Source organism: Cinclus cinclus, chromosome 2 (genome assembly GCF_963662255.1).
Source record: "Cinclus cinclus chromosome 2, bCinCin1.1, whole genome shotgun sequence".
In the NCBI taxonomy this organism is placed as follows: Eukaryota; Metazoa; Chordata; class Aves; order Passeriformes; family Cinclidae; genus Cinclus; species Cinclus cinclus.
The window spans coordinates 93,904,520-93,976,608 of record NC_085047.1 but is presented as its reverse complement, the minus strand read 5'-3'; the positions used below and the strand labels follow the sequence as shown (position 1 = coordinate 93,976,608).

The window sequence follows — 72,089 nt, the reverse complement described above, 5'->3', positions numbered from 1 at the left end:
ACATGGGAGACAAATCCCTTTCAATTTGTTCTGCTTAGTCAAGATTTTTCTTCCTATAAGTGCAACATTTCTTACAAAAAAATCTACCAACAGGTTTTTGTTTAAGCTTATACTTCACCTCATAGACTTGGGCACATACAGAGCATATTTTTTCACTTTAAAATTATAGTAACTTTTGGCTAAATCTCATTATTCCCCTGGTTGTGTCTGCACAACTTTTTCTGTGATGACATGGTGCTGCAGTTGCATCAGTAGCACAGGGACAAGAACTACCAGTAACTACCAGTAAGCTTTGTATTTACATGGCTTTGAGGCATCCTTGGCCACTGGAAAAAAAAACAAACAAACAACAAAACAAACAAAAAAAAAACCAAAAAACCAACCCAACTAAAAAAACAAACTAAAAAGAAACTCCAAAGAAACAAGAAAAAAATTGTCCAATATAAAAACCAAAACAACAACTTTCAAGGAATTTTTTAGTTGATTTTGTAATCAAAAGAACACTAAATAGAGTGTCTGCAGTATATAAAGCCTTGTCACCAAAAGATGCATAATTCTAGCTATACAGAAATCTGGAAAGATAGTTCTTATTTCCCATCACAATCCAGTGATCTATTGGCATGGCAGTGGATGAAAATATTTTTGTTGCCTTTTCAGGGATAAAAATGTTATTTACTGTATTTTCATGTTTCTTACTATGAATGTTTTCCTCAATATTTTTTCTTTTGGAATCACATTTGTCTTATTTTTATGATCTGCTCCATTTGTATGCAGGCCTTGAACTGACAGAGTGCCATGACTGACAGAGTCACCTCTGTATACCTTCTGATGTGTTTTATGGTGACCACTACTGTCTGATCCATGCAAAATCATTTCTTTCCACCTTCCAAAAAGTCCCATCTTCTGACTTTTAGTGGTGATACCCTCACCTCTCATCAGAATATGGCCACTGAATCTGTGGTCAGTCACAGTCCACAAGAGACTGTGATAAAAATGACTGAAAATACAGAAATTGTGCCTCAGTCCAGCCTCAGATCCCTGACACTTTTATCTGTTTTGCATTTCACAGGACCAGTTTGTCTCAGATAATACAGACAGCATGCAGTGAGTGTTCCCATACAGCAAATTTTAGCCTGTGTTAGACATAGAGAAAGTGGCAAACTCCACATACCAAAAGCTGAGATTAGACAGGAATCTAGCCACAACTCTTCTGACCATTGAATTTCAAGTTTAGCTTCTCATATTTCAGCAATGATTTGATAAGTTCTGCATACAGTCTTGTAAAGAAATGTAACAGGTTTTGGTTCTACAGGACTTCTGTAAGATCCAAACTGCTTCTGGCTGTTATCAAGATATAGACTTTGATTTCAAGCCATAATGAGGCTTTGATAAATAAAATGTCATTCAGCAAATGTAACTTAGATCAAATCATTCAAATGTTGCTCTGGGTGAGTGAGCAATCCTGGTGTCTCTGTGGCTTACTCTCTGTTCCCTGCTCTGCAGTAGCCAGACCCTTCTGCCTTGGAGCAGTGTGTCAGCCTGGAAAGTGGGAGACTCTCCACACATAACTTTATGCCTGTCCTCTGTCAAGCTCCCTATGACACCGCCTGGAGCTGCAGGGCAGCCTGTTCCTCTCCACTGAGCTCCAGACTCAGCAAGGAGCTGCAGTTCTGCTCTAGCCATTAGCTACTGAGCCAGCTGAAGATTTCCAGAGAGCTCCAGCAAAGATCCACTCTTAAAATTCTCAGGTCTGACAGAAGAATCTGTCTGGACCACACATGTCAAAACTGTACCTTCTATCCAGTACCCACTGACCCTCACCTACCTGAGAGCATCACACATTTGCTCTTTTTATAGCAATCAACTCTTTTTCCATATGTTTCCTTGTTTGCATGAAATTTTTTTAGATTGCAAAGCAGAACTGTGAAGAAATATTGTGTTTTAAGCAGCAATCTCGAAGAGGAAGCCAAATCCATGCTTATTTTTTTCAAAGTGTTCATTTCAGTGTAATCTCCAGGCAACACAAAAAGAAGAGCCTTATTTCTCCAAGGCTTGGCAGTTACTTTTTGTTAAGGGATTTATCTAGGCTGAATTTTGCAGTTAAAGCAACATTTAATCAACACTTGCGTTGCTTAATATTTCACTGGGGATGTCTGATCATTTGACTGACTAACCCAATCTTCTCTTTCCCTGTGCAACACTGAAATGAGAGGTTTCTTTTAGGATGGCTCATCACCCACAGGGCCGGGTTTAGGAGAAAAGGCCAGTCTCTTAACAAACAAGGCCATGTAAGTGGCTCAGCTGGAGCTCTGGAGGCACTGCACATGAAGACACAATGTCCCCGTGCCACATGAGGCACCTCCAGCAGCAGCACATGTGATGTGGTGTCTCTGCTCCTTGGCAGCCTGCAAGCCTCTGCTGGTGGCTGGCAGGAAAGGAAGCAGGAGAGGACTGTCACCTCTCCTTCTCATCCTTCCTTCAAGATTGCAAACCCACACTGTAGCAAAAAACCCTATCATGGTTTGCAGGTTGCACAGAATCACATAAGACAAGCTTTTGCCTTTTCCTTCTGTTCTCTCTACACTGTGATTTCCCTGCTGACCCACCCTAATCTGCCTACTGCTGCAGCTCTGTCTCAGCCATGCAGCCAGGTGGTGATTCTCTTTACCTGCTGTCACTGCTAACAGGACACTTTCTGTCCCCACAGAATGTCTGTGACACTCATTTATTGTCTGAAAATCATTTTGAGCTCATGAGGAGCAAGGGATAGTTTAAGCCTAACGATATAACTACACAAAGCTCTATCTAATACTGCATATCAACTTATTTAGATGTTCCATTTAATGCTAGTGTTCATGTAATTTACAATTAAACAATTCAACTCGTCTGCCTGTAGAATTTATTTTACCCAGGCAATGAATCAGAGAAGCACTAAGAAGTGTTTTGAAAAGCTGACAGACTCCCTTAGTCACACCTTTGTACAGGCACACAATTACAGAATCCCGGACGTAGGAAGGGATTTCTGCAGATCATCCACTCCAAACCTCTGAGCTTTGAATATCTACAAGGACGGATTTTCCAGTCACCAGGATCCTCCTCCAGCTGCCATGATTTCTCAAAGTTGACAGAGAGGGACCTCACAATGACACCAAAGAGCTCCACAGCGCCCTTGGGTGCTCTCTGTCTGGTCCCACGGACTCATGTATGCCCAATTGGCTTAAAGGATCTCTGGCTATATCTTGCTCTGTGTTTCACTCCTGCAGACTCTGCAAAGAAAGGAAACAAATGTTTCTTCATTATTCCTTATAACACAAAATTGGGAGGACAGAGCTGTGAATGGTTTCAAAAAGCAATTAAATAAAGTCGTGAAATAAAAATCCATCAGGATGCTGATAGCACTACCTGATACCAGGCAGTCCTCATTCCAAAGATTTCCAGGCAGTCAGATGCCAAACACAGGAAACCTCACAATATGGTAACCACATTGCTTTCCTTTTCCTTGTGTCTGGTCACTATTCTTGTTGGCACACACTGAAAAAGAAGAGATCTGATAGACTTCCACACTACCAGACAAGCGGCTGGACTAAAGAAATTTTTCTTCCACCCAGTAAATTCTTGCTTAGTATGTTTAATGTTTTTTCTCTGCAATTTAAAATGTGAGTGTTAAAGCTTCCACTTCTGGTAAGAGCAGTATATCACAGAACCCGATGCGAATGCCTGATCATTCAAATGAGCAGTTCTGTGAAATAAATGCTTTTATTGCTGTAGCTGTCCACCAGCACAAGCATCATGCTAACTGGAATGTAGCAGCAGAGAGCTGAAAGCACTCTAAAAATAGGTTTTAAACAGCAACATAAACTGCACTTTCAGCACTGACAAGCGCTGAAGGTGTCTGGGGTTGGCTGTAGCCTCTGCTGATTATTTCTCCTGCTCCAGCAAGGCTTCTCAAGTAAGTCTTACGAGCCATTTCATGCTAGGTAATTTCAGGGAGATCTGGAGTCCTTAAGGCAATTTCTTGATTCCTGACCTTGACAAAACTACACAAGATTTAAATCTGTCTCCACTTTAAAATATTGTCATGCCCTCAAGCAACAAGTGGGGGACTCTGCTCCTCTCAAAGCTAGTGTTTTCATGAGGATGGCAGAAAGCAGAATATGAGGTTGTGGTTCCTACAGATCATTTTATGAAGTCATAGTGACCTTTCTTGAAAGCAGCAATGAAGAATAAAAAAAAGCATCATACAAAATGCATACTTAAGTGAAAGCAGAGGTGCATAAAGGCATCAAATTTCATTAAATACTAATAGATCCTGTCACAAACAGGACTGTTACTATTAAATAACTAAATCAGTCCACTGAGGTTTTTTTATTTCTAAAATTCTATTCTGCCTTAGCAGTAATTTTCACACCAAAAAAAACCAAACAAACAAACAAACAAAAAAAAAAAAAAACCCTATTACTTCTGATTTTCAGGATTTTTTGATGTGCATGTTTAAAATCTCATTAATATTCTCAGGGCTTCACATGTGGAGGTCAGCAAGGGACTGTGCTAGAACTGCCCTCTTTAATATGTATATTAGCCACTGGTGGTTGGGGAGATTGCTAAGTGTGCAGCATAAGCAATTTGCCAAAGCCACAACTCTCTGCTTCCCTGCCATTGAACATAGATAAAACAGGATTTTTCTTTACTCTACAAAATAGATTCTTGTCAAGATTGGAAGTCAATTCATCTACAGGACAGGTATTAGAAAGATGCAAAGAAAATGAGACTGAAATAAGTAAAATAAAAAAGAAAAACAGTACTGGTGTTAGTTAGCTATATGTTATTTATTCTCTTCAGTATAGGTTTCATCGCAACATTGATGGAATACAAATTGACGCAAAATTCATGTAAATTTATGTAAATGCATATATAAATGAGTTGCAGCCCTCAGGGTCCTGGCAAGTTGCCACAGTGGCTCTGAGCAGAGCAGAGACTTTGCACCACTGTAGTACTCTGAGAGGTGCTATTGTGAATTGGAGTGTGGTTTTCTGAGAGACATTAGTAGCTTTATCAGTTTCTACGTGGAGTTTGCCAGAGGCGAAAGAAATACCACTTTGTGGATTTCTGGCTTCCTATCTGAGCTAGTAATAGTACTGAGCCTACAAATAGCTCATGTGTGACCATTACAGACCCTTTCACTTTCTCAGCAGAGTTTATAGGCACTGTGAGACAGAAACACACAGCTCATGAACATGACAAACTTCACTGGCATTTCTCTGAAATCTGTAATAGCCACGAACACAGAAATAGCTGGTTCATGACCATTATAAACTCCTCTGACTTCTCAGTGGAGCCTTTCTAATAGCCACGAGCACAGAAATAGCTGGTTCACAGCCATTAAGATCTTTGTCAACATGCCCATTGGGAATATAATGGTTGTAAGTCCAGGAACAACCAGTTCACAGTTTTTGTACTTTTTACTTTACCATACTGAAAGACAAGCCATATAGCCAATATTTTCCAGAAACAAATAATACCATCACACAGGCTTACATAGGCATTCAGGGACAATGCAACAGAATAAAATATAATACATTAGGGTAAATGGCAGGACTGGCTTTAGGTAGGTTTCCAAAGTCTGTGGCTTATAACTGATGAATTCCTATTTATCTGTCTTGGTATTTAGACCCATTGGATTGGCATTCATAGAATCCAATCACATCTCCATTCACAAGGGCAAAGGAGATGTCAGAGAAAATACAAGGAGCAAGGATGGGGTACTAACCTGAAAGTGTGATGGGCTGTTCAGGGAAGGAGCTCTTCTTGTTTTCCCATAAAGACATCTCAGGATGAATTGTACACCTCAATATCCTGTCTAGATAGGAAGTCTCTCCCTTGCCCAGCTCACCATAAAGAGGACTGAGTGGGGGTAACAAAGCATAGGGTAGTGGTGGCACAGGGGGAAGCACTTAAGCATTCATATGCTCTTCTCCCTAATGCTTTAGGGAATTTATTACTTCTTTCAATAAGGATTGTTTGTGCAAATCAGCCCCTCTGGGGCCTTGTAGTTGTAATCCTGGGATGCAGTTCTGCTCCCACTGAAGTCAGTGGCCAAATCTCTGTTGACTTCAAACGAAGCAGCCATAGGCTCTTCAGTGTTTTCTCCATATTTCCCAATAAGAAATTTTTCTTGTTAAAGCTATGACATCACATGATGCAACCCACTGTAAAAATTATGCTCTCAGTGTGTACAGATGTTCAGAAGTAGAGAAGTGATTTTTCAGTGATAATAATATTTCTCTGTGGCACAGCAATCATGGGAGCTGAACATTGCAGCATAGAAAGCCTCTGGACAAAGCACGAAGCCTAACACATCAGGCTTCAGAGAAGAGATCATGTTCCAGCAATTAAGCATAAGAGAAATCAACCATTTTAAATAATTTTACCTTAGTTTTCACTGTTTAAAAACCCCCACCTTTGGATTTGGTAAAAGGACAGATGGGGCTTTCAAGAAAGTTAAGGGATGAAATGAAAGATTGAATGGGCAAACTGGCAGGAAAATAATATGAGAGAGGGATGCAGAAGAGTGTTGTTATGGTGGTGCTGGGAAAAGGCATTAGTCCCAAGAGATGAGATGATCAAGGACCTGATCCTACAAATCTTTATTTGCTTATGTGAATGATCTCACTGATCTTAGCTGGACACCGTCCCTGGGGAACTATTTGTGGAATCTGACCACAGAGCGTTAGAGAGCAAATGCTGCCTCATTCATCGCCTGCCTAACCTGCAAACATTTAGCTAGAGGGACAGATCAGGGTTAGAGGGAGATGAAAGAGGAGGAGGAGGATGGCATGTCAGAGTAAGAAATGACAGTAACACAGCAGGACAGGTTTCACTCTGGTGTTAACAGAGTGATGCCATTGATGCTGCCTCTCCACCCCCTGTTCTAAAAGAGGAGATCCAGGTATTTGAAAGCCATGTAGATGCGGCACCTGGGGACATGGTTCAGAGGTGGACCTGGCAATTCTGGCTTAATGCTTGGAGCTCATCTTAGAGGTCTTCTTGAGAGTTCTTGAGAGTAAACTCTCTTCTTGAGAGTAAACTCTCTTCTTGAGAGTTTACTTAAGTATGTGTATTAAAAATTAAATGCAGTTCCTGGATTGACGTTTACCTATCCCAAGGCTTAGCTCAACGCTTCTTAAAAAATAAGAAATTAATGTGTCAAAGGAATAAATGTGTCAAAGTAAAAAATTAGTGCTAAATATTCATTTCTTGCATGTCCTTTGTACTCCTTACAGTACCTGCACAATCTCACAATTTAAAAATGTCTTTGAATGCCTGATTTCTCCTGAAACTAGTAGGAGTTAAGCACTTAAATGTCTGAGAGCCTAAATTCCAGTTCACCAATATTATAAATGTAACAGGTAGAGACCTGTTTTCTCCTAATTATGCTTCATCTAGTTTCTGGTTTTTTATTTTGTTTCACAGCAGAGCTAACACATTAATAACAGGAATTTATATACAAGAGCTATCAAAAATGTTTTCCATTAAAAAGATTTTCATTTCCAAAAGCTTTGGGCTAAGTAATAAGTTTCTCATATATTAGTTAGTGCAAAAAGTTGTATTTACAGCAGTTGTATTTTCCCTAAGACCACAAATCTATATTTGTTATTATGTGCTAAGGTGCTCCTCTCCTTGATGGCATAAAAGGTTACTTTACCAGCCCTTAGAGAATAGGCAAAACATTAGATTTATTTTATGCTATTGCATAACCTGCTGCTAATCACAGAGCGGCTTAATTGCTGCAGTGAGAAAGATAATGCTTTTTGCTCTAACATTATAGACACTGGTGTTTTTCAGAAAAGCTTAAAAAAAGGATTTTTAAAAATCTAAAACGAGAATAAAATTATACAGGAAAATTGCTAAATTTGCCTAGAAGATCTCCTGTACAAAAAATATGTGAATGGTGAAACAATTGTTATCACTTGCTGACATGCAATCAGAAAAAAGTCAGGCAGAACAAAACTATCATCTATTAACAATTTTGGGAAATCAGGACTATTTGGTGCTAATCGTTTTTGTGTTGTAGGTGGGTGGGAAGGTAGGAAAAAACCCAACATGAAAACACAGGGAGGTGACAATAGAAATATCTTTTAAGGTTCTGAGTAGCACAGAATAAATATCTATTTTTTCCTCCTGCATGTAAATTTAGTTTCAGAGAGAAATATCTCAATATAGTGACATCGTGCCAGAGAAATCTGTCCTTTCACCACCTGAAGTATAGTTTAATCTGTCTGAGGCTGTAGAAATCAGATCTATTTTTAGTAAACATAATGCTAAAACCTTTCTTTGATTTAATTGAGCTCATTGGACTAATCACTAAAGATAGGAGATCAAGGCACAATTCCTTAAGAAATATTACTGCAATAAATATTGACAATATTGGCAGTCTTTTCTAAAATAGAAAAGTATAATATTGATTCTGATCCCTCCCTCAATTTGAGTGAATATAAATGTTATTCCATGGCCATACTAAAGTTTCTCCATGTTTACCCCATTATCAGTCAGATCAAGAGCAGACCATTTATTCATCATCCTGAAGAAAATATCTAGCTTTTTACAATGGCAGATTATTTATAACCAAGGTTTTTATGACCAAACTTCTTTCACAAAATATTAAGGGTCATACCAGAACTGAAAAGTGAAACCCTAAGGCCCACTAAGTCCTTACAGTCCTCACTAAGATTCCAGACCTAGAATCATATGTAAGGATCACATTGCTTGTGATCAGCAAGAGTCTCCATCTTAAATTAAAAGTAAGTATCTCATTCTCTCTGTGTAGTGTATAAATCTGGTGTGTATTTTGGAAATACCTAATATGTGTCACTTCCAGTTGAAGTTTAAAATGTAAATAGGCATAAGAACATCCGGCAGATAACCCAAATTGCAGCCTCACCACTGCAATTTCATTATAAAGGAGATATATTAGAAAACTAATCCACTAGGAGGTGTGGAACAAACTGACATTTGCCTTTAAGCTCTAACAATGCCTGAATTATAGAATTTATTATTATTATTATTTTAACATATTTAGATGAGAGTCAATCACGTACATATCTGAACTCTAGAACGAATTATTATCACTGTGTTACTGAATTTAAATATGTTAATTATGTAGGAAGGATCCATTTGCAGAATTGCTGCATAGATAGAGATGTACCATATGCCTGATCTGAAAATGTTCACCTGTCATTTAAAATCAGATTAATCTCTTGCATTTCAACACATGAGTGCAGAGTCATGAATCTGAATGAAAATGCTCTAAGGCAAACTAATGATAATTTAAATTCCAGTTTCTTTTCCTGAAGGGATCTACAAGTCCTTGGGACATTAACCACTAGAGAAAGAAAGGAAATCATCTACTTGACAGTGGAACATAGGGCATTCAATAGGCTAAATATATTCAGGGTAAAATTTTGACTTCAGTCAGGTCAGCAGCAAAGCTCCCTAAGACTTTTAAAGGCCAAGATTTTCCCTTATCTCATTATAAGTGTCTTTGAGCCCAACTTTGTAAGATGAAGAGCACTCAGAAGTGATGGCTATTCACAGTGACTGCCAGAATTCTCAGTTTCAGGCATATCTGAAATCTATCTTCTTACTCTGTAATGTTCTGTACATGTGGGAACAGGTCCTTCATAAACCAGCAGTAAAGCCTGTCTTCCATATCAGAGTATTGTTTAGGGATGCAGAGAGTAGAACAAAGCTTCAAAGGAAGAAAAATCCCCTGCACTCATTTCTTCCAACTATCCTCCTCCTCCCCAGGAGTAATGAAAGAAACCCTTTTTGTTCCCTCCACAAAGAAATTTTCCTAAGAGGCAATCTTTCTAATTTTCCTTACAACCTATATTTCGAATTTTCCTTTGACTAAGTAGAAAAAGACCCAACATGACAATTTACAAGTTGGTTACTAGCCTCCCAATTAAAAATTAAATAAAAATAAAAATCACAGGACAGCAGCACAGTAAGGAACAAGGAAATAAAGCAGAAAGGAAAACAAGCAATAAAACTTCCCTATTGATTTTGTACAACAGTACTAATTGTTCTTGGAACCTGATTCAGGGTCAATTGTGAGTTATGGGAAAGGGAAAAAGGACAAAGTACTAGTAACAGATAGAAAACTGTTTCAAACATGCTCTTTAGACCTTGGGAGGAAAAAAAACCAACATGTTCTCAGTATGCAAACTGAGAAATTGTGCTTTTTGTTTAAAGGGGAAATATGATGGATCAATTTCATTCATTGTTCACATCCCTGGATCAAGACAGGAAGATTCTATAGATATTAGTAGAAAATAACATGAAACCCAAATTCAAAATCCATAAATTTTTTTGACTAGTTAAAAACCTAATTAGTAATACTGTAATTTCCTGCTAATTCTCTTCTGAACAACTTCTTCAAGAAGATATCTAAATGGACTACAATCTTTCTATATTTCTACTCTCACATCCACATCTGGTCTTATTTCCTGGATGTTCAGTCTTGTCTCTATTTGCTAAATCTTCTTATCCCTACCTCATCTGAGGATTTATATTCACAAACTCAAAAGTTTTCACCTTAACAAGGTGTCTAACACGGAACATTTATAAACACAGGAAGATGTCAGCTAGAACAAGCCATGAAGCTGTAGTAGAACCTGTTCTGGCCACTCAACAGCAAAACATATCCCCCAACACAGCCACCAACAGCATTCTAGCATCACCTCTTCTGCAAAATCACCTCCACTTACACACCTTGCTAAAATCTTGTAGTAAGTTAGGTACCACCCAATGTAACTAATAGTGTATCCACGTGGTTAGTATTGCACTTGCCTTACACGAAAATGTTGATTCTGCTACATTTCTATTGCATTTCTGTTCAGGGCTAGCTAATGTGAGCTGGTAATTCTGTAGAAGAAACAGACCTCTCCCTCAGTGGCTATAGTCTTAGTGTTTTATGCCCTCTCCTCGTCAAAAAAAGAGAAGCATTAGGAAAATAAACCTCCTGTGAACTCCACAGTTGCACCTGCTTTTTCCTCTTCCTTGCTTTGAAGTTTTGACAGCACATACTTTATACATTTGTTAGCTTTTGGTGATGACTTGCAAGTTTTTTGAGAATGCCTGCAACAAAGTGGCAGACCGTACACATCTTTGGAGAAAAATTCTTCCAAAAACATCTAAGACAGATGAAATAGCCTCACAGAACCTGGTTTTTTTTTTTGTTTTTTTTTTTTTTTTCTAAATTCTACCTGCATAACACTGACCCTAAGGCAACTATGCATCTTTCATCTATTTTAGCCTATATAATGTCACTTCTGTGGTTCTACCATTCATAAAAATCACAAACCTTTTTATGATTCCTTGGAAGCTCTTGTTTTCTACAAGAAAGAGCTAAACAGACCTGCTCAAACAAAAAGAGACTTTTAAACTCCACAGAAGCTTTCCACAACGATTTTGCTGAGGTTCAGATCAAAAATTTAATCTTGATGCTTGTAATAGACCTTAGTATATTGAATAGTGTAAGATAGAATCACAGAATCAGAGCATTGGAAAGAGTCTGAAATAACAACATTGGTGCCAGCTTAGCAAAACATGAGCAGCAATTGTAAACAGCGTGTGCCTAGCTTAGCTTTAGTCATGGTAACAAGAAATAAAAAGCCTGGAAAGCATCAGCAGTGAGAACATTCATATTTTTAAAGCTGAATGAGAGCTTTCAATGGCTGAAGGTCAGAAAGCAGCTCTGATTGTAAACAAAGGAGACTTCTATCCCCTCTGGCACTGAATCTGCATTCCTGATTAGAATCCCATCTGCACAGGCCCTAAAATCTTGAAACTCTGAGGCTGGACTGAGGTTAAGTGAGGTGGAATGCATCCTAAATATCACAAACCTGCAGCAACTTACACAACAACTGTCCTTCCTTTTTGTTTCTTATTCATACAATTACAGATCTGGTATGTTCTATATCACTGTAAACAAGCTAATAACAACTGGCCTGTGTTGTATTTCTCTTTGTTTGCTTACTCTTATTAAATGCATTTGAGATTTTAAAAACCAATTATTTATTCTCTTACTACAAGAATATGGTTCATCTGCAATCCAGTTCTTTGAAATATCTTTTCTTCCAAGTTACATCTAAAGTTCAGCACAAACAGTCTATTATATCAATGAAAGACTTTGAAATGCTGGTTGACATTACTTATATTGAAAGAGATTTTACTTAATAGTGGTGTTCTATACTTAAAATTATTTTTATTAATTAGGGAAGCAACACTAACTTTTCAGTTCTTCAAAATATGTTTACTGTGGCAGTGACACAGAAAAGAAACAAACAATCCAGGATTTAAGGATTATTACATGCATAAGAAAAATTTCTTTGGTGGTTTAGTTACCCTCGAATCAACTTCATCCCAAGACAGAATAAAAAAATAAGGTGCAGAAACAGACAGTGAAAGTTATGGAAAACAATTGTTTACTGTGGTTCAAATAGAGGCACACTGATTACTTGGTTTAAATTCAAGTTTCAATAAATAAAATAATGATTATATGTGTCTGTACATTAGATCAACTCAAAGATATTTTACCTCTTTGTTTCAAATACTAAAATGCCTTCATGCACACTCTTCCTAGGATGAAACTATTGTCTTTTGCTCTCAGAAGAAAATATTGTTGAAAGTAGGCTACTGCTGAGCTCTCATTCAAACTCAAACCTTTACCCTATCACAGACACCTGTGATCTGTAATTTAATCAGACTGATAATTGTGGCACTGAGGAGTTATTTGCTCTCCCCATTTAACTTGGGAAGTTAATAAAGTCCCTTTCAGGTGAAGTCCTTTCCCCATAAACAGAAACTTGCTATGGTCTATGTACTTAATATTAAGTTGTTAACATCCTGGGGAAACAATGTTCCCTCATGCCTGGTATTCAAAGAACTCAGCTCTCAGTGTAAGTATTCTTTAAAACCAAAAATCTGTATCTCATGTAAGCATCTAGGATGACAATGCTGTTTTATACAAGCCTATAAATTACAGCATGAGATGCTCATTATGTATTGTTGATTGAGGTTGGACATAACACTAGACAAAGATCTATCAGAAAATAGGAGGTTTCCTTAAGCTTTTTTTCCTTAAGCTTTCCTTATTCCTTTGCAGAATATTATACTCTATTTCACATTTTCCTATGCCAAGCAATCACAGCCATAATGATGATGATGAGCATTTCTTTTAATTCCAAACCTAAAAAATGTTATTTATTTCATATATTTATATTTTAATATATTTTATATATATATGTAAAGTATGGGCAGTCAGGTGTAACAAATAAGGCCTACAAGCAAAATTGCTTCTTTGTTAAAGCTGGATCCCAGGAAAGGCTGAACTATTCCCAGCTGGCACCAGTTCTCAATTTATATGATCTAAGCTGAAAATACAGCTGTCACCTTGAAGTCCTTATCCTTTTGTTTTCACTGTAAAAATTTATACTTATATCAGTGATTAGAAGTTCTGCTTCATCTGCTGCTGAATATTACCTGGTTGTGTTCCCTGCAGCCTTTACTGGAAACAAAACCTAAATCCACGTAACTTAGACATTTGTTTCCTCTAATGGCAAAGCAGAGTAAAATAATTTCTTGCTTCCCTGTTCCTGGACATTTGGTTCTCTTTGCCAATCCACCTGGTTCACAGCTGCAGCTCAGTGCCCTCCCAGCTCTGCTGACTAAAAGGGCTGCAGGGCTGCCTTAGGCTCTTTCAGCTGCACTCACAATCACCAGAAGGATCAGAGGCGATGTTTCATTTTATATTAAAAAAACCTACTTCCGAAAAGGGGTTTTGATAATTTCAGTGATCCAGCTTGCAACATATCTCTATAAATAGTTGTATCAGCACAGTTAAGAAATGAGTAGGAGAAACATTACAGAGAGTGGGAACAGAGGAATAGGAAAATCAGAACCTCTTGAACTGATTTTGATAATAGGAAAAATATTACTGGAGAATGCCACTGGGATGAAGTTTTTGGAGTATGGCTTTGTTCCACAGGATGAGCCAAGTATCTGTTTTGCTGCAGGAAAAGAGAAAGCCTACACACCTTGGTCATGGTGCACTGGACACCTATGTCTGTCACTCACCCTGTGCCAGCTGTGCTGGCTGTCTGGCAGCACAGAGGGACAACCAAAAAGTTAAGTGAATTCCATTCATCAAAGTGATACGAATACTCAGTGGAAACAGAAATGTGGGGTTGTGGGTCTGGGATTTTCTTCCCCAAATGACAGCGTTAGTTTAAAGAGGAAGGGAATTATGCTTGTGAGTGGGGGAAAAAAATTAGATGTGTGGAAGAATCAGGGCATGAAATCAGGGTGCAAGTGGAGAAGGACAAGGATGGAACTTGTTCCTTTAAGGGTAGCACTTATTAATTTGGCTCAGCTGTGTCAAGAAAATTTGCTATTATTCTCAAAAAACCCCAGCACTAATAAGATAGCCACTGCAACCAATAATAGTTATTCTCTTGCAGTCAGGTTTCTTGTATATAAGACAGAAATGGATCATCATTAGTAAGCAAAACTCCTCTGTGTGATGTTATTTTCACAGATGTGTGTCTGTTCTACTAGCACTTCAACAGGTGGGGACAAGGGGCTGCACCCCAACCTGGCCAGGCTGGACTTCGGAGCAGGAATTTCAATGAAGCTATAAACATGTCCATTGTCTGACATAATTTCTGAAACTGTCTGAGAGGCAACTTTATGAAATTGAACCATCTTTAAGGGACTCCTCTTCCTTCCAGAATGTCCAGCACACAACATGAGTTTCTTTCAACTCCTCCTAAACCATATTTAGCCCAGCAGTACTTGTTGCACATGTCTCCAAAGCAAGAAAAAGTAGCAGGATTCCATTGCCGAAAGTCACTGCAGTGCTGCAGTTGAGGCAGATTTTGTCTTCTTTGCCATACTTACATGATTCAAAATAAGGATAGACCAGTCTCTTTCCAAGAGTAACAGGCTTACAAAGGAAAAAGGAGTAAGAACCCTGAAATCAGAAGCTCCAGTGACAAAATGTTATCATTGATAAATTACTAAAATCTCTGTTACATACATGAAAATACAGTTCTTTCTAATGTTTTTTTTTCCATTTTCATAGAAGAGACTGGTTTTCAGTGTCATGCTCAATTTTTGTACTTCATTGCATTGGAATTAATGCTTGATGGAGCAAACAGCAATCAAGCACACAGTAATTTAGACTGGCATTAGGAAATCCAAAATAGATGACAGAATCCAGGCAGCCTAAGAAACAAACCAGAGTTCTATTTCCATGAAGAAACAAGGTAAACAGCAACAGTGCCAGCAAATTGGTTTAACATGACCATGCAAAAAATCTTTACCTATTGGCAAAATTATGAGTGTGTCCAGAATTCCTTGCCTACAGCTTATTAATGATAAATCAGGGAGTCATTCCCCAAAGAACTGTCTCATCCTACCATTGGGCTGGATTCTGAGAACATTACCTGATTTTCTACTGACCTCTTTGAACTTGGTGATTAGTAGTTTTCTGAAAAGTGCCAAAATTTGTGCAACTTCAATGGTTTTGCTGCAAACAAGTTTGCTTTCTGATTCATTATTATTAGTAGTAGCATACTGCATCCTTTAAAAATTATCTTTTTCTCCCTGTAAAAGGTAAATAAACCCCAATAATTTCCTCTGTTAGGAAAAATTTCTTCAATCTCTTTTGTCAGCACACACCTGACTGCTGCTGTGTCTGACACTGATAGCCTTTGCTCTGTTTACTTTAAAGAATAAAATACTGCTGTTTGATTTAGCTTTTCATTTTTAATGTGTAAGCCCTCTCTTGATCCTGCATTCCAGAGAAAAGGAACAAGAGTTGCTTTAAATATCTTATGCAAAGTGCCTGTGAAGCCAGAGTTGCAGATGTAAATGCCCCTAGCAAATTTAGATAACTGAGATTTACAGGGAGAAAAGAAAAATAACAAAACATCCTATGAGCACCAAGTTGTCCTGGAAGCATTAACACAACAGGTGTACCTCAGCCCAGCCAGTCACTTTTTATTTAACTGTCAGGACATTTGTTTTAGTGCTTCTAGCTGCGTTGTACCAGTATAGCTTTTGATTCTAAAGGTCAGTCACCCACACCAAAGTTCAAACAGGTATTTTATTTAATGCTAACAAAAAAACAACTCAAAAGTGGCTTCCATCAGACCTGGCTTGAACTAGCTAGGCAGGGTAAAGGGCATTAACATGCGAGTTCCAAATTTATATGCAAAAAAAATTATTGTCAGGGCCATATGAATTGCAAAATGAGTAAGCTGTATAGAGCTGTGTTCTTTCTTATGTTTGTATTTGTTTAAACTACTAAAGCTATCAGTTACCCAAGGAGGTATTTGTACACGGAAGGAAAAACCATTGAAGAACAAAATTTAACATTTCATTCTTCAGGAAGAAATAAGGACCCTGATGTTCTCAGGAAACTTGATGTAGTTGATTAGGGTTGTCAGAAACTGGTTTGAAATTACTGATTATGAGTCCCTAATCCCAGGTCACTAATCTTGAAGGCACTCTCCAAGTCATCCCGTTGGAGGTGCCTAATGAAGCTGTGATAGCCACTCAGCATTTAATATCAAAAGATTGATTGTCAATTCAGAGCCCTGCTATATGAGGCTGCCCCATATCACCTCTTCCCTGTATCCCCAAAAGAGGCAGAAAATGTGCTGCAATGGCTAAGTTGGATGTCATGAGGATGTCTCTACACAGCTCACACACACAAAGACAGAAGGAAAACAAATCCCTTTCTCTCTCCCTTCTTTTCTCAACTCTGGAAGATGGCAGAGGAAACATAACAGCGCTTCCCAAAACCTGGTGGTCCCACTAGGTAGAAACATTCCTTCCCTGGCCAAATTGCCTGGGCATTATGCTGACAGATGAACACAACCACCAATATGTCCAAGAAGACTGGAAACATGGTAACAAATATGAAATTAAACAGGGGATTGGTTTGGGTTTGTACAGGACCAAACCACAGCAACTGCTGCTCAAGATGTAAATGTAGTCGTTTTTAACATGGAAACCACTTACACAGGTTGTTTGAATTGGCTGATCCTCAGCAAGGGGAAGATGATGTTTGTATAAACCCTACACTTCATCCCAGATAACAACATAGTGACATCTTAATCCATATGACATGGGGCCTGATCTCTCAGACTCTTTAAGACTTCCTCATTAATTCCCTGCATCAGAAACAGGTTATTCATCCATTTTCAACTGCATTTGTCTGATGTAAACTGATGTAAATATTTACAGTTCATTCCTTGGACATTTTATCAGATTTCAAGATACCCTAAACCACATGGTGATGTTGGAAGCACCACTAGGGATGTACAGCAATCCCTGACACATATCTGACTGTGCCAAGTAAAAAAATATGTATTTCAGGTGGGCTTTCCAGTACTTTACACATTACACTGGCATTTACAGCCCCAGAGAGCAGGGATTGCAATCTCCCCTTCCAAAGAAGAGAACAGTCTGAACAAACCTGAATGTCAAATTCAATCATGCTGAACATGGGGAACTGGAGTCTGACTCAGGAATCACCATATCCAATCTTCAAAACTTTCAGACTGGTTTATGTACCACAAAGCAGGAGAGACAGACAAAACTCCACTTTTTTTTTCTCTTCGTTTTCATGTCATTTCTAGAATTCAGACTTAGGGAAAATGGTCTTACCTGCTTTCCTTCCTGAGTTAAAAAAAAAAAAAAAATATATATATATATATATATATATATATATATATATATATAAAGCCCAGCTAAAATTTGTGCAATTTTACAAGTTTCTTGTGAAAAGTCAAATGATTTTGCTATCAGTGGAAATGAAATTTCAAGTGAAAAGCAACTTTTGGTGTAAAAATTTAATCAGTTTGCTTTTGAATGCAAATCATCCAAATGTTTATACGGGAACAGTGCATTTCAAGGTATATTCATACTTCTTCACCTCCTTCAATGAGGGTATACAGAGGCTTAACTTTAAGGTTTTGTTGAAGTGTTTTGCTGCAGAGAAGCCCCTGAGCCCCTGATGCAGAAGTCATTGTTGTGGTGATTTCTGACCTCCAGGCAGGAAGGAAATTGCACATGAGGTGTCTTGGAAAGGACAGAAAATAACACTGGCTTTTTCAGAAAATGCAAAAGTGAGTTTTTACTTGGATTCTAAATTGAAAAATTAGTAGTCATTGACAAAGGCAAGGAGAGAAGAAAAATTAGAGAGAAAATGCGCAGTGGAAGAATAGATGTCTTTCTCCTTACAGGCTTTACTGGAATGCTTTCAAACAAATATCTTTGGATCAAGAATTCCTGGCTTATTTTGCATAACAAAGTAGAACTACAAATGAAACAATATTGACAATAAAGGAGATGCTTCCCAACACATAGTAAAACAAAAGGTTGGGAGAGCAGAGGGAGAATGGGAAGGAAGGAAGAAATGCATTACCCTATAAAAGAAACCAAATAGAGTTTTTTTAAAGGGCTGAAAAAGGCTGTAAAGATGGAAAAGCACATTTATCTCCTGATGTTTCCGAGGTACTTATATATTCTCAGCCTTTCACAACCACAGTATTGACCAGTGTGTTTGATAAAAGAACTTGTATTTTTATCCCACTATGCCACTATTTTTGCATATCAATAGAAGTGTTTTCCTCCAACATCAAACATCCATATGTTGGTCTTATTTAACATGGATAGAGGACAAAAACAGTCTCCCATTGCTGAACAGTGCACCTAGAGCTGCCTACAGGACCCCAGCCGAGATCATTAGCCTTCTAACCTATCTCCTCCAAACCTGAGGTGCCTGTGCTTCAGCTGAGCTGCACCAGGCCACCCTCAAACCCATCACTCAGCCTGGTTTTGTTGGGGGCTGTCTGCCACCTACCCTTGCCACTCCCTTTGCTACTTTCTGAAGCCCTTACACAACCCATAAAACCCACAGTGCCTCCCTAAATCTAGGGTATCTGGATTGGTATTTTTAAATTGGGGTTTCTGAGACAGTGTGCAATGTTTAGAAGACTTCAATTTTTGTGCTGAACTGCACATATTTTCACTGAGGACTTCTGGTCATGCTGGACCTTGCTTCATACATGGTTACCTCACTCAGATTCATTGTGCAAACAGCTGTAGTCTAAGTGTGGGGCAAAAGCTGTGCTTGCACTCGTAAATGCCACTGGTAAAGCCAGCAAGTGCCTGAGACTACCCCACACAATACCTGATAAATTGTCTTTTATTGCAGACTGTTACATTAACCTCATCTGCTTTTTGGATTGGAAGACTGTGTGAAGAAGCGGCAGTCAGATCACCTTTCCTAAGGGCAGTCATCATTCCTACTGCTCTCTGCTTTACTCAGGACCCCACCAGTGACTGCTGAAGGGCACCGTTGTCATAGAGACAATGAAGGCCCCCAAAAGTGCAAAAATGTGTCAGTCCCTAAATATCTCAGTTTGGAATGCAAGCAAAGGGAGAACCTAACTCAGACTGGAAAAGACTTGCTGCAGTCAAGCATTAATATACAAGTTACACAAAAAACCCAGTAAAATATAAATAGATTTATTACTTGTATTCCATGAGCCTGATAAAATGGATGCTGGTTAACGTTGAAAGAACGACGAAAAATTCTCAGCCAGAATTAGATTTTACTCATGGTTTAACCACCCAGACTTTAATTTCACAAATGCTTTGATCCAACACTGAGGCCAAAAGAAGCGATCCTTTTTTTTTTTTTTTTTTTTTTTTCTGATTCAACATTGCCCTCTCCCTTTTTCTGGCATTCAAAAGGTGCATATTGCTGCAGTGGACCAGACCCATATTTGAGCTATCCAAGCTCCTTTTCCTGACACAACTTTCTCCCGGGTGGTTATCCCTGCCTAGCTCTCTGTGCAGCTGAATGAAAACCTCAGGTGGCACCAGGGATTGCATAAATTCAAGGGGGAAACCCATGGCAGGGTTTTGGAACAAGATAATCTTTAACATTCCTTCCAATCCAAATCACTCCATGATCCTAAATACGCACAGTGCCAAAGAGAATTCACGCCTGGCTATTCCAGTGGCAGCATTGTCTGCTGGTTTAACTTGGCTGGGAATGACTGTGGCATCAGAGCCATTCCTTCTGGCTGTAGCCTCCAAATTCACTGACCTGTTTTGGAAGTACATCCTCCACAGTGATGGGCTATAAATGTGTGAAGAGTCTGTTACTTATACAGGATATTTACAAAAGTGACAGCATAAAGCTTACAGAAAGAAAATATACAAAACATGCAGCACACATACATTACACGGGTTTATAAATGGTTTTAGCTATGTTAATGCTGAGTATCCATTAGATATCCATTATAACACAAAAGGATGCACTTTACAAACACTGGATAACAACACATGATCCAAAATGGGGAAGGGACCTAATGAGGTTTGGACCCTCACAAAAGCTGGCTGAAAAAGACCTAGTGAAAAATAAATTACAAAAGAAGTAATCTGATTTCAACAAACAGTTTAAATAAATCATATGTTTTTCTCAGCTGAGTTATGGATAGTTTTTAATAAGAGGAAAAAGTCCCAATATTTTTCTGGGTCCAAAAAGCAGCAGTCTGCTGGCAAGACTGCCTGTAGAGCACACAGAAGAAGAGTGAGGAATTAGGCTTTGCTATTTTAAAAATCTGCTTTCATTTACTGGAACAATTATTGGGCTGCAGCACTCTAACACTAAGAGGGTATTTTACTTTTTTTTCAATTCTTACAACTTTCATATGTCCTAATATCAGTCAGACCGAATATTAAGTATTTCCTATGTGATGATGTTAGTTTTTCTTTCTTTTCCCAGAATGGACTGATCTATTGACAAGAAACTACCTGGATTGGACTGCTTGGATTTACACATTGCCATTTGAATCACGTCCCTCAACCCACTGGCCACACTGCTTTGGGTGCAGCCCAGGATGCAGTTGGCTTTCTGGGCTCTGGGAGCACATTTTTTGTTAATTGCCAGCTTTTTATCTATGTGAACCCTCAAGTTCCTCTTTCATAGGACTGTTTTCAATTACTTCTCCCAGTCTGTGTTCATGCCTATGATTGCCCCAACCCAGGTGCATCACCTTGCACTAAATATTTAACACCTCTGTTTTCCAGACAACAGGACTTTCCCAGCAGACCACTCTGGAGTAGAAAAAAGGGAAGTACCACCATGAGATCTGCACCACCAACAGCTTCTCTTATTCTTCCTGTCTCATCCTCTTTTATCCCTAGAACTCTTTTTTTCTCTCAGCTCGTGGCTTACTGAACTCCACCCTTCCAACCTGGCTTTCTGCTTTTCTCCTTTTTCTGGAAACATGGCCTACCAGTCCCTGTATCCCTAATGCCCTTGTCGTTCTCCAGATTCATCCTAGCCACCCACAACACTCTCCTGGAATATGGATTAGTGACATGGTTTGGGACAAGCAAGGGCACTTCCCCATCATGCATCTACACCATGCAGGCTATATCTTACACATCAAGGGTGTAAGATCAGAGGGGATAAGGGTGGGGAAAGAGGCAGAGAAGGTGGGTCACATGGCTGGAACACCACAGAACAGCAGACTGGTGTTGCAAAAGCTACACATGCATCAGCACCTAACAATTCTGGTACTACTTGATACCACGTGTGTTTAGAATTGCAGCAAGCTGCCTAGCAGTGATGTAAATAGGGGATGGGGGAGAATTGCTGCTCTTATTCAGAATATTTCCTGTATTCTAACTGGTTGTTATCTCCCTTTTTAGTGAGCAAGTAGAGTCATTAGTGTACAACATAAGGCTGACTATTAACTGACAAGTAGGCACACTAAATCTGCTTCTTGTCCCCTCAGGCAGCGGTCCCTAATTCTTGGCTCAGAGATGACATGTTGAACACCAGATTCCTTAGTGTTACTTGCTGACATCAGGGAAAGTGGAGCACAGCATCAGATACAATGTTTAGTGTGCTACTTCTTCAGCACATTAGCCCGGGGTTGAAGAAGTTGAAGTTCTCTGCTTGGGATTAGACATTGGCAAGTGACATCAGGAAGAAAAAATAACACAAGATGGAAAAGGCTTTGGATGATCACAAAAATAATCTTGTCCAGTGCCTGGAAGCTCCCTCAAATACAAACACTGGGCAATTCTTGGCTTTCAGTACCTTCCATAAACTTCTTCCTCAGATTAATGAGAAGACAGACACCACCTCTGCACTAATTATGGAGTCCTTGTGCCTTCATTTCGTAAAGGTAACTGGGAAAGCCATATCTTTGTTAGACACAAAAAGAAACAAAAACCCAAAAAACAAAATGAAAAAAGGTCTGGAAACATAATAAAGTAATTAAAATCAAACAGAGCTGTTCACCTGGCTTGGAATGATTCTTTTCATCAATTTCTAAAGAATTCTCTAAAACAATCTGATGTTCAGACTGGCCTCACACATTTATTTATGTTTTATGTTTGATCAGAAAACAAAATTATCCATTAAATACTACTTAGTTTGCAAAGCACTGCTGAACCATAGCCACTGACAGACAGGAGATATTTGTCTGCTATATTCAAGTACAATAATGATGATGGAAAGAGGCTACCTGTGCTTCTGCTATAAAGGGCAGCAGCATTAACAGCTATTCAGCAGAAAGGAAGGGTTGTCCAGGCAAAGAAGATAGATACACAAGTTAGTCTCACAGATAAAGAAATTTTGGTGAGCCAAACTTGAAGTGAAGCATTCATTTTATGGACATTATTGCAAATATGTGCGTGCCTGACACTTTCCAGATTTGAATTATAAATTTCACACTCAGATGAGTTTACTCACTGCACAACCCAGTTGTGGCTAAGAGATGACCTTAAGGGATGTTTGGATCTCTACTCCACATTCAGAAACACTCCCCAGGCAGGGTTAACACTCTCATATAGGTCTCTTAGATGGAAGAGGAGGAGAAATACCTTTACTGGGCTCCTGCAGCTACCTCTGCTGGGTCATGGGCTCTTTCCTTAAGTGTAAAGGGCTACCTCAGGTTCACCTTAGCACACTAATGATGTGCTCTCCTTCCTACTGAGTAACTTTTTAATACCCTGCAATCTCCATGCGTCTCTTACTTGTGCTGTGAACTGAATACCTGCAAGAGCACAGCTTGCCTTGCAAGTTGCCAAGGCTAGCCTGGAAACTCTTCCCTCCTTTTCTCTGCTTCGTGTATCCTTTTCTTGGTAGGCAAATGTCAGCAGTTGTAACCCACTGTAGGGAGGCATCTGGCAGTGATGGCTGCCACAAAGGAGGAGGCTCTTACTGAAGATGCTCTGCCAGCAGTGTTATGCAGACTCCCCTTCTCAATTCACATTTCTTGGCACCTACAACCCTGTCTGACTGACTTTTAAATGGGCAAAGAGTCAATCCAACAGATGGGCTAAATGGCAGGCAACCAAGATGCTATGAATGTACATTGTCTGGGTGTGGGGAGTCAAATTGCCAGTCAGGGATATCCAAGTTAATGCCCATCACACAGCTATGTGACAACAGAACAGAGATATGCCACGAATAGCCAAGTTTAAAATGTCTTCTGTAGCAGCAGCAATCATAGACAGAAAAAATACAGTGAATGGATGTCGCAGCTGACCATGCTCAGGAGGAATCCAGGAAGGAATTGTGATGGAGAGGTGAGTCCAGAGAAGAACAACTTTCACAAAGTCACTGTCGCCATCCTCCATCATAACACCTTTCGGCATCATAGGAGAAGATTTTATACAGCACAAGGCAAGCAGCAGAGGAAGTATATAATTTGTCTCTCAGGAGCTCCTTAAAATTAGTACAAAATTATAATGCATTACATGTTTTTGCTGAATGGCTCAATAAGCTTTGTATGGTATGTGGTGGCCTCTGCATGCATGGTATGAGCAGACCAGCCTAACAAGTCTAGTTACCAAGGAAACAGGTTTTTAAACTTGAAACATAGGTATTCATGATGACAGAGATCTTACACTTTTTTGGAACACGTCTCTCTTTTAGGAGCGAATGTGGAAGCTGGCTTTCAAAATCTTCCTCACTGTGGTCATAAGGCCAGTGGAAAATGTGGCATTGCTGACCCTGACTCACTGCTCTAGCAGAATTGGAAACAGAATATGGAACAGAAGATCCTTATGCATCATTGCCTAATGCTTTACCTTAAAAGAAAGCAAATGGGGGTGTTAATTTGACAGGGACTTCCTTTCTTTGGGGGAGCCAATCAATCACATTTTTCCCATCCTGTCCTGAAAGGAGGAGATTTATTATTTTTTAGCATAAATCTTTTAAGCCTCAGTACTATGGCTTTATAGGAAGAGGAAATTGTTCTCAGCTATTCCCTGACAGAGTGGCACTGAACAGAAAGTGTCTTTCTTTCAGAATGGATTCATTAGTTCCTTCTCTCAATCTGACCTTGAATGCATGATTAAATGATTAAAACAACTTCACCCTAAAATGACAGTTTGTAGGACAAATTTAATTAAGCTCCAGGACTGAGGAATGGAAAAGCTTGTGCTATGCTTCTTGCTTTGTAGGAACTCCTATGCTTAAATAACCACACGAGGACCATTGTAAACCCCTGCAATATGTTGAACATCTGGCCTCCCTGATTCCCCTCTACCTGGCAGGCTCTCAGAGCACAGGCAGCCACGGGGTACTGCTCCCTACCTGTCCCACTGCCCCAGGCACTATTCCCTTCCCTAAAAGTAGAGTGAAGGGAGCAGAGTGCACTGTGAGCAGAGTCACTCTTTAGCATCTTCTCCCTTCACAGTCCATCAAGAATGCAGAAACTGACCACATAAACCTTGAAAAATCATTTGATGCACGTAGCAAGAAGAGAAGGGACTCTGCTAACTTCATTGTCTCATCATTTAAAACTACCGGGAAAAAAAAGTTACACACTGTAGAACAGGGTAGTGAAAGTTGTGAAATTACTACTTTCTCACCACTTTGTTTGATGCACCTGTCTACACCATCAAAAAACCTGAATCTGATTTCTCTGCTAAAATGGCACCGCCAATTTTGGCAGTAGCGTAATATTAATGCAGATCAATATCTTCAGCATTACTTCTTTAAATTTGTCAGGTTATCTTATCCTGACAGTTTAGAAATGTGGCGTTCATTTGCTGACATTCACATTGCATCCAGTCCTTTTGCAGGGCCACTGGTGCTGGCAATCCTGGATATGTCACATAAATACACCCTTTATACAAGGCTTGAGAGAAAACTACAGCAGGCTGAGTATGATGCTCAGTTATAACTAAGGAATTGTACTGACTTCTGTGGGGCTGCATAAAAATTACTGCTAGCCAAACTTGGTTCAGAAACTTTAGAACTTTTTAAAAAGCACCTTTAACCACAAATGGTATGTTAATGGCCGATTTTGCAAACAATTACTTAGTTCACCAATATATAAACGATAAAAAACAAACCACCCATATTCCCCAGCCAACGGGAAAAACTAATCAGTACTAGAAAAGCAAAATTGCCTACGCAGCGTAAACGACAAACAAATAAATTTGAACATGAAAAACATATTAACGAGTCTTCTTTTAAGAGGTAAACAAAATGCTGGCTTCTCGCCAAGGAGGCATGCACGTAAATGAGGCAGGGCATCCCTGGGAGCCCGGCAAAGCAGCTGACAAAGCCCCTTTAGTGCTGTCACTGAGGCGGACACAATGTGAGGGAGGGATGGCCGTGCCACCCTCGGCGGGGCCGGCGGGGCCGGGGGCGCTGCCCGGGGCCACCTCCCGCAGCAGCGCCGGGGAGGAAGGTGCTAAAAGACCTCCAGGAGACCCCTCGGGCCTTCTCCCTGGGGACACAGAGCACGATAGCGGAAGAGGCCGAGGCTGAGTTTGGTGCTTTGTGACATTCCCGAGTGGTGGGGCTGGTTTGGAGCGGGAGCAGAGGGAGCGGAGCTGGCAGATGATGCATCCATCCCATTAATTCCCCCGGTCCCAGTGGCCGGGGAAGTTCCGTACAGTATCACACTCCTTCCGTACCCATCACCATAAAGGTTTCCTGTTTAATGACGCACACAGCTCTGTACTTAGCTGCAGGGTTTATTTCTTCCCTTGTAAGGCTCCTGAAAAACCTGAAATGCTAAAGGAGATACAAAAAGTCCCACTTTTCTTTTGCTCAAGTCAGACATTTTCCAAAGCCTCCTTGAAGATTGATGTAGTGAAATAGTTTAAAAAGAGCTTTGCAGAACTCTTGCCTTCACTACACCTCAGTCCCACAGATCAATGGGATGAGTTACACAGCCACTCTAAGAGAGGGGCACAGCCGGCGTTTCAGGGTCTGAGGCAGGAAGATGAAGTCTGGTGGCTGACAAAGGTTGCAGGGTCATTTGGAATATCATTCAGGGAACATTCAGAGATACCACCTTGTAGATCTTCTGTGCTTGAGGATAAGTAAAGTAGTCACCCACTCACTAGCAAAACAGGACAACCAACCAACCAACATCATCCAAATACACTGACATCTGACAAACTACATTTGAATGCACACAAAGCGTGACATTTCTTGTGTAGTAACAGGTATAATTAGGCCTTTGTCAAGAGTATCCACTGATATCCTTGTGCCACTGCTGCATAAAAGGAGAACCAGAGCATTTTTCTGAAACTGAGATGGTATATCACTGCTTCATATATCAAATTGAGGACAATCACAGTGTAGAACAACAGAATTTCTGGAACATATGATTTGTCACAGGACATGGAGTTCAGTGGCTGGAAAGTATAAAGTCAAATCCAAGCATAAATGAGGTTCCTCTGTCCATGGCCCCTAGATGTTTCTCCTAATCTGCATGCCTGTAAATGAAGAGCAAAGATCGTGGAAATAACCTGGCAATGGTCTACTCCAGGTACGTCATGTAAGTGTGATTGTCTAAAAACCAAATAGCAAGTTTTCAAAATGAAAATTATGCTGCCTTGAATTTTTTGTGGTGCCTCTTCTCTGGCCTTGAAGGCAATGGACTGTAGCTGCCAAAATTAGAATCTTCCTTTGGTTTTTATTCCCTTAGAACAGAAAAATCCTGGGGTCTGTTGCCATCTGAGAAATACAGGCATAGTCGATAAAAAAAATGAAATGTTTATACACTGAAAGTCTTTCCTGTGAAATACTAAAACCATTATTTGATTAAAATAATATAGAATCCAGCACTGGGATATTAAACATGATGCATCACAGGGAAAGAAGGAAAACATTATTCCTCTTCTGTCAAGTCTGTTACTAAGAAAAGACTCTACCCAAAGTAGAAACACTTTAATACTTGTTCTTAGATAAATAAGTTTAAAATTTAACCTTTACTCTTATGAAACCTTTAGAGAAACATTCATTTATCTGCAGCTGAAATAAATACTGGATTGCTTTATTGATTCATTGGCTAAAGGCATAGACTAGTTGTGAAAATTCCACTCTGCTTCCATTGACACATTGAACCAGAATAAAAAAAAAAGTCATTTAAAAGCAGTTCAGCCTTGAGAAAGTGGGCAGTCATTGTGAGGTTTGGCCTTCTAGAAAAAAGATATTCTTCACGTATCCCACTTAAGAACCAAGATATTTATATGGAACAACTTGATAGACATGATAAATAACTGACAATAATTACATTTCCTGAAATATTGCTCAAAGGCAATCTTATACCACAATGCAGAACAGCCTTTAGAGGACATAAGGTTTAAAAAATACATATATCAGAAATACATAAACAACCTCCCAAATGTCTCTGAATCAGAGCTGCAGCTGCTGTAAATCACCATGAATGCAATGGTGGCATATTCCTAATCTGTGGCCACTGGGACCAGGGCTCCAGAGTTTATCTTTGTGCAACAGCTTGTGATATTTAAACTGCGAATTGGCAGCAGTAAAAGGACAACTGGTGGTCATGTTGCAGCTGACCAGTAGTGAACGTTCTCCCCAGTGTCTGTGTTGTCACAATACTTGATCCCAAGTGTGAGATAATTTAAGGCAATCACTGCTCCATAGGGAAGGGGTAAATACCTCATAGTTACCTCTGGATTGGATTAAGTAAAATAATAGATGTGGCACCATTGCTGCCTCGGATCCCTTGTTTCTCCTTTATCTAGGTAGCTTGTTTAAGTGTATACTCATGTACATGAACCATGACACCTTCACCTATGCTTATCTCACAGCTCAAGTAAAAGGCACAATACACCCCCGTCCCTGCACTTTCTTGTCCTTTTGCTGGATGGTACTCTCTCTTCAAGATCTGCATCTAAATCAGCTAAATTGCCAGTAAAGGGCCAACGATACGGAAATTACATCTCCCCCTGGAGTAACTGCTCTGTCAAATACAGTTGTAATATATTGTAACATAAGATAATTAGTCTATGCCTTGGAGACCTTATAGGGGGTACCAGAACACCTTTCCACAGTCATTTAGTGTACTTGTTCAAAAAGCCATTATGCCTTAGTGAAAGGAATCTTTTTAAAGTAATTAGGAGTGTAGGAGTATATATTAACTCTACACTTCTAAGGTCAGACTTTTACACAATAATATTCCAATGGAGATGTAGTTAATTCAGGCCTTATAAGTTTCATCAGTTGATCTTATACTTTGAATTATGCACACACTTCAGTTCACTTTTTGTGGGGAGAAATCTAAAGTCATATTACAAGATCTAAGTCTGGACCCTTTTGCTTGAGCATGTTGAAGTTTGTCTGATGCAGAATGATAGGCCTGGATGTTGAACTCTGCAATATAGCTTACTCACACCAATGAATGAATTGTCCAGTACACCCACGTTTTCAGACAGGCTTGTTATTTAATGAGAAGGAAAACTACTTTAATGAGCAGTAGCAGAAACCTTGAAGTTTGAGGCAGAAAACTATACTAATGCTTAACTGCTGTCCAATGTGGGAGTTAAATTGAACTGGTCCATCTGCAGAAAGCTTGTTTCCAACTAAGGGAATTCTGTTCCTTTATCTAGTCCCTCCTGTATTCACATTAATGGATGTTTCAAGGTGTGTCTAATTCCACCTTCTGCCTCCTCCATTTGAGACATGTAAGCATAGCCTGATGTTTACATCCTCTTCTTACATAAGAGCTCGTATTTTAGCAGTAGTGCTCCTCACCTTCTAGACACACCTTCTACATTCAGTTTAGCACTTACTGATGAATTTTTATGATTGTATTTATTACTCGCTTTTAGCGAAGGGGAGAAGAGAATGTGAAAACAGAAAACACAAGGACGCCCTGTAAAGAAATACTGAAGATCATGTGGACTTTTTAAAAAAGTTTTTTGGCAGATGTGCATTCAACACATGACACTATGTTGCCTAATAAAATGCAAAAAAAAAAAAAAAAATTAGGCCACAGCTCATGTGAAGCAATGTTATATGCCATATCCATCCCACAGGCCATTTCCCCCTCCCTGGACTGAACATTATAAAACATGTTTAGTCTGATAGATGACACATCACATTGATAAAAAAAAAAAAAAAGTTAAAAAAAAGTTGAAAAAAAGCTTAACTGGGATCTCTCTTTTAAAAAATGAATAATGAAATTTTCTATCTTCTGTCCCTATTACTTTTTTGATCTCTGCAAGAGCTAGCTGAAGCTGAAGTTTTTCAAGGTGGAAAAGCCATCTGAAAAAGACTGAAGCTGTAGTAATACACTAAAAGATTTGTTCAGTGATTTTCCTCCTACAAAGCATTAAGGCTTGCACTTCCAGCCAAAGTTGTTCCCTTTACACTATTCAGCAATGGCTCTCCCAAAAGCAAACCCCAGAACATTCACAGATTACTTCAGAATGAGCACAGCGAGCACCTACACCCTTTGCTATTCCCATGGTGTTTGAGAATGGAAAGTAAGCTGGGATAACACCTGGACATGTATCAACCCTTCTCTGAACCATGTACCACAAAGAGTAAATGCAGGGTCTCAGGGAGGCTGGAAGCCATGGATTCATCCTTGAGATGTATAGTCACTGGAAAATGACTATAGAGTACCACTTCCAAGTCAGTGCAAATGTTGCTCTGTTTCAAAGCATCCTGCTGAGGGAAGCAAGCATCCAAAGGTTTCTTTTATTTTCTGCTTATCAGAAGTTGGAGCTTCCAGAGAATCTGATAACGGATTTCCAGATGTCTTATCAAAGTCATTCTTCTTCTATGGTTTTTGTAAAGTACCATTCTCATACCCTGTTGACAGCAGAGAAATTAGGAAGTACTTTTAGATAGCTATACTTCTCCTGAGCAATTTCAAAGGCTGAAACAACTGCTTTTTCTTGCCAAGCATGTAGGCATTACAAAAAGCACAATGTTCCATTTTCTGTCCCCTAGAAAAGCCTACAGATAAAGAGGTCAGGGTAGTTGAGAGAAGGAACCAAACGTTCTCTGTTGGGGAGCATTCACATGTATTTCTGCACTCCAGCAGCCACAGGATGATCCTACTGCTGAAAGAAAGAGAACTGCTCTTTTCCAACCAAGCCACTTTCAGAGGAAGGATCTCACTACAGTGAGCCAGGTTTTGTCCTTTAAAGGCCAAGGTGGGCAACTATGGTCCTTGAAACATCACCAAAACATCAGGCAACCATGAAAGTACCAGCTACTTAGTGACAGATGTTGCCAGAAGAATATAACATAGATATCTCAAGGCAGCACTTCACCTCAAATGAGTTTAAACACGAAAGACAGTGAGATCATGTCTCATCCTTGCACCAGCTGGCCTTGCATCTGATCAAAGTTTTGTCACTTGGACACTCTTAAGATTAAGCAAAGGAGTTCTCACCAAGACTGCTGCAAAACAGACATCAAGCTTTTTGTGAAGCTACTGTTGTTGTCCCCTGCCCCTCATTGCCACATTCCCTGCCAGGAGCCTGACCCACACCCATCACTTTCCTGGGTGCAATGAACATTGAAAAAGGGTCTACTGTCAGATGTAAGAAACATTCCTACTGAACAAATCTGGCTACAGTGACCCTGTGGTGTCTCAGCCTGCAGGCCAGGTTCCCTGCATGCAGACCAGCAGCAGGAGACAACTACAAATAGCATTAGGTTCCCACTCTCCTTGTACCCATGTGACTATACAGATGCTATAGGGCAAAGTCTGTTCTCACCAAATAGACTGCCAGGACTCCCAGAGTATTCCACTCACTTTTAAAACTGGATCTAAAAAGTAAAATGATTTCTGCTCCTAGTTATTTCCTCAAATACTCAAACTTCACTTTATAAAACCAATTGTCATATCCTTAAACAATATTTAAAATGATTTAATGATGTTTCTAGAGTTAAAAGTAAAACAATTAAGTGAATTGCAGTAAGATTTATTCACAGAAAATGTGTTCCCATTCAAAAGAGAGAATAAACTGATTTTACATAAACAACCAGAAAAATCCACTTCACCCATAGAGAAAAAAGGCACACAAATACTTTACTCCTTTCATAAATAACGTATTTTATTGCATATGGCTATTAAGGAGAGCATCCATGATCAATACAGACTAAATACAATACACTACTCTAGTTCCATTTATTCTGGTCTCCAGCAGCATCACATTTATCCTTATATACAGCGTGTACATTGGAAGACACAGCAAGATAAGTTAAGTCTCTTGTCATATCACAATAGCAAGAAATATATTTAACATCTTGATATCCAGAAACAATATGTACCCAAAAAGAAAACACTGCTTAATAACTGTTAAGGTTATATAGCAAAAAATATTTTAAATTTAAGGTCAGTCAGGCAAAATGTACAAAGACCAAATATACATTGTGAAGTTTTAGCAAACAAAACATTTATACATTTTGGTTCCATTCTGTAAACTAAATTGAGAATGTAAGTATTGCATATGCCTTTGTGAAATATACAGGATAGAGAATATTTTATTATTTTGTCAAGTTGTTGTTTTTTGTTTGTTTTTTTTTAAAGTTGCTGTATGCAGTTTAGCCATGTGTTTTAGTGGCATGATTTCTTAATTGATACAGAGGAATATTTGAAAATAGAGGCGTTCAAAACACTGAATTCAGAAGGTACCACACTCAGTGCTGGTGGGGGACAGAGAGGGGTCAGAAAGAAAATGTTAAAGATATGCAGGTTTTTTTAGTTCCAAACTTGAACAAACAGCATTTTATAATGTCTTAGAACCATTTCTATCATTAGTATTAGAGAAAAACTCAATCAGATATTTAAATTTATTTTATATCTAATGTTGTATCAACCTATGCATTGCTGTGATTTAAGACCCCAAAAATTACAATGAAAAATAAAGCGTACCATGGAGTAGGGAAGGAATTAGTTTACATTCATCTTTGTCTTGTAATACAATCCTCAGTTCTAGAAATTCAGCATGTAAGCAGGAAGACTGCATTGCTGTTCATTGTATTTTTAAGACATTGACTTTTGTCTTCCTCAGAAAAAAAAAAAAATCCCAAAAGAAGATAATGCATTGTTAATAGTGAAGTACGGGTTCCATCAAGCACAATGATTAAAGAAAAAAAAAAGAAAATAAAAAAGCCTCACATAACTCATAATTTAGTAATACTTACATGTCTATCACAGCAGGCACTGGCAGGGTACCCTTAAAATGTACACAAACACTTCAATCAAAGGAGAAGCAAGGTGGCATGACATGACATTCTGCGAGTCTGGTGCAACAGTTGTATGTGACTTTTGTGGCAGTAGCTGCCACACCAATTAGATTTTCAGGCCACTGGGAATGCGATGCACAGTTAGCCTTGAAAAAAAATTCAGGACAAGTGACTGCTTATGGTTCTTCTTCCCTGTAAATAGTGCCTGCAGCTACAATGGTGCTTCCTTGGTAAAAGGCAAACATCAGGACTTCATAGATGGCAAGATAATACTGTGTTAACATTAGCTCTTGAATCTGCCCGATACCCATTATCATCCCTGCATTCCTAGCATGCTTATATGGATTTTTTGGTTACAAGAAATGCAGCTAAGAACAGTTAGCTGACAAAAGTGAGCTTTTAAATAGAAGAAAAGGCTTTTGCAATCTGAAGTACCTACATAAACACCTACATAGAGAGGATTAAACAAGTGTGTCAAAGGTACAGAGATACCCCTAATACAGGTTGATGTTTTTAACTTATGATGTTTAAGTTACACATTTTATACTTTTTAGCTACTCTGAATCCTCTGTCCAAGTCTGATTCACAGAGTTTCATCCCATTTTAGACTTTTCAGTGCCCTACTTAGGCTTTGTCTGAAGTAAACCCTGTGGCTAGTGATTCAAAACCCAGCAGCAGCTGTACAAGTTGCAAGTTCAGTAAGGCTGGCGACCATTCTTGAGAAACTCAGCACAGAGAAAAAAGGAGTTCCTGTTGTACACCAACACTGCAAATCCGGCTTTACTTTGAACTGAGGTAGGTAGTACTGTCGTAGGCTTGAAATTATGCCAGTAAATACCAGATCTTGCTGCTTCAGCAGGTGTTACAGAATCCCCTAATATGCCAGAGAATAAATACAGTTTGTCCTTGAAGAAAATGAAGGCATTGGCCATTAGTTAAAGAGGCCGGCAGAAAAGTTCCTATGATTCAAAGAGCATCTCCAACTTCTGTCGAAACAGCAGCAAAATGATAACATAGATGCCATGAACAGGTAATGAGTTAGGCAGATTGCCTTCCCTTCCTCCCAGATTTGTTGTACAGTTTAGCCCACAACAGTTAAGCAACTGTTAGGACCAACACTAACAACAATGAAAAGTAAACGTTAAGCAGCTTCAGTTACCAAAAACAAAAATAAAATAAAAAACCCAAATATGCCGAGCAGCTTCTTTGAATGTTGTACTCTGTTGTTTGAGGTCATGATGAGAAAACTAATTCCTTCACTCTGAAAAGAAAAATGAAAGAAAGTCAATCAAAGATGCAAAAGTTTTTTCATATTTGTGATAATGACAACACAAAAAATACCACAGAGAATGGATTTTCATATATAAAAAAAAGCAGCTGTTCAATGACTGCACATTTGTAATACACCATAAGGTATTGTAAAGGCATCAAAGGAAGTATTTCCTAATCTAACACCACTCTCTTTTTCAGAACCTTTCAGTTAAGGCTCTTCAGGCAAACTGCAGGACACAGAATGAGTTGGAAAACCTCACACAAAATCCCCCTGCCCCCCCCCCAATCAAGTTGTGACCATCACAGTTTTTTGCACCAGTGGAAAGGAAAAGGGGTTGGAGAAAATAGGTACAAGCTTAACTTTTTTTTTTTGTCAGCTGGATATTAAAAAATGTTTTCCATTTCCAAACATTAAAAACAAGTTTCACTAAAACAAGTCTACTAAAAACATAAGCAAATATAGAAAGAACCTTCTTTTAATTTAAATATTTGATTTGCTAAACAACTATTATTCCAGAAGTAAAAAAATAAGTAGGTATGCAAAAGGAAGGAGTCTTCTCCCAGTTTCTGACTACAAAGCTGCTTTAAACAATCAAGGTGAATTATGCAAACAGAAACTGAGAACCTTAAAATGAGAACCATTCTATTTTAAAGAATGCAGTTGACTCCTTTAGTGTTTCTTCACTGCAAAGAATTAGTGGATAGTATGTGCCTACCCCACAAAAGGACATTATTATTTATTAACTCACATTAAAATTATTTGATAATGTGGCCATTAAAAATCAAAATTTAACAGTTATAGCTATTTTCTTTGTTGTATGTTGTCCCCAAGTTTACAAATTAAATGAAAATTTTACTTAGGTGATGTATTACACAAGTTTTTCTGAAGACTGAAGTTATCTGGAACATTTTGGGAACAAACACTGTTACTTAGAAAAATCTATAGTTTTGACTGTATTCATACAAGAAGTCTGTATTCCTATATATTTTCATTCCCTTGGGACCATAAAACCAAAATAAATTAGATACAAAACACGGATGTCAAAGTAAAACCAGCATTTATCTGTGTAGGTTTCAATCCATATAAGCTTCTGATAAGCCAGTACAAAGCCTTTTCCCTCAAGTTTACCAAAAAACAAAGGCTGATGTATCTTACATATATGTAAGACTTGCTAAATTGCTTTGAATCTCTGACAGCTAAGGTTTACTTAAGGCATTAGCTGTGCTGGAGTCAACTGGAGCCACAATATGATCAAATACTTAAGATACTATTTGGGATTCTATTTCATGCCACATCTTAAAATTAATTAATAGCTTGTCAAGACCAAAAGAAAAGAGCCTCATTGCCTCCACCCACTGCCATTTATTTGCTGCCACTTTTCTAATCAGAAACTAAGTCAAATCCTTCCATTCAATCTTCAGTAAACGAGTTTTCATTGTTTGTTCTGGATGGGTGTTTCATACTAAGAACTGGCTTATGATGCATCTGGGGGTGGAGCTCCAAATCTGCCAACAGCATCCCAAAGGGCTGCAAGGGTGAGCATGGGGCATGATGGACGGCTCTCAGATGGGAGCAGCAATTCTTCATTGAGGAAGAAACACTTAACAAACCACTTTGTTCCCATTTTTGCTCAGGGAAGTGGCATGGATGCATCATGTAGGCGAACAAGTGAGTGCTCAAACTCTGTGTTTGCTAACTCTGTGTTATTGCTTTCTTCCTTCAAATGGAAACCAACATGACAACTAAATTTACATTCCCCAAAGTGAGAATGAGCGTGAAAGCCAAATGAAATCTTTTTTAAAAATATTAAAATCCTCATCTTCAGGTAGAGAAATGGGTGGAAAATGCAAAAGATAAAAACAAGTATGGTTCCAGAAGTATGCCAGTCTAGGGCAGACATGAGGGAAAAATTATTAGCAACCAAGTATATTTGATGTTGTTCTTACAGTACAGCAGGTACTGTCCAGTCAGAATTAAACTGGAGGAGGTAAAGTGACTGATGCACTTCCATCAAAAGCACTTCCATAACTTAGTTTGAGTGGTTTTGTAGGTGGATGATAGGACTGTGGGCCTAAGACTCCATGATGCAATAAACACATCATCCAATGACTCAATAATGATGACCTACAACTAAGAAAAAACACCCCAAAAATAGTCTTCAATAATAAAACTATTTCCTCCAACTTCAATAAGCTTTGAATCATGTTTTGAATAAGCTTTGATTCAATAAAGGAAAAATAACTACTGTAACCACCTGACCCATGTCAGCTTCAGAGAAAGCCTACTTGGAAAAAAAAACTTGGCAAATTCCATGCCAAAATAAAACCAAAAAATAACCAAACAAAAAAAATCAGTATCACATTTATTTTTACCTCAGTATCTTTTATTTACTTCAAGCCTCAGGCCAACATTCCACTCACACTGCTAGTCACAGCAGTATGAACCATTTCTGTCCAGGAACTTAAAATTCTTACAGGACACGAATATACTCTTTGGTAGCCTGTTTCCCCCATGGGTATACACTAATCAAAATACAAAGTCCAGCACTGTGTCAATACTGAGGTTTCCTCTTGGTTTTGGGCTTTATTAAGAAAAGCATCTGTGATCACTGCCACATTTCCAAACTACTTAAGTCGTCTGATTCTACCAGTGCTTCTCAGGGACTAAATCAGAGAATAAACACACACACAAACTGCTATGAAACTACCAAATACTCACAGACTTGCTAAATAGACTGTGAAGATAATACAATGGTTAGTCAATTAAAGAAGACCTACTCTGCCATTAATTTTCAAAGTCAATAAGCAGCAAATACATTTTTTTTTAATTTCTAAAAATAATTCTCATCTGCTAACAAGCACACAGGCAGAAACAGTTATTCATGTGGCTTGTAGCAAAACACGTTGCTGGTTATTCACAATCAGTAAATTTATTCCACTGGCAGCGTGACTGCCAGAGCACATCAGGCACTGGACATTGAACCCCCAGCTCTGCTGCAGGCTTCTGCCCTGACTCCAGGCAAATCGCTCAGTGGCTTTATCCGTTTGTTTCTCCTCCCCATGTCATCTGCCAAATCGATTAAGGCTGTGGTTCTGCTAACTAACTTTTCCTGGAAGAGCAACGCTATTGATACAACCAAACTGGAGGTTAACAGCACGTACATTTACGGGAATCAGGCCAGGCCATTAGACAGCACAACGCAAGGAACTCAGAGAGACACGTCTGGTACACCAGACACCTGAGAGGAGATGTATGGCCCTGGGCAAAGCTGCTGGCCACCCAGAAAGGGCCAGTGCACTCTCCAGGTTACACTGCCCTCCCAGCCCTCGAGCTTTTTCCAGCACCAGGCATTGTGCTGGCTGGGCTCCTGGCAGGAGATGGGTCAAAGGCATTCACACAGGTTGGAGCCTTGAGCCCTGGCAGCAACATCCCCATGCCCACAGCAGTCTGTGTCTGCGAGCAAGTGGAGCAGAGAGGGGGGCTGAGGGTGGGAAGGAACAGCACAGGCCTGTTGGTAATAAACTCCTGCTGACCAGGCACTGACAGCAACCAGAGGCGTTTTGAACCGCGGCCTCCAAGGGCTTCCTTGTGCATCTCAGGATGCACACACATCACAAGGTCACAAACTTGGCCAAGCATCCAAATGCAGATGAAGCCTGCCTGCTACCCAGGATACTACTGGGAAGTGCACAGTGGGAACCTAATCCTGACCTGGCTCCAACTCTCATTAACCAATGCAATAACATCACAGGTAACCCTGCTGAATAGAACAGAATAACTCATGTGCTGAGCTATGGCTCTCCTCAAGTAATTCCAGGGAACCTATGCTCCACTTAGCAGGACTACTCTTATATAAAGCTGAGTACAGACACTCTCATAGGAACAGGTTTCAATCAGAGCTTAAACATGCACTTTATCAACACTTTGCAGGAAAACATGAAGTAGTATGCTCTTAAAGTGTACAAAGCTCACATAATATCAATCCAAAGTAAAATGTTTCTACATTTGATGAGAAAAACAAGTTAAACCGTGAAATGAAAAAGCCACATTATTTTTATTTCTTAAACAAGTCATGGTTACTCACAATTGGATACATGCTGCACCAAGTAACTAGGCTCTTTTGGTAAGTTATTCCACTAAGAAACAGTACACTATGTTGTTCAGGTATGTCTCTTGTTTTATAAATTTTAAAAAGTGAGCATCTGGTCAACAAAGACTCTTCATTACAAACAATATTAATTTTAAAAATCACTAACTTTCCTAAGAGTAGCAAAGTAGGGATTTTGCATCCACAGTAATCTATATGAAAATGAGCTTCACAATACTTTTGTGTCAAATGGTTGGAATAGTATCACTTTGAACTGCATTAATAAAACCATGGGGAAAGATTAACTTTTAAAGTGGGAAAGAAACTGCTAGATTATCTGGTAAAAGATGTTGCATATCTATACCTGCAAATACCTTTCGGGTTTGTATGTTCAAGCATACTGTCAAGAGGTTACGTGTCCATCTGCTGTCATGGACAAATCCCCCAGAGATTCTAATGAGCATTAACTTTTAACCAGAGGTATTAAAAACTAAAATTATTCGTATTTGATGCCATATATTTACATGACAAATACTTATTTTACCTATGAACTTGCACTGGAGTTGAGTCTATAGCAGAAGTACAGATGAGTATGTGGGCTATGCTTAGTTGGCTTCAGAATTTAATATAATTCATGTTTCATATAATTTTGTCAAGGTTCTTATAGATTTTTGTAGTACTATGTAGTACTAATTATGTGGGAAATAAAAGGATTAAACTTACAAATGTAATTATTATGACTTTACAGTGCTGGTCCAGAAATACATTTTCCATATCAATTATAATAAATACAGGCACTTCCAATTTAAAATTAAGAAACTAGACATGCTCATTTTTCCCAGGATTAATTTAATACAGCTGCTGCTATATCTCTTGATTTCAGGGCTACAGCCAATGTGTACTATTAAACAAATTTGTATAGATAGGATTTAATCCCATGCTTAGGAATAAAATAAAATAGACAGAAACCCCTCAACATAGTACTATCTATCTGAAGTATGTTCAATTATCCTCTCCCTTGCAAGCTGGGTATACAACTATTCAAAAGCATTACATGAAATGAAACAAAATCAAGCAGCTTCCTCTGAGCAAACAAAATGCTAGAAAACAAAAATGTTTAGTTCTTCTGCCCTTCCACTGGGAGCTTGTAAGAAGGACAGAAACACACACAGAAGCAGGTGTGGAAGATATATAGAAAATTTTCCACTGGAAAGATCAGTCTGTGGCAGTCACTCAGAGGCACTCCACAGTACACATACAGCATTTAACCACCACAGAAGAAGTCATGCTCTTGGTTGATGACCATTATCATGCATGTGAAATTGCCTCCCCCCTACAGCCACCACACCATTCCCACATCTGTCCAGATTCAAGACCCAATACCACAAACATGACCTCAGTGTGGCTGTTGTCTTGAATTTACAGCTCCATTCACTACAGCAATGAGAGAGCACAGCTTTTCCCAGGTGCAGCCTGCCAGCAATGTGGGAAAGCCAGCAATACCACAAAGTGAGGCTGGAAGTTTCTTAAGACACAGAATTTTTGCAAAGCAACATGCTCACCTTCCAAGTGATAAAAAGCAAGGGTGGAAGGGATCAGTGACTAACACACCGAACTACCTACCAACCCCATCTCTGGAGACACAACAACTGAATCAGCATGCCTGCCCTGGAAGCACATACTAGGCAATACTCAGCTAAATTCTGCCAAACTCTGAGTGTATCTTTGTATTTCTGATCTGCTCACCCTATGAGAAGCCAGCCATACCAACTCCTTAGAGTCAAAGGAAAGAAACACTGACTTTCAAGCAATAATTTTTCTGCCCTATTTTATACTGGGCTCTGATGAATAAGAGCTCTGAAAGATCTCAAACTCTGTGAGGTATACAATTTGGTACTCATTTTAAGAACAGAGATTATATCCTTTCACACACCATTACAGCTGCTAGGAATTTTGTTCAGCTGGGATGTCAAAGGCATATTTGCACCTCTTCTAATTTGTATCAGTAGTCATTAACAAGGTCAATAAGTTTTGACAAGGAGGAAGAGCTCTTGTGAAGCAGAGCTAGATATTCTCTCACAGCTGCCAACTGAAATGGCATCAAAGTTAGTTGTCCTATTTCCAGCAGGTAACAGTGAGGTGGAAAAAAACAAACAAAAAAAAAAGTACAATAAGACTTCCGGTCCAGATCCACAAGTGAGAGCTTAACTGCCATTCTGGGTAACAATGGACAAATACTAAAGTTCAAGAACTGCTCTTGAGCCACTAACCTGAAAACACATGCCTGAACACACAACATTAGAGTGTTCTCATAGAGCTTAAAAGTATGCTTTTTCCTTCTCCCATTTGGGATAAAAAGTAATCTTTTCTACTGGTTAAATTGAAGAATTTAGATTTAATAATTTAAATATTCACAGGAACAGGGATAAAGATTCACGCAAGTAGTGGGAAGTCATGTTCAGTCTCCCTTTCCATTACAGTGGGTATCTAATTATTCCATGGAAACAGACACAGTAAGAAAGAGCAAAAGCACTCTAGCAAACAATATATGGTTAAGACACGCCACAAGGTGGTGAGGGGGAAAAGATGATTGAGATACTTTTTTCAGCCAGAAAGGTACTGGACACTGGTCAGTCCCAAGAAAATGCTCTTACCTCAAATATGGAGAGGGGAACAGAAACACTACATCCAGGCACTCTTTCAAAGACTAATCCCTGCCTCCATCACTGCCAAATGGCTTAGGCACCTAGTATCAAAACAGGCTTCAGATATACAAGAGCATCCTAGAGGAAGACATTTATTTTCCAGAGAGCAGCATCTTTTAAAACACAAGGTTCTTCTCATCTTCCACTGTCAAACACCCTCCTGTTTTGTAAACTGACCGTCAGACAGCTTACCGAGGAGACAAACACCCCTGGCATGACATACATTCACTTAGGCATCTCATCTGCCACCTAACACACTGGATAGTCACACACTAAATGTTAGCTAGCTACTGCAGCTTTTGGACTTTCAGGTTAGGAGACAGGTCCAGAGAAACGCATTTTCTTGCAGAAGAGATACACAAGAGAGAAAAAGAAAGCAGGGGAAGCATAAGAGGAACAACCTGGCATGAACAGGAAGGCAATCTTCTCCCTACAGCTTTCTCTTCTTGCCACATCCTCACTTAAGATTCTTGAGCAATCTGAAGTAGGACAAAAATTTTAAAGGATTATTTTCCAATTTTATCAACGCTTTACTAGAAATCTTTTGTGGCCTCACCTTTGTCAATGTGAATCTGTCAGTAACAGAGAGGAGGTGAAAAGATGAAGCTAGGCAAGAAGTTCTATCGTGTTCCATGATGAAAATACATTGCCACTCCCTGAAACCATTTAGTGAAGTGAGCAATGCAGCACAAAAATGCTGCAGTGAAGCAGGTTATACTCTCCCCCAATCCAATTTCCACTCTGAGAGTGGGTCAAAAGCAGCTGCATACAAAATCCAAGACATGGATTTTGCAAACAGAGATACTACCCAAAGTTCTCTTTACTTTCTAATGATTTACCTGTACGGACAAGCCAGCTTGTTAAGGACAATGAGCCAAGTTCTTCTTAACTTCCTTGGTACTGCAGACTAGCAGCCCTTGGCACAGTGTGTACTTTCTGAAAGCCAGAATCACAAATTTAGCAGGGTGCCCCATCCCTGTTAATTTCAACACCTTCACCTTTTTCAGCATTAATACTTATCACTCTACAGAAGCCCACTAAGAATTCTCAAAAACAGCTACTAGAACACAATCCCCCAGAACACCCACTCTGTTAGAAGTATGAAAAATATTATGCTCTCAGAGCACAGTGTGCTTTCACAGCACTTATCAAAGCTTCAAAGGGATTTCTTTAAAAAGATCAAAAAAATTAGTGTCAGTTACTTGTAACGTTACTAGCCCCAGTGCAAGATGCACTTTCTTCCGTAATTATAAGACCTCTTAGTAAATATTTACAGAAACAGAGGTGTACTCCACTGTTTCACCATTTTTTTTTCCTCCTCTCCCAAGTGCTCTTACACAGGTGTCTTTGTTTTGTTTTATGGCTCCCCATATTTGTTACCAGAAAATATATTTATAAGCAACCAATTACACTTAATTTTCTAAAAAAGGCTCACCAGTACCAATACAGCATTTTTAAAAGATGAATTTTACTTATAGCAATATATCTGACCACACAACTATATAACTGACACTCTCAGCTTTCTGAAGTTGTATTATGTTGCTACGACTGCTTCTATAAAACAGATTAAAACCCATCTTTGTCACTTAAGACTGAATACTTTAGAGTTTGGCTCTAATCCCATGATCCTTAGCAGAAAATTCCCCTAAATTTCAGGGAAGCTTTCCAGCACATCAAAACCTACATGCATTTTCTCCTATTGCCAGCATCCCAGCTCTTTAAAGCTCTTTAGGACATTGCAAATAGGTGTGATGAACACCCCAGGATATCTTATTAAGGAACTATGACTTCCTGTAGGAAACAATGCAGTAGGTGAGACTTTATAAAGCTGTAATGCCATTCTACAAGAACAGAAAGATCACAGGCACTGCCATGAAGAAATGCTTTGTAGAACACCTGTATTTCCCCCAAGGAATCTGCACCTTTAAAGCCCACTGTTTGCTTGCAAGTGTCAAGGCCCTGGTACTGTTGCATAAGTCACATATTGGCATTGACCAGGAAATACACTGAGAAGTGTTCAGCCAACAGTGCAGAAGCTGCACAGCTAGAGAGAACACAAATCCCTTTTAATTTCACATTTACTGAACAAGTACAATATATCATCAACTAACTAACGCACAGTCCAGGTCAAGCAGGAATATGTAACTGTGTCACCTGATCCACATACAAATATCAATATTTCAAGTCCTTTTGCTTAAGATAAGACTGCACAGCAAGGTTGATCTCACAGGCTGCAGATCTCTGTAAATTAGATGCTCTGTTTATGCCAAGCATATAGGCTCCCTCTATGGTCAAGGGAGGTGATTTTGGGCTGATCTCCAAGTCTGGCTTTGACCAGCCTCCTTAATACTTAAAAGGCATCTGTATCCTTTTAATGACTAGTTAGAAAAGACAGATCCTTCTCTGAAGAGGAGTCGTTTGGTAGGCTCCTAAGGTGCAAATGTAGGGATTACAGTTATTATTACAGTTCTGCATAAAGTACAGCAGCATTGGCTAGATGAAAAAGAACCACCATGCATCTAGAAATCTAAACCAGGAACACAGACCCTTAGGACATACTGGAGACACTTGAGTTGCAATCTGCAACACAGAAGACATTAAGCAGGTTCACTCATGACAAATACCTGAATGTACCTTAAAATTCTCATGTCCTGTCATTAACCTACAGCCTCTCCCTTTTAATTAGAGTCATGTCCATCAGACCAAAACAGGATCCCAGCACAGCTGAATTTCACAAAACCTATTAAGAAAAACACAGATAAATTGCCTCCCTTGTAATATCCTCTCTCAGCTTGCAAATAATCCATCCCATCTAGGCTAAACAATCCTACCGAAACATTTCTACAGCAAACACAAGCTGCTTGTTTACAAGGAGGAAAAAAAAAAAAAAACCTCAACCAACCAAGCAACCTGAGGCACTAATAAAAAATACAGCTATTTTGAGTGTCTTTCACTTTGATGCCTCAGCCTCTCCAACAATCATCATAAAAAAAAAAAAATTCAGATTCAATCTACATTTGAGACAAGAGACCACAGATATATTTTCCTACAGAGCAGGAGTAAGTCTTGGACAAAATAATTTAACCATGTCCACAAAATATATATTAAATAAACCCAGAATGAACAGGCTGTAAATGACTTATTTCCTTGTATCAAAGCTTTTCAAATTACAGTATAAAATAGTCTGTGGACTGTATTAGAGATCCTTATTTCCAGTAGCTATTTTTAGGCAAAATACCTTTAAAAATTAATTTAAGCAATTAATTATTACTATTTCAGAAAGCTATTATGTGGTTACAAATGGCCAAAAAAAGGACCTAAGACAATCCAAGACAAAGAGGAGAAATGGTTCTGAGCTTCCCTATTAATATCTCATCACTGCCACAAAAAATCTTGGAAATCTCTTGTCAAATTAAAAGTTACCACATTCCAGAAACAGGGAAGTTAAAGAATATTGTCATTATGTACACCAAGCAAAACACACCTACTAGGAAAAGACCTCCAGCAGCACATGGTTCAATGAAGAAAACAGAATTTCAAACTTAAAAGACAGAAGGTAAGGCTGTTAATTCCAACCATTACAGTCATAGCCACGGTATACTATATCCTGTACCACTTATTTTCAATGTTTTTCCTAAACTAAATCACAGAATTTACACAAGTTCCTCTTGCTCCTGAATTAATTTACAATTGACAAATACGAGACAACAGGCTTTTATGTATCAAGCACAAACAAGGCTAATTCTTACCTGGAGTAAGAAAATAATGTGCATCTGATGCAAATAATGAGCTAATATATTTTGATACATACTGAAATGTTTGACTACAGAATCAAAATTAAGACCTTACACGCATACACAACACAGCCATATGAATTAATAAGATAAAGACACTTCACAGCCCAATAAAACAATGGGTTTACATGTAAAAAAATGAAATTAAGACTGCAAAAAAATTTAACATACAGATTCAAAAAAAGATTTCTTTGTCCAGTGTTTTGACATCTTCAGCAGAACTTAATATAACTTTGTCTTCAGAGTAGAATGAAGTGTCAGCTGCTCAGGTAACCCATAGAAAACAAGTTGGAAAATCCCTCAAGAAGTCAGGCAAAAAATGAGTGCTTGATAAAGGGGGTTAAGACACCCGATTAAAGACAGGATGCACACACTTCATTCCAGTAGGGGTGGGGATTTTAAAGTTGTTTCCTATGCATCACTTCTCAAAATAACTCACTATTTCCTATGAACATATTCTAAAGTTCCAGCACATTTTCTTTTTTTTTTCTTTCTTCTTATTATAAAACCTTCATTCTGTTTCTCCTATGCCTTATTAAGGATACGGCATAAGTTGCACTAAATCAATACTATTTTTCAGCAGAGTAGAATCCTTTAGCAAAGTGGAACACCAGCCCAAATCTACTTGACACAAAATATCATGGAAATAGCTCCCAGTATGTGTTTTTAGAACACTGTGCTTGAAATGCTGTCACCCTGTAAAAGTGACAACAGCCAATCTATGAGAACACAGAAAACTGAAAACATCTACTGAGAAGTGACAGGAATAGACAATACTGTAGCATTTTCTCTTCATGTGACAACATAGCATCCACATGGCCAGTATGGCAAGTTAAAGCTTGCCATGTTCATGAGTGATGAAGATCAAGAAATAATTTCAGACTCAGAGACTCTAAATGACCCCTCACAATGACTCCATCAAACAGCAGCCTGGCATCCAACCATCTACGCAGCTCATTCAGAGCACAGTCCTGCTCTCTACATTCAGGCACACCAGTTCCACTGGGCTCACTCAAGCTGCAAGATCTAAGCTGTTGTTTTGACTTCGTCGCACGGTCAAGTACATATACTAAAATAAACATCCATCAATTTACTTCCTGAGGGCTGAATCTGACTTCTACTAAAAAACAGTAATGTTTCACTACTATCAAGTTGTGATTTTTTTTTTAATAACAAATATACTATCTCATGTTACTGTATTATGCAAACCTTTCAGTTTATTTCCCCCTGGATATTCACATTAATGGCAGGAGAGGAGTAGTGTGAGGGAAGAGAGGACCTAAACTAGAAATCACTTACAGTGCTGAAATACATCAGTGCTTTTGTATCTGAAAATCATCCTATTGGCTAACATTCAACATCCAAGTATCAAAAATTTATTTATTTATTTGTTTTTGAGCCCACACAATCCACAGTTTATATGAAAATATATCATTCAAGGTTAAAGTTAAAAGCTCATTTTTTACTGAATTTTCATTTGACATTTGAAGATTAAAACAGAACCGTATAGTAAGTCACCTTTCTGTAGGTATTCAAAAGAAAGCAATATTATCCTACCATTCATTAGAGCATGTTAAGAGATTCTCTGGTTGTTTGTAACTGCTGGACTATTGGGATGATAAAACAGTAAGAAGTAACAGTTTTAAGTTTATGGCCAATTCTTTCAAGTATTCTGTGTATCAGGGTCATATATATATATATATATATTCCTAATGCTCCTCCACATAGTTAATTTTCTATTACTATTGTTAAAAAAATCATGAGCACTAAATCTGTAACTTCAGCATTCAGAAAATTATGTAACTTTATACTGTTATACAAGATTGACTCCAAATCTAAACACAATTGTTTGAAGTTTTATGCTAGATTAAAACTAATTAGTTGTAAATTATTTTAAACTAAGTGACTTTTCGTAGTTCACAAACAGCTTTCACAGTAAACACCAAGATAAATCTTTATCATTTCTGTACATGATTGTTACAATGAAAGTGCAACTTTTCTTTTTAAATAGACTATTATTATAGTTATTAGGTATATATACATATACTTATTTAGTTATTACAATTATATTTCACTAATTTTGGCAGAACTAATTGCTCTAGAATGAAAGCTGTTGTAGAAGATGCAGGTCCACCCTCCTATAAACTTTACCAAATGTTTATGATGTAAAAATGAATGATGTTACAACACAACTGAGTGCAACTGACTTTCAGAAGAACTTTACCTCCACCTTCCAGTTCCAAATCTCATTCTTCCACCACAAGAAGTCTTTTTTAGGTGTAAGTGAAAATTTTGAGTTAGGCACATCACTTGATTTTTAGTTGCCTTTTAAAGTAAACTAAAAACCACTCACTGGAGTTTTTGAAAAAATCACTACTAGATGAACTAGTAAAAAGACTACTTAAGAAATTCACTCCATAACTTCTCAGTAATTCAAGCATGTGAGAGACCACAGTACTTGAAGAAGTCAATTTGGTAATGTGAAAGTTTTGCATTAACTAGAAAACTGCGAGGTTTACATCCATTTGCCAATTCTACTCTTATTCTTTTAAATAATGCAAAAATGTAACATCACCTATTATTAGAAGTAAGTTTCTATAGCCAAAATTACCTCCATCAGTGAAGGCACACTAAACCAAACTCACCACTGTTTTCTTGTTCTTGACCAACTATTCAACACCATTGCCTTCTACATAAAAGTTAGGCCTAACCCAGCCCCAGAAGACTGTCCTTTGTCTTGTTTAATCAATATTGTGACTTCAGGTGAGAAAAAGCCTAGAGTCAAAGCAAAACCAAACCAACAAATCACAAAGAAAAAAAAAACCAACCAAACAAAAACAACAACAAACCAACCCAAAACAGAAGGTCTTCATAATTCCAATTCCCTACCTTACCTGACAATGCCACTCAAAACACTTTTTAAAATAACATAGTGCCACAGAGGACACAATATAAGAGACAAATCTAAACCAGCTTAGATTTTATTTCATTGACATGATTTTCCCACCATTACTAGAATGATTGATTGATTGATAGATTGGTCTTTGAAGAGAATCAAAGTCCTCTGCTTCAAGTTGCACTTACAGTGGTGCTCTTAGTCTACTTTAAAGTACCTGTGAAACACATTTGGAAATTGAAACTCAACAGGACAGTCAGTTTTATACCTTACATTTCGCATCACAGCACATATCAAACAAATTCTACTAAAGCATCACTTGGAGAAAGCCTGGACAATTCTCCAAAGTGCCCTACTGTTTCTAAGAAACTTCTGCTGTTTGTGATTATCAGCAAGTTTGCTATTTTGGCATCACACTTGAGCCCCAGTGCCTCCATTTCTGACCCCTTCAAACAAAAACAAGCTGCTCAACAATGTCTAATCCGTGCGTCATGTAATCCTGCTTAATACCCTACAAACTCTGGGTAATATTTGGGTAGTTTTTAAATTTAGCAAAGAACATCCTGGCCTAGTTCAAAGATACCCTTGCCTTGGGTAGTGTCCCCTAGAAACATCGCCCACACTAGTTTCAAAGAAGAAAAGCAAACGCACACATATGAATAAGAGGAATGAACAAAAAATGAAATAAAGAGACTGTGGTCCAATGTCATAATGAAAACACAAAATCACAAATCAAATTACTGAAAAAAGAATGCATTATGTAAACACGAAACACACCACTCAAACAATTAGAGAGACATTCTGACTTTCTAACAGCGCTCCTGGCCCCATTTACCAGTGCAAGTGCACCCAACTCCCTGCTCCCAGCGAGGGCAGATGGTGCTGCAGAGGACAGCGGCACAGCCAGCACAATCACAGAAGCCTTCCCCCATCAGCACAGAGCTACTAATACACGTCAGCTAGCACTCTGCCAGAGAAACAGAAAATCCCTTCTTTGAGACACGGTTTGCCTTTTGAAGCATCATTATCTTACAAGTGGCTCATACTACAAACACAACCAAAGAGGTCTAAACTAAGTCCCACTGTAATTTTTCAGCATATTGTCCTGACTGTCCTACCTAGATCTCTCGGACCCTCGCTGAAGGACAAATATGTTCCTATTTTGTTTAGGCTGTCAGGCAGACAGTCTCCAATCATTAGCCTCTTGTCAACAGCGATGCTGGGATAGATTACTTCTGTGTAGTGCTTGTAATGGCAGGTGCATGGCCCTGGGGCTGCCATCTGCCAGGAAGGAAGTGTTCTCCTCTAGGATGCTGAAGAGATTGACAAATAATGTAAACAAAACACTGAATCATTCCTAATGTATGCAATAAAGCTATTACATTACTCTTCTGCAGTGCTGATGTTACCATCAGAGGTGGGGGCTCAGGTCTGTGGCCTGGGTTGTTTTCCCTAACTATTTTTGTGCTTGATTTACTGAGATGAAAAACACACTCTGAAAAAACTTTTATTTAACTGAGATGGGCAATTCTGAATTTGAAAACAAACTAAACAAAAAAAAAAAAAAAATCAACCCCACCCCACCATCAAAGATGATTATAGAAAGTATCTCCCCACTGTTCACTTGTAACAAGCTCCTTTCCAGAGTTTCCCTGCACTGTGAGCAAGAACTGGAATTTTTTAAATTACTATTTTTGATACAGCTTTACACAATTTGAAGTCATCATCACTAATTAAAAAAATTGAGACTGTTATGAAGTATTTTTAAAAGCAAAAATATAACAGGACTCCAAGCATTGTCCTTGATCTTCTAAATTAATTTCTATAAGGGATTTCTCATCATCAGATTGAAAATCTTTTTTTAAACAGTCCCAGTTTAGTATCCAATTTGTCACCTGAGCTACCAAGCAATAGCATAACTCCATGGAAATAAGCAGGCACTCACCTATTCTTCAGGAAAGTTACTCATTACTGTTTCACTGGCTACACAGAGATTGCAAACTACTGCTGTCTTTGAGCCAGCCTCAAATGTTACTAGATGTGTTAGCACTTTAACACGCCAATAAATACTTTTAGGTGACCCTCTGTAAAGATGTAAACAATCTTTGCATTGATTTTTCTGTGGTTTGTATTAGATTGTAATATCCAAATCTTAAAAGCTTGTGTTAACTACAAACAAAACCCTGAAACTGAGGGGGGATTCATTCTACCTGTATTAGTGTGGAAGCTGCAAACACAAACTAAACCAGTAATCCTTGCTTTTTCCAAAGCTGGCGGAGATGCAGGGGAAAATGCATACGACTTTCTACCTTGCATCTAAAAGACAATAGGAGCAGCCACCTTTGCTGGTTCTATTTACTGCTGCTGGTCCTCCAGAGCCCTGGCAGACTGACTAATCCAAGCAGCTCACGTGATAGCTAAAGGCAATTGACACAAACACAAGTGTTAAAAAAAAAAAACCAAAAAAACAAAAAACAAAAAAGAAAAACAAAAAACCAAACAAAAACAACAACAAAACAAACAAGTTTTCCTTTGAAAACTCTGCTGCAGGAAAGTCAGAGTTTTCAACAATCAGCAACAAGGGGACTATTGAGCTGAACTTGCCAAAGCTGCCACACTTGACCCCTTACATACATACGCACAGAACTTTAAAAATAACTACATACCAGACAACAGACACAAAGAAAACATATCTGAACTCTGGAAGTCAATACATCATCTTCTAAAAACTCAAGGGATAATACTGATTTCCATGTATACACAGATCACTTCTAAGCAAACATTGTAAGAAACTACAAAAACCCCAGTCGTGAAACTATCATAATTACACATCCTAATTTAACAAATCCATCAACATATACACTTTAAATTGCTATTACACATAGTGTATCAAATTAAAATTTGCACAAAATGTGCTGCATCATGACTAACATAATGAACAGACACAAAGGAAAAAAAGCAGGCAGACAACTAGTATAAAAAGGATACTATGTTTCAACAAATTCAGAAGAAAAGGCCACAGATACCACTGTGGCAACCTGGCAAAACCACTTTTTTAAAAGTATTTTGCTTTAAAAAGAAACTTATCAATGGCACTTTTTGAGGAAAAACTTATAGACAGAAAATACGTGGATGTAATTATGCTACCATTTAACTGCTGAATAGGGAGGGAAGTTAGATTACATACAGTAACTAGCTAAATTTTTCAGTGGATGCTTGCTGTGTTTCATCTTATAAACCACTTCAGCATTCCAGTGTATTTAACACTATTTAAAAATAAATGAAGTGTAAACAAACCCATGTTATGCTCTCCTTTAAACAAACAAACAAACAAACAAACAAAAAACCAAAAACCCAACCCTACCATACAAAACATGCCTCAATACTCTTTTCTGTTCAAACACTCCTTTATTCTTCTTACTTACAAATGAGCATTAGTCTCTGTAGCTATCTTGAAAGAAATCAAGTAATCAGAAGCAATCATCAACCTAAGCATTTCCTCTGCCTTGAGCAATGACGGTACTGGTTCATTTTAGAACAAACCCACCATTCAATTTGGTCTATAACAATTTATCTTAAATGACTCAAAGTAACCATGACATTTTTTCTATGAGCAATATAGCTAAACCTAATTTAAAGTATAAAGCAAAAAAAAAAAAGTCTAATAGATGTCACGATATTCTATCTGCTTGTAACAAGCTGACACCCACATCTTCAACATAATTCAAAGTATTAAAAGCTTCATTTAATCGTAGATAATTTCAGTTTACATTCTGTGTTTCACAAGTGGCACTGCTAGGTTCAGACCTAACCATTTTGGTTTGGTCACCTGCGAAGTGCCTTTTGAAAGGCAGTAAGTGAATTTTGAGATGTTTTCTGTGTGATTTAAAAATTCAAGATATGCAAGTTATTAAAAGAAACTCGGTTCTTTCTGCAGTTAGTTTGATGTTCTAACAGAACTTAACCGTAAGAGAAACTACTACAATGGATTTATCAAAAAAAGACTTTAAAAGATGTACAGATTTCTAACATAGCATACAGTCCTTTTAATACTCTTAAGAAGTCATTTTAAAATTACCATTAATTTTGTGAAAAACATTCTCATGTTGCTTTGAGAACCAAAACTTTTTGGCAGTTGGCATATGAAGAGGAGGTCAAAAAAACCAACTCAGTAATATAATTCATTGTGCAAAGAAATCCCAAAGAAAAAGGAAACAAAGGTTATGTTTTCCACAATCTAAAACACCATTACAAAGACAGAGGAAGAGTTTTATTAAGATAGGCTTTTTTATTGTTTAGGTGCAACCATAAAACCTCACAAAACTAAAACCTAATTGACAAGGCGAGTGCAAGGTGAGGATAATTATTATCTGAAATCACCTTATTATGATTTTAAGTAGATGCATTACAGATGATGACTTCTTCACACAAACCAAGACAGAAGAAACTGAAACAGGAGGGCAAGAATCCTCAAGGTTTTTTGCATTATTACATGTAGTATCTGTTCAATTTTAGAATACTAGACCAATTACTAAAAACATTTACAAGTTTAAACTACAGAACACTCTGTGAATGGAAAAGAAAACAAAACTGAAGATAACCCACTCTGGTGATTTAGATTAAGGAAAATTCCCTATCACACACCGACTAAATTTAATTAATTAAGAATTCCATGATTACACACAATGGGCAAAATCTTAACCCCAGTGAGACAAAAACAAAACCCCTACTTGATTTCAACTTTGACTTCAGAACTAAGGTCCATCATGAAAAGCTACATGATTGTTGAGCGTAATCGCTCATAAATACACTGGAATAAATAATTCACACTTTATGAGAAAAATGAACATAAACATCTCCATAAATAATGAATCCATACACAGTCCATATGTTTCTAAGCAAAAAAGCAGTCATAATTTAAGAAGAAAGGCTAGATATTAGCAAGCAACAGGTATTAACCCACCAATAAGAGTATTATTTTATTTACATTATCAGATGAAGGCAATTGTTTTTCCAACTCCTAAATATCTGCACATTTTTTAGAACACAGTGAAACTAAATGAAGCAATAACTTCAAGCAGCCTTTTAACTGTTTTGACAACAGCTGCGGATGCACTCCTTGCTCTTGCCATGACAGGATAATATGGACAGAGATTTCCAAAAGCAAAGCACTCCCCACAGGAGAGGCAAGTTACTGATAACAGATAAACACACTACATGCAAAAGCCAGCCACCTCTAAATTATACAAATTATTTTCCTTAAAACATTCAGCCACATGAAAATACAACTACTGCTACAGAGCTTAAGGAAGAACTCAAACTGATTTTTACATGTATTTTTGCACAAATCAAAATCCTTAAAGAAGAACTCAATACATGTTTTTTTACATGTGTGCTGCACAAATCAAAGTATTAATTTTCTGACAAGGTTCATTACAAGGAGCTTGTTTGTATACTCTGTACCTAGAGTCTCCTGTTCTAAACATTAAACAGAAGTGGATTCTCCATTTAAGAATCACTAGAAATCACTCTTGAAGTAAAACTCCTCTCTTTTCTAATGTAGTTAAAAACAAAGTTTGAAGAAACTGTGAACTAAACAAACAACACTGTTTATATAAGCTCTCTCTTGTGCAAATCAGTAATTTTTACAGGATTAGATTTTCTCAAATCTACCCAAATTACTACTGTTGAAATAATCTTGTCCATGTGCAAAATACAGTTTTCTTTAAACAGAGTATGTTTCTCAGTATAACATGAAATTCTTGGTAATCTCCCAAATCACAATGCTTGAAACTCAAATACATTAGCAAAATTCTGGGTGACCTTTTTAAGCACTGGCAGAAGACTTCCGTAAACAAACTTTGGTGTGAAATCCCAATGAAAACCAAAAGGGGAACTAGGAAATTCGCAGAAGTTTATTATTTGATTAAACTTAAGCCAGTGAAGTCCTTTATGATGTATTTCTCCTTCCCCATGCTGTGACTTTCCAAGTTTGGCCGCCACAACTGCAATTAACCTGATGCCCTGTTTTTGGTACCCAACCCACTGCTGGCTGAGGATGCTGCTGGCATGAATTTCTTCCTTACTACCTTGACCTGACTCTGGTTCCATCCATCCACCCCTGCATCCCGTACCTCTGAGTGCGCCCTACAGGCTGGCACCCTTCTCAGGGAAGCAAGGTGCTGGAGAAGACAGCCCACCTCCTACAGATAGGGTCAATCCCAACGAGCCTCCCCGCACCATTCCTCCATGTGATCTGCGTTTAGAAGCTTACGGGAAAGAGGAAAAACAAACACACATGCAGATTAAATATTAAATATTAAAATAAGGCAAGCCTATAACCGTCCTTGGACAAACACACGCAGCAGCAGCACTGTGCCCTCTCCGCCGTAAGCCGCGTAGCACATTAACACACGGTTGCGTTCTCTGCATTATCCTTTTGTTTACAGGATGGGAAGGACAGCGGTCGTTCCCCTCTCCTTATCTGTTATCTGCCCGCCCGCCGCTCCCATTCCCGCCTGCCGCCTGCCGCGGCCGCAATCCCGCGCCGGGTTTTCCCGGCAGCCGGTGCCCGCCCCCCCCCCCCCCCCCTCCCCTTAGGGTCAGCAGTTTGGGGAATGCTGTGGAAATAGCTCTTTCTCAACACGGGGCTTCATTTGCAATCGGGGCTGTAGGTGGCTCAAGACAAGCTCCTCGTTTCTGCGAAAAATCCGTTTGCAAAGCAAAGGGGCGTGATCGTCTGCTGGCGCCCGGGACCGCCATCCCAAGGCCGGGCAAGGAGAGCGGGGGCTGCATCATCCGCACCGGGCTCGGGCAAGCCACAAGGATCCTGAAAGCGACCCCAGCAAAACTAAAAGCAAGAGACAAATAAGGCTCTGCCATCAACCCTTCCAGTCATTCAGAATAAGCCTTCATCTTTTCAAACTCTGACACTGCATTCAACAATCCTCTCGTCTTAATTAGGTTCAAAGCTTGCTCTGCAAACGGTGGATCTCTCATCTTTTCCATCTTCCTGTACTTCCTATCAAAAGAGAAAATATTTTCTTCTTCAAAATCAACTAGCTACTAAGGAAACACGAAGAAAAACAAACCTGCAAGTTTACAAGCTGCTTCTTACAAGCTTCTGCTGCTCGCTTGTTATCGATGCGCTGTGAATAGAGAAGCAATACCCTATTCTCCAAGCAAATACTACATGGCTTGTCATTTCACCCAGCTATAGCCATAAACACATATTAAAGTATCAGGGTTTGACTACCCTGTCTTGCATAAATCCAAGAGCCAAGAGAACCCTTACAAATATCTCGTTATAACTTTTCCTCCTCAAAAGACTGGCTATTCTGTGCCCCCCCTCAACCAGCCCTAGTTGTCTACAAACCCTCACTCACTCAGAGAAGGTGGAGTACTATTTGGGGGAAGAAGGAAGTATATTCGTTTCTTTCCTTCTTTTCTCAGCACCTAATTAAAGGAATAGCTACATACTGAAAATCGAAATCCTCTCACCCTAAATTTCAGATTTCTTCAGTTTGACACCCAACATTTGCAATCCATGGGCCATTAACTGGAACACTGTTACACACCAACAGAGGCTGGGCCTTTAAGTGAAATATGTGATACAGCATACAAAAGCTCTAGCACATACTGACTTCTGAAAAGAATTACCATTTCTTAAATTCAGATTCCATGCTCACTATGATTTGCTGTTAAATTTTTGCAAGACATAAGCTATTTCAAAACCATGATATTAAATTTATCCTTCTCAATTTGAAATTACAGACTTTCTCAGCTAGAGAGCCAAGGACTGTTTCTGTAATCTGATGTCCTCAGTCAAACAATCCCATTTTTAACTCAATCACTTAACATTTTTGAATAGTACTTCGAAGTTGCATTAACATAAACTATTTAGGTTACATTTTCTAAACACTTTCCAAAATCTTACTTAAGAAAACTCTGAATACAGCCCAAACAGAGAAACTGTGTAAACAGCAGCTTCTCATGGGATACCCAGAAGTATAATACATAATAATGGCACAGTAGTATTGAAACATGAATAAATATTCAAAAATTAAACCTTTTTACTCATACAAAGAGCCACCAAGTTCCTCCAAGACTGCTTATTACAGGACACGTAAAAAGGGACAGAAGTGGTCTTCAAGGAAACCAAGAGGAATAGTGCTCTACGCAATAACACACAACCTTGTGATGGTAAACACAAAGCACAAACATGCACAGTAGGCACTGTCAGACGTAGCTACTCACCTTTCACAGCACTGGCTTCTTTCAGGTTGTGAGACAGAAAGTCTATGCTGGCATAGGTGCTCATCTCTACTCCATTGATGCCCCCATTCAGGAGATGCCTAGCTTTCAACCTGGATTTGTCACAGTTTGCCAGGGACCCATCCACCACATCAATGGCGATGTAGTTGAGGCCATTCTGGAAGCCAGCCGAGGTTTCCCGGCACATGGGACTGCTACCCTGCTCCTCCTCCAGGCCTTCGCTTTTCCTGAGGGACACATTCTCCACCGAGGCAGAGTTGTGTCGTTTGGGGTTGTGTGCGAAGGATGGGGACACTGGGGTCACAGTGGTGGTGGAGGAGAAAGTTTCTGAGCTGTGCCTCCTCCGCCCCTGGGGGTCTGCCCGGATTACTTTGGCCCCCCTATTTGGGTCTGGGGGAGGGCTGGAGAGAATGAAAGCCTCCACCCCAGAGAGAGTAAGCCTCTTCACACCAGATGTGGGGCTGGTGACCCGGGCACTTTCTGGTTTCTGAATAATGGGTTGAGGTGGGGTAGTGGCCATGCCAAAGGTCATCTCGGTGTAATCACCACCATCCGATGGGCTGGACGAACAAGCCACCTCCACAGCCGCCTTCAGGTAGCGTCCACTGGGCTGGCTGGTGCTGGAGGAAGAACCTGGAGAGAGAGCTTCCAATGAGCCAACTGAGACTGTGCCCGACTGAGAGGGTGACTGGGACCCAAAGTCAATGTTCATGTAGTCAGAAAGAGGGGAGCGCCTCTGCCCCGTGCCTGAGCCCAGAGAGGAGGCCGGGCTGTCAGCAGGCAGGGAGGGGGGAGAATAGACAGCAGCATCCCCAAAGTCAATGTTGATGTATTCACCAGGGCTCTTGGGCTCAGGCGGCAGAGGGTGCTCATTCATGCTGGGCAGCATCGTCCGCAAGGTCTCCAAAGACAGGCGGCTGGGCCGGGCCACCCGCTGGCACCGCTGGCTAAGGAAGCTCTCGGTCCGGCTGTGCCGCAGGGGCGAAGGCACCGAGTGGCTGGAGGGGGCGCAGGTACCTGCAGGCAACTGACTCGCTCCACACGCTGCCTCCTCCGGGATCATCCTCCCCGGGGAGTTCATGAAGACATACTGGTCGCTGTCCTTTGCCAAGCCCTGGCTCTTGTATGAGCGGGGTAAGGAGCTGTATGAATAGCAGCTGGGCTTTGGGGGTTCGCTGGACCCCTGCACTGACGGGGCAAAAAAGAAGTCTGGGGGGGTGAGGGAGGGAGGTTGGGGACCATTCTGGGGGTCCCGAGGGGACATATTGATATAGTCGCCGTTACTCAGCCTCCCATCTGAGCTCTCCACAGACAACTTGGAGCCGCACCACATCCGCATGTACCCGCTATCATCAGGGGAGCTCTCCCCGGGAGAGCTGGTCTTGTAGCTGCTCCCGTTTCCCGGGGACCCACTACCCACCCCTGCCCGGGGCTGCAGGATCTGCTTGGGGGCAGAAACGCTGGTGGGGCTCATGGGCATGTAATCATCGCTGCCCCGGCTTCCCTGCCCTAAGGCTGCAGCCACACCGGGGGTCATGGGCATGTAGCCGTCATCACCTCCCCCTCCTCCCCCCACTGCCGGCGGGCCCAGATTGGTGCTGCTGCTGCCGGAGCTGCGGTGAGAACCGATCTCGATGTCCCCGTAGTCCTCGGGGTAGGGGGTGTAGGTCACTTTCGGGGAAGCCCCGGCTTGGCAGGTGGGGAAGAGGCGGCCGGCGCTGCCGGCGAAGGTGGCGCGCATCAGCGTGTACTCGTCGAGGGAGGCGGAGGAAACCTGCGGCGCGGCGGGTCGCTGTCGGCACGGCGTGGTCAGGGAGTAGGTCCGCTTCCGATGGCACCTGTCGCTGCCGGCTTCGGGACAGGGCCGGTAGCAGAGCCGGCCACTCGGGGGCCGCTCCATCGCCATGTATCCGTAGAGGTCGGTGCCGCCCCCCGGGTCCCGCACTGGGGGGGTTTCGGCCACCGACTCGGGGGTGTTGCTGCGGTTGCTGGCAGTGGAGGAGGAGGAGAAGGGCCGGAGGTCGCCGCCTGGGCTGGAGCCGTACTCGTCGAAGGACATAAAGCCGGCGTCGCTGGGAGAGCCGGACACGGAGGCGCTGCCACTGGACGGGCGCTGCGGGTGATGCGGGTGGGCAGGCTCGGAGCCGAGGCCGCTACTGGAGGAGAGGCTGATGGGGCTGGTGGCGGAGGGAGGCGAGTGGGAGGCGGGCATGGACATGGAACGGCTGCTCTGCAGCCCGCCGCCGCTGGCCAGCACCGGGAGCAGCTTCCCCGCCTGCCGCCCTCCGCCGCCGCTGAGCGTGTGCGAGCGGCTCAGGGGGGTCCGCACGGGGCCCGGGCTCATGGGGCTGCCGGCCGCAGAGCCCACCCGGCAGCCGTCGCCCTCGCTGGCCGTTCTCACCCGGCAGGGCGTGCACTTGGTGCCCGCGCTGGCGGCGAGGCTGTCGGTGCGGGAACGGCGGAGGAGGCCGGTCTGGCTGGGAGGCAGGTTGACCAGGTGATGGTGCCGGCGGCCGGGCACGGTGATGGGGTGGGTGGAGGAGGCACCACTGCCGCCGGGCCCGCCGGCCCCCCCCGAGGAAGAGGAGGAGGAGGACTGGCTCTTGCTGCGGGGCCGGAACTCGGACAGCTCCTTCAGCGCCTTCATGGCCTCCAGGATGGTCTCGTGAATGTTCTGAGCCACCACCGAGTCGTCCGCTTGCATCCAGAGCTCGCCGGGGCCGGTGGCGGCCGAGCGCCCCACCTCGATGAAGAAGAAGCTGTCGGAGTGGCCACAGCGGCGGATGTTCATCAGCTGCAGAGTGACCGAGGGCAGCTCGCAATTGAGGCGCACGAACCCAATGGTGCGGGCCGAGAGGCAGAGCCGGTGGACGCCGGTGAGGTTTTTACTTTGTCCCAAGCCCTTGGGCTTCAGCGTCACCTGCCAGACCTCTCGGTAGGCAGCGGTGGCCGGCGCGATCAGCCCGTAGTTAAGGTCTTCGCCGGCGGCGGCTAGCGAGGCGGCGGCGGCGCCGCCGGAGGCGGAGAAGGGGGAGGCGAGGTGGCGGTAGGGGGACCCCTGGCAGGCCGCCTTGCCCTCATTGAGCAGGTCGGTGAGAGCCCTGTACCAGCCTTCCTGCTCCTGCTCGTTCTCGGCCGCCACAGCGAAGTACTCGTCCTTGGTGTAGAGGGCGATGAGGTACTTGTGTTTGGCGTCCGCCCGCTTGTTGATGTTGAGGCAGGAGTCCAGGGCGATCACCCGCTTGGGCGCCCCGGACTTGTTCCTCCATTTCTTCTCGCTCTCGTAGTACTCGAGCCGGGCGCCCCCCGCCTCTTCCCCGCCGCCGCCCGGGCCGCGCAGCACGAAGAAGCGCTTGTGGCCGTGCTTCTGCTTGCGCAGGTACCCGCACTTCCTGACGCCCTGGTTGTTGTTGTTGTTGTTGTTCAGGTTGGGGCCGGGCGGGGAGCTCAGGGGGGGCAGCAGCCCCAGCACAGCGGGGCTCGCCATCCCCAGCCCCGCGGCGGGAATGCCGCCCGGCTCCTCTCGCTGCTGTCGCCGACGCTGAGCGGATACGGAGCCCGAGCGCCGCGGAAAAATAAAAAATAAAAAAGAAAAAAAAAGAGGGGAAAAAAAGGAGGATGGAGGGAAACAGGTAAAATAAAGTTAATCCTTCGTAGAAGAGCGCGGTGCCCGGAGCCGCAGCGGGATCCTCCGCTGTCACCTCTAGGCAGCGGGTGCTGCCGGCAGCCGCCCGGCGACCTCCCCGGCTCGAGCACCGGCGACGCTGCTAAGCTTCCCCGACCGCCGCTGCTGCCGGCGCCGGCGGGAGTTTCGCCGTAAGTAACACATCGCGCACCGAGCGCTCCAACTAAAGAGCAAAACAACACGTGACCTCCGCCTCACCGAGGCGCTCACACACCGAGACGGGGCGGGGCGCCGCCGCCGCCGGCACCGCCCCGCATTGGCCGCCGGGCAGCACGAAGGACGGCTGCGGCCCTCAATGGGGCGGCGGGGCGGGCCCTCGGCAGCGAGGCGGCGCGACGCCGTTGGACGGCGGGAGCCTCGCCCCCCCCGCCCCTTCCCGCCCTTCCGCGTTCCCGCCCGCAGCCTCCGACCCCCCTCGGGCGCAGCGCAACCCGTCGCTGCCCTCCGCTCACACGGAGCGGAGCGTGCCGGGGACGCGGGCGCGAGGCCCGGGACGTCCGGCGAGCCCCGGTGCTGCGCCTCGCCGTCCCTCGGGGCACGGCGGAGCGCCGGCGGAGCTCGCCGAGGCCATATCAGGTGCTGCGGACCCGCCGGGCGGAGCTTCCGGCCGCGCGTGAGCGCCGGGCGCCCCCAGCGCGCCCCCGCACACACGCGCGTGTGCGTCAGCCCTGTCCGCACACGCGCGGCGGCTCCGCGCGCTCCTCCGCGCCGTGTGTCACCGCGCCCACGCCGCCCCCGCCCCGTGCGGCGGGGAAATGCCACCCAGGGGGGGCCGGGGGCAGGGGCAGCCGCTGCTGGTCCGTGTTAGTTACACGGCACTAATTTATCCGCGCGCTTCGCTTCGGCGGTGAATAAGGGCAGCGTCCGCATTTCCTATGGAAACGGTCCCGGCCCCGTTGGGGGATCGCGGCGCGGTGATTACGGAACAAGCGGCGGCGGCGGCGGCGGCGGAGCGGCCCCAGGGCCCCCCGCCGTCCGCTCCTTCACCGAGGGCTCCGCGGAGCGGAGAACGACGGGGGCGGGGGGTGCGAGGAGCTGCGTTTGTTTACGGGGGACCCGCACGCTCGCCACCAGGCGGGCCGCGCCCGGGGATCAATGAGCGCCTTTCTCTGCCCTCCACCGGAGCGAGTGAGCGGCGGAGGGGCCCCGGCCGGGGTGGGCGGCAGGAGGGGGCAGCCTGCATTTTCCTGCGTGAGGCGGGAGTGGGGGAAGGCAGGCGGAGCGCGGGGGCCCAGGAGGGGGCTGCGGGGCGGGGATGCCGGGCTCTCGCCCCCCGATGAGGGGCGGTCGCGGCGCGTCACCAAGAGCGCAGAGTGGTGCGGGGTAGCAAAAGTCGAGGGACGAAGGGAAGAGGCTGTACTGACACCGTCCAGCCTGTCCAACCGCAGCCGCATCTCCGCCCGCCTCTGGAGCGGCTGGGGAAGCCTCGGTTTGCACATGCCCGGGAAGAAAAGAGAGGTTGGGGCACGCAAACATCCATCCGTGTTTTCCCGTTTCCCTCTGGAGTGCCGTCGGACGCGCTTTCATTTGGCGGCCTGCGCCGAAGCAGCCAGGTTTGCGAGTAAACACGAGATTTAAAAAACAAAACAAAACAAAAAAAAAAACCACAAACACAAAAACATCACCACAAACAAACAAGCAAAGGGGAAAAAAAAGACGAAAGTGATGCGGCGCCTCCAGCTGCCGCCGTGCGGGGCCGTGTCCGAGCTGTCCCCGTGTTCCCGATGGGGCCGCCCGCAGCCCGCATAGAGCGCTGCTGCAGCTCTGCTCCCTCCTGCACGAAATTCTCCGCGGTTTGGGTCATAGTAACTCATTTAGAAATTAACTGCTCTAACGGGGGAGGGGAGTGTAATCGGAAATGACCGCTTCGCTGTAAATACCGGTATGCTGCAGTAAAGCGTCTTATGAAGGAAGACCTCTCCCATCATCTTACGGGAAAATAATAACATTAACATTAGGTAGAAGTTACCTTACTTTAAATTTCAGGGGAAATCAACGGAGTTAGAGAAGTAATTTGAGATTAGAGGCACCGATTTCTCTGTAGAAGCAAGAAAAGAGATTAGGCAGGGTAGGGTGATGTCTCTGTACCTGTGTGATTCGTCACAGAAAATTATGCTGACAATCTTTACTGTCCTGGCAATGTGCTTTGATTTCTGTGTCTGGAAAAACGCTGAGAATTAGTAATTGTAAACTTAGATTATGTCTAATGATTGAATAAGAAATCTCAGGACAGCTTCATATGAAAACTCAGGAAGAGTTGATTTTCTAGCTATGACTGTAGCAGGCCAAACTAACTCCTGTATCCACACTACCAAAGACATAAGGGAGTTAGTTATCTAAATAAAAGTTTCTTGCCACTGGGTGATCTTGGCCTATAAACACAAACTTTTGTCTGCAAACCCCTTGTGAATTGGAAGATATTTCCCCCAGACATTTATGAAATCTATTGGGCAAGCACTCTTAGGTCTGAAATGTAAAAATGATAAAACATTAATTATTTCATCTACTCGATATTGTCATGTATGTTATTCTTGACCATGTGAGTAATACACATTCAATATACTGGCTACAGCAGCACAGCTTTGTTTGCAAACCATTTCTGTGACAAATACATTACGATAGATTAGAATCCAAGATTCTAATTTTAGCTTTTTTAGCAGTGTTTTATTAATAATAAGCATTATTTTTCCATAGTTATGTTTGGGGTTTGTTTTTTAATGCATAATTGGGATACTGAACACAAGAAGTGAGACTCAAGCATGTGTAAAATTCAGGTTAAAAAATAAATTATTTCATGACCAACACTCTGGAATGAATGATCCTAGTTTACATAGAAGATCTGTCTTACTCAGTTTTCTCTGAACTTCTCTGAATTGTTTTCCAACACTATATCCCTTTGAAAAATTCTCATAGCCATTTCAATGTAATTATAGGGCATTTAATTACAATAAATGCACTAATACCACTCGTCCATCCCATCTTTCAGCCAAAAATCAGTGGTCCTAAAGACTGCCATGTCTTATGATTTAGCTATTCCTGTGCATAGTGTAGCAATGTTTGCTTTAAATTCTGAAATAAGTGGGGTTTCAGAGATACAGGGTTCTGTGAATTGCAATTGTTATGCACAACACATGCACCCTTTTTCCACCAAACAACTTCAGGCACAATATAGGGGTGTCAGAATCTTTAGTAAGGCAACAGATTTGCCAGAGGATGTTTGCTTAAATCATCTCTATAGAACAATTTCATCATCCTGAAACAAAAAAATGATCCTGTTTTACCCTTCCATTTCTTTTCTTCTGTCATATTACCCTACCCCAACTCTGTTTCACCACATTCACCTCCCAGTTTGAGATTTTGACTGGGAATGCTTTGCTAATATTTAAGTACAGTGACCAAATAGTTCTAATATTAGCATCTTTCCTGCCTGCTAAACTATGCTTTTGCCAGCATACCAGACTTCAGCCATCTCCTTTTTTCTCCAAGAAAAATAAACTGTGTTTGGTAATGGTCAGATTTCTCAAAATATACTATCTGTGTGTGGGGCATTTTCCATCAGTTATGTCAGTCATAAAATGTTACCTCTGTCCACCCTAAAGTGACGGAGGCATGCCCAGAAAATTATACACCTTGCTCTTGGCAATGAAGTTTCAATACAACAAATACTATAGCAATAGTTGTATATAGTCAATGTAGCAATAGTTTTGTCAGCACAGAGCCCTACTGATTGCACATTTCCATCCTTCAAGTACTTGGGGCTCCTTGCCTGTATTAAAAAAAAAAAAAAGTGATTATGTATAAATGTATTTAAACTTCATGTTTTCATTACTGAGATATATGGATGGATGATAAACACTGGCCAACAGCCATTTTGCAAGCAGTGAACTTCTCAAGCCATTGGTGAATTTGGCTTGGGATGGCTGTGTGTCTGTATAATAGTTAAATGATTTAATTTATTACTTGTAGGGGCCTCTAGAAACTGGTTTTAGTTACATCTGGAAGCTTGATTCTACAAGCCCAGCACACACATGGACCAGTTGGGGTTTTTTGTTGTTTGTTCCCTGTCCGTCTCCGCTCTAGTTCTCTTAGGGGGATTGAAGCATGAGGCCCTATGAATATCTACCTATATTTAAATACTGCCCAAAGTCACAGCCAGCTGTTAAAAGACACTTTCTGAGAGACTGAATGCATGAGTAGGTTGAATTTCAAAATTTGTGACATCCTTTAAAAGTATGTTTTCCCTTTGTTCTTATTCTAAACATAATTTTGAAATATCTTTCAAGATCAGGATAAAGAGTAAGAGTTGAAAGGGATGTGTTTGATGTTTGGCTTGGCTGTTGCCTTCTACCTGTTGCCAGGTTCAAAGAGCTGATGGTAGTGAAGCCATGGGAAAAAGGTGCAGAGAAAGATTATGTACGTCAGCAACATTTTCTTTATTATCAAGAGTACAGTTATTTGTTCCAGCAAAACAGAGTGATTTATATTTTGGTGTCCTTGAACTTCTACATAAACAGATGAAGTCAGTTTATTCCCTGGTACATTTATTTGCATATTCCTGATACAGTGTCATTCTGGTTATACATTTCATAACCTGAGTGTAAGAGGACATGAACTCCCATCACCTTGTTTCTCTCTAACCTTTCTCAACTCCTTTGAGTGCTAACGTACCATGACTGTGCTATTATCCAGTAGAGAAGTCTGTGTTATTTGGGAGGAAGGACAGGCTATCTTTACAGGTAGTTTTACAAAATACTTTGTTGATACTACCCATTTAGCAACTCCTAACAGCAGGTTTTATTCCTTTATAGCAAGACTAATGCTAAATTATAAAGTTGCCCTTACCCTCGAATAGGGGCTGCCAATTTTCTTTTCCTCCTGGTCCTTTGTAAACAACTATGGGTGGCTTTGTACAAAAGGGAAAGATACAGACTCTAAATATACTTATTTCTTAAGTAAAGGTTACTTGCTTCAGTGAATATTGCACCCACAGTTTTCCAGAGAATTCCAGATTAAATAAATAGGGGTAATAGTTATGCAACTTTGTGCATGTTCAGTAATTCATGAAGCAAATAATATTTTTGTTATTTGAAATATATACAGAAATAATCATTATGTCATTACTGTGCACGCTCTTATATGGGACGGGGAATTAAGGTGAGAAAAATCTGGAGCATGCCTTATTTACAGATTAATAATTTTTTACTAAGACCTGAATATTTTTCTGCATTTGGATCATTTCTTCCTCAAAATTTGTATCGCAAGTGGCAGATTCAGAACCCCGGAGTCCTCAGGCAGGCCGATAGGTTGGTGGTGTTTGGGAAAGCCCTGCGCAAATCCCCGGGGTCTGAACAAGGAGCCAGTTCCTCTTCCTGCGACAGGTGGACCCGCAAAAGGCGGGCTCGGGACCGGGTTTTGCTGCAGCACCACGTCCTCGGGCCGGCCGGTGCTCGGGCTGCGGGCCCGGCGGGGGCTCCTCGGGCCGGCCGGTGCTCGGGCTGCGGGCCCGGCGGGGGCTCCTCGGGCCGGCCGGTGCTCGGGCTGCGGGCCCGGCGGGGGCTCCTCGGGCCGGCCGGTGCTCGGGCTGCGGGCCCGGCGGGGGCTCCTCGGGCCGGCCCCGGCCCCTCCCGCCGCGGGGCTGCTCCGGCACCGCCGGTACCGCTGCGGGGCCTCCCGCGGAAATCACCGCTTTCGGCGAATCTCCCGGGGGAGCCTGGGGAAGGGCTTGGGGCGTGCGGGGGGTGTGGAGCAGCTCCTGCCCCGCTCCCGCCCCTCCGCTGCTGCCGGTGCGAAAATTACGCACTGGGTGCTGAAATGCGTCAGCGCTTCGCAATCAACCAGGATTTTCTTCCTGGAACGTCTATTTTTGTTGGTTGCGGATTTTATTTTGGTTCGGTTTTTTTTTTTTTTTTTTTTTCCCTCCCCTTTATGTACGTGCGTGGTCGGGGGCGATGGCGGAGCCGCCCCCGCCGCGGGCACCGCGCTGGTGCTGCCCCCCCTGGCGGCAGCGCGGGGCAGCGCGGGCGCGCTTCTGCAGCAGCCGCGCGTGGGCTCCAGAACGCGTTCTGGTGGTGGTGGTGGTGGTGTTGGTTTGCTGGTTTCTGTTTCGTTCAGGTGTTTTTTTTTTTTCCCCTCCTTCCCCCACTCGGTGGAAATGATATCTTTTCGTTCCTACCAGATTGATCACTGGTTAAAAATAAATATTGTTATTTAAAGAAAAAAGCCTGATAGAATATAGAACCAGTTCTGTCCTAGGGGCACACAGAAAAAGTGTTCATGAAGCAACAGACACAAATACACAAATATTTTCAAGCAGTTGTTGGAGCAAATACCCCTCTTGCCTCTGAGAACATATAGCCCCTCTTTTTTTTAATTTTTTCTTAAAGTGGTTTTGTAATGTACTTTTCTGACCTGTATGGATAGCCAAGATCTACAGTCCTTCAGGGTACTTTTCTCTCCAAGAAGAGAATGGATGATAGAATTCAATATTTCTTTGATGCAATAGTTGCAGAAAATTTTCAAAGCCTCATTTGCCCAAACACCATGGGACTTGAACAGAAGAGGGCTTTTTTGTTTGTCTTATTTTCTTCTTTTTCAGTTCTGTTTCTTACTCGGTAACATTCTTTTTGAAAATCTATTTGTTTAGTTTTTTCCCCAGGCAGGTTACTCTTGGCACTTTTTCTATTCTTTTATGAATGCTCTTAGAGGCTATTCTGCAGCAAATTCACTCCAGTCATTCAGCTTTCCCCTCTGCGTTACAATTCATTTGGCTATTTGCCTTTGTTTCACATGGCCTTTGCATCTGCTTTAGGTAGTAGTTTTTTTTCCTCTGGCCTTCAAACAAACAAACAAACAAACAAACTTCAGAAGGTAGCCTAACTTCCTCCACAATTTATTTTGACATCAGGATAATTTTCCTAACAGCAGGGGTAATGCAATTCTGGAGTAGACTGTCAAAGGATTTTTATAGAGTCCCTATCACTGGAGCATTTTAAGCTGCACAAATACTGCTCAGGAATGACACAAGTACAGTTGTCCTGAGTCAGGGCAGTGTGATGGTCTAGATGATCTCATGTTTACTTCCAGTCCTATTTTGTTGTATTTCTGTGATATATACACCTATAAATAGCTCCAGGATTGTCACTGATGAAAGAGAAAATAACAGTCTTGTCTTGCTCTCTCTATTAATTTTTTTCTTTTCTTTTTCTATCTGCTAATTTAACTGTGCAAATTAAAGAGTGTAAAACTGATTATGAATCATCACTTATTCTTACTGTTTGGGATACACTTTTGGTGAAATTCTTACTCATGCAGGACATTTGCTGATCTTATTTGTGCATTCACAAGACCACTGGGATTATGGAGAGACATTTGGGGAAATAGAGACACTACAGAGGAAAATCTTGCCGGCTTTTCTCAGTGTACCCCTTCAGTGGAAGTTTTATGTGACTAAGGTGAGGAAGGCTTGCCCTCAGAGTAGGCTGACTGCTTTCAAGGAAAATTGTCATCTATCTGCCTTATTTAGACAGCACCTGGGAAATTCACTCCAGCCTCAGGCTTCCATTGTGTTAGATGCTGTGTAGATGGGTAATTAATGGTGGGCCTCCTTCTGGGTTTTTGTTTGTTTGTTTGTTTTTGTTGTTGTTTTGGTTTGGTTTGGTTTGGGTTTTTTTGTGTGGTTTTGTTTTGTTTTGTTTTTTTGTTGTTGCTGGGGTTTTTTTAAATGTATATATTGTACATATGCAATAACTTGAGGAAGATTGCCAATTTTGGGAGGCAAACAATTCTGCAGTCATGTGAACACTGTGGCACTGTGGCTGACAAGCAGCAGTTTCAGCTCGCTCATTTCCTAACTAATGGACACTGCAGGCATGCTCAGCATGTAAAGAACTAAAAAGTGTCAGCCTTCCATATTTTGATGGACTTACATGCATGGGGGAAGCACAAAGGCAACACATGTCCTGAGGGAAGAGGTGGAGGATCTTTTTTTTAAATATATGTTTGGAAGCATGTTTTTTCAGGTATGCCGATTAAGTGCAACTATTAATTTAAGGAAGGTTGAGCATCACAAGATGAGTGCAAAGCTCTTGGCACCAGACATATATATGAAGTTTCATGTGCCTGTGAGAGAGGTTGAATAAAACCTCCTCCCAGTTCTTGGGCATCAGGGCTCAAACACCCAACCCATGCTAGAGATTCTCTCATGGATTGTAGGGCATAAGAAGGACGAGTGGGCCTGTCCAAGACACTTGTTGTATCAAGCACTGCCATGGTTGGAGGCAATCTGCATGTATAAAAATAATAACAACTTGATTTAAAAAGTGCTGTCAAGTAAATTCCGCAAAAAGGAAAAAGAAAAGTTTCTTGCCTGTTCTGCTGAGTGCTCATGGACGCAAAATTAAATGATCACATAATGTTTTTTAAATATTCATGTGGACGTAACATGTTCATTACTAAAGTGTGAGACCACAAAATGAAATACAAGTGAAGAGTGTGCTTTCAGTTAAACTGCTGATTAAACAAAGGAGAAGCATATGTAACTGAAGAGAATGAGATAATCATGGCACATGAACATGCTTTTAATTTCATCTGTTGCATTTAATCATACAAAACGGGAATGTTTCCTGGTGCCCTTCCTTCCTTCCTTCCTTCCTTCCTTCCTTCCTTCCTTCCTTCCTTCCTTCCTTCCTTCCTTCCTTCCTTCCTTCCTTCCTTCCTTCCTTCCTTCCTTCCTTCCTTCCTTCCTTCCTTTTTGAGACCCTTTACTGGTTTGTAAAAGTTTTCAAGGTTACAGAAGTAGATTTTTTAAAGATGAGTAACTCCAAATGCAGACATTGCAAGAGCTGCTGTCACCTCTTGAATGCAGCTGGTATAGAAGTGGATCGGTGAGCAAAGATTCAGTTCACTATCTTGCAGTGACCAAACCAAAGCAAACCCTTTCTTTGGCTGGTGTTGTATAAGGACCTGAAAGATGCCTTAGAAATGAAGCCTCCTCCAGTGAGCTAAAAGGACCTTTCATTTCTGGTACAAAGTATTCTGAGTTTGTTTGCTGACGAAAACTTCTGTCCCAACTAAATTGAACCTGGTGAGAGATCCCTGGGCTGCACTGCAGTTTGGCCTTTGGGTTACCCTTGCCAGCATTTATTTACAAAAGTCTCCTCTGCAATTATTTCCGGAGAAGTTGTCCTCTGTAATGAAATTATGTTTTTGCTTTGTTTGGGAATGGATAAACACAACCAGTGTTTTAAAAATGTAACTATGCCACTGGTATAAGTTAAACAGATACAATTTATAGATTGTGGAAAGATCAGATAATTTTAAAGTCAGTGGTTGGCTGTAAAATTGTTAATTGAACATTTGCTGAAAAATGCCTATGGGGAAATGATCTTGTTATTCTTGCAGGATAATTAGGTTTTTTAAAAAAACAGTTGTTGGCTATATTTAGGTAAATACTTACAAGTTAAAAAATCACTGTCCTCTAAACATTAGAGACATCCTTACATTACCAATCCTTTAGGCTGGTAATACTGAAATAATCTTACTACACCATTTAATGACTTGATTTAGTGGGCTTTTATTTACTTTCTGATTGAAAAAAAATACTGGGTTTTCCTATTTCTCACTTTTGAAGGCTCTCTGTAATTAATTTATTTTATTTTATTTTTCCAAGTGCATGTTCAACGTTGGAACCACATTGCACACACAGATCAAGTTAATATACTACTTTAAGCATTGCCTCCACTTGGATTTTAATATTTGGAAAAACCTGAAAATCTTACAAACCAGTCCCTGACTCACAGAATCACAATGTGAGTAAGGTTGGAAGGGATCACTTGAGGTCATCTAGACCAACCTCCCTGTTCAAACAGGGTACCCTTGAGAATGCTGCTCAGAAATATGTCCAGATGTCTTGTGAATATCTGCTTGAGAGGTGACTCCACAATCTCTCTGGGTCACCTGTTCCAGTACTTGGTCACCTGCACAGTAAAGAAGTTCTTGTCTATCTTCATGTGGAACTTCCTGTGTTTCAGGATTCCTGTGCTTCAGTTCCCTCTGAATTGTTTCAGCAAGACTGAGGAGTGCACATCAATTGACAAGGCTCCCTTCTATTTGAAAATGACCTCACAGAACTGACGGTATTTTGTCTCAAGTTCATTAGTTTCAGTAAATTAATTTCTGCCCCTCATTATAAACTGTAAGTGCTGAATAGATGTCAGTTTCTCCTGCAGGTGCTGAGGAAGAGGCAGCATTAGGTTGCTGTTCTATACCATGCACATCCTCGCTGGGAAGAGAGGCCTGAGGGGAACAAAAGGGGAACACTCCCTGGAAGCTGGGCCATCTTGTTCCAGTTCTTCCTCAGAAAGTTTCCAGGACCAGCCCTGCAGACTTTGTCCCACTCTCATTACCGCCTATCCCTTCCCATCCTTCGGGAAGAATGCAACTCCAGGCGGCAAACACAGCTGAACCCAGCAGAGCACACCTGCTGCAGCACGGCGGTGGGGAGCAGCCGCAGGGAACGGAGCAGCGGAGGTGAGCTGAGCCCGGGCCGAGCCCGGGCTGAACCTGAGCTGAACCCGGGCCGAGCCCGGGCTGAACCTGAGCTGAGCCCGGGCCGAGCCCGGGCGGAACCTGAGCTGAGCCCGGGCCGAGCTCGGGCGGAACCTGAGCTGAGCCCGGGCCGAGCCCGGGCTGAACCTGAGCTGAGCCCGGGCCGAGCCCGGGCTGAACCTGAGCTGAGCCCGGGCCGAGCCCGGGCGGAACCTGAGCTGAGCCCGGGCCGAGCCCGGGCGGAACCTGAGCTGAACCCGGGCCGAGCCCGGGCGGAACCTGAGCTGAGCCCGGGCCGAGCTCGGTCGGAACCTGAGCTGAGCCCGGGCCGAGCCCGGGCTGAACCTGAGCTGAGCCCGAGCTAAGCCTGGGCTGGGCCTGAGCCCAGCTGATCCCAAGCCGAGGAGAGAGGAGCTGAGCTGAAGACTGGTGACCGCAGCCCAGGAAGTGGTGGCACAGTGCAGACAATCCAGCCCTTTGGGAGTTTGTCCTTCCCTGTTTTCTTTTGTCTTGGGCTCCAGGACAGGGAATGCTAGCTGTGGAGAGTGTTTGCCATCTTGTCTTTGTCTCAGCAGGCACGCAGAGCTGAGTCGAGGTGATGAACACCTGTGTGTGTAAAGCAACTTTTTGCTTGCATACTTTTGTTACTAATGCTGTTGTTGTTATTATTGTGCTTTTCTTATTCCATAGCTGTTTGTTTTTGATGAATTGCTGTCTCAACACATAGTCTCTTCCTTTGTTCCTCTCTCACTGGAGCAGAGGCAGGGGGAAGGGGAGCAGATTATTTGGAGTTTAATTCCCACTTAGTTTTAAACCACCATAGTAGACCAGGGCATATTACAGAAATGCAGCAGCCGTACTCTGCATTTCCAGAAGAGATGTTATATCTGAAGAAAACTGTCACAATCCACAAGATGTATTTTCTCTCCTTCTACTTTACTGTTTTACTTAGATAATTTTTACACTTTTTTGCAGGCTTAACAAGTCACTTAAAAATAGATATTCACAATTTAAATTGTATTTATTGTAGCAGCATGAATTTTAAAGCCGACTACAGAGTTTTAGATCTGATGTCCTCTGCAGCACAAACAACTTGTGATAAAACTTGATTATGATATTTAAGTCTTCCTATACAGGCCTCAAGGGACGATTAGGTTATATTCATAAGTGATGGGATAAGTGAAGAGATCCTGTAAAGTTGGCTGGGTTGGCTGTCCCTGCATGTTTGGTCAGGTGGTGTCCATCTCAGCTAACCACAGCTGTCTGAAAGTTCAATGACTAGTGCATTTTAGCCTCTAGAGTTCCTCCAAAGTAATAAAGGGTGGGTTATTAATCCTTTCTTCAGGTAGTTCTGAAGTTTAACATTAAGCATAGTGAATCTGGTCAATTTGCATTTTAATAATGGAGAAGATAATGTGTAGCCGTATTACGTAGGTGTTGATTCCTACAATTGCAACTACTAATTCATATTTTTTACAAAGAATTAAGGCAATAACATTGTACCAGAAAGTTTATGTCCAGACAGATGCCATCCCCTCTCACTGTGCCACACTTCATCTTCTTGCCAGTTAGGACATTTTTAGAGCTTCTGTAGCATAAAACCCTGATGGACTCAACATTGTGTGCTCTGGTCACTTAAAAAAGCCTTCAGCTTAATTTGAAAGACTCTTATATTTAGTTGTATACAGTTTTGGTGTCAGCAATCACAAAACAATGAATTAAAAAAGATGTGACATATTTCCATTAGAGAGTAACTTCCCTCCATTTTCTGTAAAGGGACTCTAGAGAACTAGCTAACACATGCCCCCTCTCTTTTACAAGGCCCAAATGAATATGTTTGATTTCTTGCCTGCCTGGATACAATGTGACCACTTTGGAATTTATTGGAAATTTTCGGGAAACGTTTTAGGCATTATGGAGCACAATACATATGATTTTCCTGAAAATTAGGAAGCTGGAAGACATTTGGACCTTAAAGTTACTCATTGCTCTCCAAGTGCTGTGTGACAGCTGTGGGACAGATGCTTAGCCAGCAAGGAAAGCCAGTGAGAGCAAAATATAGACATTTCATTTTTTGCCTCTCTATTCTCACAGATGGTTTGTTGATGATGGTAGAGAAAGAAGGAAGACACCAGCTGTTAGGTCATTGTTTTAGAAAGGGTAGAATTACAGGCTACTTAGAAGAGGGATTAAAAACAGAAGCCCACAATATCCTTGATGGTGAAGATGCTGAGAGGCAG

At 41.3% G+C, this 72,089-nt stretch overlaps 1 protein-coding gene across 2 annotated transcripts; it reads right to left on the bottom strand.

Annotated features, from left to right (window-relative positions):
• Nucleotides 1–31,619: 31,619 nt before the first annotated feature.
• IRS2 (insulin receptor substrate 2) lies at nt 31,620–59,624 on the bottom strand. 2 transcript variants are annotated; one of them, XM_062515093.1, is made up of 2 exons: nt 55,602–59,624; nt 31,620–33,851 (listed from the first exon to the last, which is right to left on the bottom strand). In XM_062515093.1, the coding sequence occupies exons 1-2, from the start codon at nt 59,104–59,106 to the stop codon at nt 33,847–33,849; spliced, it is 3,510 nt and encodes a 1,169-aa protein (XP_062371077.1). In that variant the 5' UTR covers nt 59,107–59,624; the 3' UTR covers nt 31,620–33,846. The 2 variants fall into 2 exon arrangements, with proteins under 2 accessions (XP_062371077.1, XP_062371076.1); XM_062515092.1 differs by lacking the exon at nt 31,620–33,851 and adding an exon at nt 54,341–54,366.
• Nucleotides 59,625–72,089: the final 12,465 nt, after the last annotated feature.

Bases quoted from the DNA above. Each gene is read 5' to 3' on its own strand.
- IRS2 (XM_062515092.1), bottom strand. From the start codon at position 59,106: ATGGCGAGCCCCGCTGTGCTGGGGCTGCTGCCCCCCCTGAGCTCCCCG. The intron at 54,367-55,601 runs GTGAGTAGCTAC...CTCTTTTGATAG, and splicing joins AGAAGCCAGTGCTGTGAAAG to GAAGTACAGGAAGATGGAAA.